Here is a 72,089-nt window from a genome sequence, read left to right as displayed (position 1 = left end):
TCATGAACCACCCCTTAGTCTAAGAAGCCACAACTATCAAGGAAATTTTGATAGTATTTTCTGAAGCTTCAGGCATGTCCATCAAGAAAAGTCATTAATCTTCTTTTTCAACACCCCTCCCATCACCTAAAGAAACATCTTAAGAATACTTGGCTTCCAGGGTTCCTCACTTAAATCCAAATACCTGGGGCCTCCCCTCATTGACTTTTCCATCAAGCATTCCTCATGGCGTGATCTCCTTAATAAATTGAACCGTCTTTTAGACCATTGGACCTTTTGCTCCCTAAACATAGCCTACAGACAAATTCTCATCAAATCGGTGCTCCAATCCCTGCATGTATACCTCTTCTTTGTCCTAGTTGCTCTTAAATGGGTCCTAAAAAGCTTCAGAACTCTCCAAAAAACCTTTCTACAGGGGGGAAATGACTACAAGAAAACGTCTCCCCTGGTTAAATGGGACACTCTATGCCTCGCATAGTCAGAAGTAATTCTAGGCTTGTGTGATCCATAACTAGTCAACAAAATCATAGGTGCCAAAATCTAGTGGAAATAGGTCAATACTCCACGGAACCATGGGCCATCCTATGGCACAAGAAAAATTATAGATATAGAGAAAAGTAAGACCTAGTCCACCTGTGTTTCACTCAGCGGGGCTCACTAATATGGAACTTGGCTAGCACCAATAAATAAATCATGCCAGCACACTATTTTTGGGAAATTCGAAATGGCAGATCTATTAGGTTCTAGGAGGACTCCTGGCAATAACTCCCAAGCCTAACATCGACTTTCCAACTCCCCTCCATTTAGAATAATTCCCTACTCGAAGGCAAAACACAAGTCTGCCAATATTGGAATGAAGAGAACACCAACCTTTTTAGACAGTGGATTCATCTAGTTCAGTGGCAAGCATAGAACTTATAGGAAGACACTCTCCCCCTATGGATGGATCTTTCCAGAAGCCAAATCAAGAGAATAGAGGGACCAAATACTCTCAAATGGGGATACAAACCAACTAGATCCTTCTCAGTCAAGGAGGCCTACTCTCTAGCTTGCCAAACTTCTATGCCTAATTTTGATCCTGCTTGGAAGGCTCTTTGAAAAACTGGTCTATGGCCTAAGGTCGCCACCTTCCTATGACTACTAGCTCGAAGATGAATTCTCACTTGGGAGAATCTTCTCAAAAGAGGCTTAAATTTTAGGCTTGTCATGGTGTTGCATCTACAAACAACACCTGAAAAACGTCAACCACCTTTTGGTTTCATGTGAGCTAGCCAACAATCTAAGGACCAAAATTGCATTTGGCTTCAACAAACAAGTCAATAACCTCGGTGATATAGTCCAATCACTCAAATCCTGGTCCAAAGACCCTTTTCAAAGCCCCATCCTCAACAAGTTATGGACATTAACCCCTAGGATTTTGGTTCGGTCAATATGGAAATAATGTAATCAACGAATATTATTTAGGAGAACAAGAGATCCTTGCGGCATTTGGCTTCACCTTCATATGTAGTTGGAAAAAACATTGTTCCTCTCCAATTGGGATGCAAAAGATTCCCCTCTCCCCAAGAAATGACAATCCTCTATTGTTGGAACTTCTCCCGTCATCCCATCAATCTTGTCCCCCCTCACCCTCCCCTGTTGCCCTCTAGCCCTAACTCTTGGACCTCTCCTCCAGACCACCATTTCAAATTGAAATTCGACGATGCCTCGAAAAGAAATTTAGGTGAGGTAGAATAGGTGGTGCAATTCAAAACACCAAAGGGGAATCGTAAACATGTGTTGTGGTTACATAGGACACAATAGCAATAATGCAACCAAACTAGAAGCTTTAATTCAAGGGATCCTTACAGCCCAACACCGCCATCTTCTTCCTCTCATCATTGAAGGTAATTCCCAGTTGATAATCCAACTTTCCAAACATCTTCAATCTAGTTCTTCACCCTCCAAATGCTCGATTGGTTGGAGGCTTGACCTTCGTTCCCAACTCTTAGCCCAAATCCTATCTCTTGAAGAAGTTATCATCTTCTCCTATATTAGGTGGAGAGCCAACTCCTTAGTTAACTTTCTAGTCAACAAAGGGATCGAGGAACGAATTCCAATCAAGTCCCCACCACCCAACCCCTCCCCCGCTCTCTCCAAATTGGGCTTTCCAATGTCAAGCATTGGGCTCTCAGGACCTCAGACCCCCGAATCTGGGTGGTAGTTCGACAGCTCAAGTTTTCAATGCCCTTAATGAAACCAACACATAATCCTCAGGTGGGCTTTGGGCGATGCATCAAGCTCAATTTCCACCATGCCTCAAGGGAGTGTGATGGTGGTGTCAATTCCACCCCCCTCATGCATTTAAAGTGTATTAAGTACATGGCAATACCACTTGGCATCCTGCATCCCTCGCTCATTAAAACACTGGGAGCTCTCGACATGGCCTCCAACTCCTCCAATCACATGAAGGTGGTTAGTCTACTCAACTTCAAAGCTTCACATTTTGCTTCTTTTGCAATTATGGTATGAGAACGAGAGCGACCCAACAGAGGTGGTCATAGGAGACGCTGACCTCCACAACCTCCTTGGTATGGGCATGACGATGAACATTTTGATTGGTATTCCTAACCACTTTATAAGAATGGTGGCGGGATGTTGAAGCATGTGAAATCTGAGTCTCGAGTGACCATCTTTGGGCCTTGTGTAACATCTCAGGGCATCATTATAGGGACCAAGAAGACGCTGGAAGGAAATTCCCTGAACCTGGAATGCCACTTACAGCGCACAAAATCTACATACTGTAAAATTGCCCATCTTCTAAGTATGTAGATTCAAGGTTCAAAATCACCCTCTACTAATAGTGGATGACTCTTCTCTTTCTCCAATGCATGGAGAGGCTCCCCGTGAAAATCATTATAGCCCCTCGCCACGCTGACACCAGTCGCACAATGAGACAAACCCTGTTTCTACCGATTCAAGTTCCTATATTGGCAAAGGTGGTGGTCTTAGTAGACAAGTAAGTGATCAAAGTGGCCATATCAACATCTCTCCAACAACACTCTGAGTTCCCAACCTCTTCCAGCCAGTCAGTCTCCTCAAGTTCCCAACCTTTTCCAGATGATCCAAACTTATTAAAAGTCATGCCTTGTGGTCTAGGAGGACCCCCCTGAGCATTAGCTAACATTGTTGGTATTTCAAGGTAGTGTTGCTAAATGTTTTGCATTGCTAGCCTTTCAAGGTAGCTTTGCTATATGCTCAACGTTGTTAGTCTTTTAAAGTTCCATTGTCCTGCCAGTCATGGTTTTGTATATTTCACTTAATTGTAATTGAAGGGAGCCTTTGGTTTCTTCTTTGCTAGCAAAGACCTCCCCATATCTGCCTCCATCATTTGCTTCCTCTCTTAGACCCATGTTCATGGTCAATCTTCGCTAAGCTCAAATGCTCTAAAGAAAGTAATTTTTGTAATTCTATTGTAATACAAAATTTCCTTAAAAAAAAAAATAGTAATGTCAACCTCTTAAAAATATCCACTATTTGAGCTTCAAACCTTTCAAAACTTAATTCCACTTAAACCACTAACCTTAACATAACTCTAATTGTGGTTGATTTGGTCAAGTTTTTTCAACCTTCGAAATACTTTCTTTAAATCCTTGTTTTGCATTTGTATTTGTCAATTGATTTCAATGCCATATCTATTGTGGCATTGTAAGCATAAGTGATGCGTGCATTCTCAGATATTGCACACATTATTTTAATTTTAATTTTTTAGGCCATGAAATTTCCCATTACTGTAGAACCGAGTTAAGAGATCTTTCTAATTGGCAAGTTCTTTGGTTTGTTAGATTTAATTTGTATCATTATGTACATATTGTAATGTTAGAAAGCTAATCCTCATGATTAAAGATTGGATTAGTTTGAGTAGTTATTGGAGTCCAAGAAGACCCGGAAACTAATTCAACAGTTTCTTTTATGTATTAATATGTACACATTGTACATCATTTTTTGAAATCAATTAATATACATTTGAGTTTGGTTTCCAGTTTGTGTGTCTTACAGTGGTATCAGAGTGGGTAGTTCATCCATCTGTTGATTGAATTGAGCCACTAGTTTTGTGGCATTCTTGAGCGGTCTTCCTTTCTTGGTGCACTACATTGTCGTCTCACTGTTCGATTTGTAATCAGGGTCTCAAATTCGTTGTCAAACTCAAAATAAGATTGCAGGAGTGTTGGAAACCAAGTTAAAAGCAACCAAGGTAAAAGTGATTACCCACCAGTGACTCTTATTGTTGATGAACCAAGTTAAAAGCAACCAAGGTAAAATTGATCACCCACAAGTGACTCTTATTGTTGGCACAATCATCAGTGAATATATAATATTGAATATTAGTGAAGTTATGAAACATTTTTTTGGAAGTGAATTATTAATTATTTTTAGTGGAATATTTTTTTCCCATATTTAGCGTTTGAATTTAATCCACATATTACTAAAAAGTAGAGAATGTTTCAATATTCATAAAAGTGAAAGTAAAAAAAATATTTACAAATTTTTTTGACAAGGATTTGTAAACAAAATAGATGAATACGAAAACGTTTTCAAGAGTACGAGATCATGAATAAGGTGAATACATTTTATATTACTTTCAAAAACAAAAACTTTGTGTGGAAGTAGGCAAAACCAGAAAATTCAAAGTGAACAAAAAAGAGACAAAGCCAAAAAGGACATCATTCCCTGGAAGTAGACAGAGCCAGAAAGTTCAAAGTGAACAGAAAAAAGGGTTACTTCCAAAAACATCTTTTTGTGAAAGTAGGCTAAGCCACAAAGTTCAAAGTGAACAAAGAAAGAAGCAGAGCCAAAAAGAACATCTTCGTGTGGAAGTAGATAGAACCAAAAAGTTCAAAGTGAACAAAAAAAGAGGCAGAGCTAAAAAGGTGAAAAATAACGTGAAGCTAATAGGAGAAAAGTTGGTGAATATAAAGTGAATGGAAACTATGTTGAATTGTGATTAAGGAAAATATCTCATTTTTTTATTAAATTTCAAAGAAAATAAATTAATTAATTAATTAAAAATTAACTAGCATTTGCACCAGATGTTGCAAAGGAAACGTCGTAAGGCATAAATTCGAGAAGCATTCTGACATATAAAGAATCATTGAAGATGATAATTAGTAGGTGAAGGGTAAAGAGCTAGTACACAATTCACATTGAATTAAATAAGTGTTGTTTCTTTTGGAAACTTTTTGGCTATGACATATGACCAAAAAAAACTTCCCATTTTTAGCAGGCTATGGAATGACTTCAACTAGAAGGAGACAATACTAGATACTATTGCATGTATTGGGGAGGAGCATAATGTTGATCTCTTTAGTAAGATGAATTAGGGAAACAAGAAAAGAGGAACTAAGAAGGGTTATCTACAGTCCTCCATTGTGGCCTTTTCCGGTAATCTTTTTGCTTCTCAATGTGTATGGTAAGTCTTCAACACTCTATCTTTGCTTCCAATGACTTCAATCTGTATATTCTTAAATGGAGTTTCTACTATTGTTTAAGCTAACATCCTCTTTTTGGTTGGATTTATTTCTATGAGCATGGTGGTATTCATTCTTTTCGCTCTCTTTAGTTCCCTTAGTTGTAAGTGCACAAAAATCTTGGACTAATATGACACTGAAATATTGATAATGGGAGTTAATAATCATGACAACTTTTTTGATGGAATTATTTGGGTTTTAATCATGACAATTCTTTTGGTTGAATTCTTTGGGTTTTATGTCATTTTATCTCCAAAATACACAAATAGTTTTGTTGGTTGGAACAAAGCTACAAGTTATAATAACAGAGTTCAACGTAGACATGTTGTAGTTTAATGAACCCCAACTGTGTAGCCAACAAATAAACTTTTTTTGTTGAATCACCCTCTACTTATCCTTTTTTTATTCATTTCACTCTTTTCCAGGTATCAAAATGATTTGCATTCTAAATTTCAATTAAAAATTGACATGTTGTAGTTAAATGAACCCCAACTGTGTAGCCAACAAATAAACTTTTTTGGTTGAATCACCCTCTACTTATCCTTTTTTTATTCATTTCACTCTTTTCCAGGTATCAAAATAATTTGCATTCTAAATTTCAATTAAAAATTTTATTTCTAATTTCAATTAACAAATTGTATTTCTAAATCATATTCACTGAGTATTTATGGGAATACCAATTGTTTAAGTTCTTGTTTATAGAATCATAGGAATTACTATGGTAATGATGGTAAAAGTTGTAGTCTCACGTACCCAACTATCAAAGCGTATTTAAAAGAAAAAATAACATTAAATAATGTTTAGTTGAGAAACATTATAGAAGGAGACTTGAACGATGAATTCTCCTCCAAGGACTTCATGAAAGTTTATTCTAACACTTACCCAACTATGAAAGCACATTTAAAAGAAAGAATAATATTAAAGAATGTTTAGTTGAGAAACATTGTAGAACGAGACTTGAACGATGAATGAATTCTCCTCCGAGGACTTCATGAAAGTTTATTCAACACATACCTAAATATCAAAGTACATTTAAAAGAAAGAATAATATTAAAGAATGTTTAACTTAGAAACATTGTCGAGACTTGAACTATGAACGAATTCTCCTCCGAGGACTTCATGAAAGTTTATTCAACTACCTCTGACCTGTGTTTCTAAAGACCCCCTAATGACTACCAACAACAACTCTATGAAATGTACAATAGGTCCTTTGATGAATACATAAATTTGATAGTTTTACAAGCTTTAACAAAACAACAAGGTGAGTTCGTTTTAAGAGAACAAATATTCTAGAATATTCATAGTAATATACACAAATCAAAGGTTAAGATTTATTTCCAAAGTAGTTATGTCATTTTTTCCATTTTAATTAAAATGGTTAATTACAAGAATTCCATATCAACAAATGTTATATAAAGTGGTGAGTTTTAGTTTTTTTGACACATGGTATTGATAAGCTATGGTATTGGCTCATGCTATTCTAACAAATCTTATTTACAAATTAAGAATCTCGATAATAAAATAGGGTAAATCTCTATAATTAAAAATCATGTTCCATGTTTTCATATATATATATATATATATAATTTCTTAATAACAATAATTTTAAAATAACGCTATAATTTAATGATTTTTATTTTAATAATGTGAAATAAATCGTTTAACAAATATACCTTAATATTTATTATGAATTAATGTCTATATATATATAACAAAATTATTACTTTTATTACTATTTTATTATTTATATTTTAATATTAGTTTTTAATATAATAATTCACCACGACATGTTCATAGTATATAATCTAAATGGAATTGATATTAATTTTTCTAAAACATGTCATTTAATAATCGTAAAGCATTTCCATATACAAAAAATTTACAACGTTGAAAAAAAATGAATCTACTCCATTTTAAATAAATCTAAATTTAACATGAATACTAACCTATTAAATACCTAAAAATTACTAGACAGAACATATAAAAAAATTTGATCATTGAAATGAATACTAACATATTAAATACCTAAAAATTATTAGACAGAAAAACATTAAACAAAAATTCCAATCATTGAAACATCATCAATTAATTTAAGTTTATATATTATTGAGTACTTTTCCACTTGAAGCTTCCTTATATGTCTCAGAAGTACAAGTGCATATATGCCTCGTTTTTGTTGTTGGCCTTGTAATTTTCTTTCTTTTCTTGATTGTTTAACGTTTTGTCTTTCAACTCATTTGTTTCTATCAACTCAGTGTTCCTGTAAGGTATGCTGGGAAGTTCTGAACTCTTCATAGCAAAACAAATTAAAGGCAAAAAATTCAACCAAAAACACACTATTTATATGTAAGTCTTTTCCTGATTGTTTTGAACTCTTCATAGCAAAACAAATTAAAGGCAAAAAATTCATCCAAAAACACATTATTTATATGTAAGTCTTTTCCTGATTGTTTACCATTTGTGTTTGTAAACTCAGTATTCCTGTAAGGTATGTTGGGGAGTTCTGAACTCCTTAGAGAAAAACAAATTAAAGGAAAAAAATTCAACCAAAAACACATTATTTATATGTAAGCTCTCGATTAGCAATGATCGCGGAAGCAGAAATAGGACATAGGAGGGGCCATATACTTGAATTAACATGAGCTTGATCCAAAATCAATCCCTTGTTGATAATTTTGATCAAACTGGAACTCGAAACCATATCAACTATTGACATATTCCCTCAAATGACAAAGACCAGATCAGGGCCTTCTGCAAGAGATCCATGTCATTATTTTTCTGGTTTTGGACAAAGTGATAGAGATTTCAGTGAGATTTTGAAGATTCCGAGGACAACAATTGAAGAACAGAGGTGGAAAAGTAGTGCATTTGATATTTGTTGTACACAAGTGTAGCAAATGTAAGGGAGATGTATAACTCTGGTGCATCTGGTCCTTCAATCATATACTTGCATGGACAAAAGCAAGAACTGACTAAATGCATACTTTCTAGTGGCCCTAAGCCTCCAACCACATTCATATATTTTGCATCCTTCCAAATTGATTATGCTCGCTCTTTGAAGTATATTGTAAACAATCTGGATCCCTTAGAAGAGCTTGGAGCTAGATTAGGATGCTTGGGCAACTGCATTCACATTCATTCATGAGTATGATTTAATCCAAAATATTGACTAGCATAAATCCCTCTTAACCCCTGATTTATTAAGAGGCATAAAAAAAAGTGCAAAACTCAGAGTGATTCACCAAAAATACTGAAAATTTCCTAGAAAAACAACATTTCCAACTTTAGAATTGAGGAAAGCCTAGTTTTCAGCTATCCAGCAAGCATAGCTATGACTGGTAACTTAGAGAAGTGCTTATGTTTGCTGATGTCCTTCTCTGCTTTTGATGATAGTAAGCGTGCCATATCCTAGAAGGATATATCATCCTCCACTCGAGTTCCCTGAAGTATTCTTTTTGTGTAGTTTCCCAGGACAATTTCTCGTAGTGGAGACTAAAAGTGAGGTCCATAGTCCAGTGTTGTCATATACACAAAAGATTTAGTCCATGCAATGGGTATTCACGTTGTGGAAATAAGATGTACGGGATTCAAAGTGCCCAAAAGAAGGGTGTGGTTGTGATGTTACCCTGTGAAGAAAAACTGGTTCAGTTTCTTGTCTTCCATTTCCTGGATGTTAGTAGTTATTTGTAAGTATGCAGAAGAAAGTGCGGCAGCATGTGATGTATTCTCTCACTTGCATGCAGCAAAAGAAAGCACCATTTCCTATCATGGAGAGGCAAAAATTTCCTATCATGGAGAGGCAATTCATCCTCGTTGAGTGCAAAATCAAGAATAGAAGGTGCAATAGAACTTCAAAGTTCACACGTGATAGAAAAAATACTCAAAATTTTAATATGGTAATGGAAGGCAAAGTTTCCAGCCAGCCAGGGGCCTTTTTTGGTACGGATTTCTCATGAATACACCATTTTCTTTGTTACCTAAACTGAAAGAAATCCTTTGTGGGGACAAGTTGATGGTTTTGCAGGTATGAACTCATCAAATTGAAAGGAAATGCAAGTATGAACTCATCAGATTGAAAGGAAATGCATGGCTGATCCGTCACACTCCAAATTTTCTTTCAAAATGAATTAAATCCCATGGTAAAAAATTATCCTTGAACATGTTAATTTATTCTTGTTCCAACAAATCTTTATAGATATGATGCAATTTACATTTTCTAGATCTCATTCATTGCTCATTCATTTGATACTATCAATTAGTAGAAATTTTGAGGAAATTTGTAAACCTCATTTATTGCAGGTTTGGGAAGAGGACGTCAGAAGATACCTGTTAGAAGCATATTTAAACCTAAACAAATCCTCAAATTGACAAGCCAAGTAAGATGGAACCATTCGATTTGAACCATTGTTAGACAATTGGATTGTCTAGGTCCATTGATTTAATTACACCAATAGAAATATTTTTTATGTTTCCTTTGCGTAGATGTCATTGTCTTATACAAAGTTGGGTTTCTAACTGATTTTAACAGCTTCTGGTGAAACAATGTGCAGAAGGAAGAGTCTTTATTTTTTCGCGAGAGTTTTGTTTCTTCTTTAGGGCCATGGACAATTGTTGTGATCAGAATTCACAGTGCATGTGATAAGCACTCTTGTTCTGTTCTGTTATAGTGAAGCACTTTTTTAGTGCCCTGAATGCAGTTGTCAAAGGAAGAGAGCCAAAGTTTCCTGATGGCCCTAGAAGGCATGAAATTTTGTGTCCAATAGATGATATGATACCTAAAGGAAAAGCAGACAAGGGTTTTTTTCAAAAGGCCTTAATGCTTTAGGTTATGCTCTAGACTCCAGAAGGTACTCTTAGCTACCATTCAGTCTAAAGTTCACCAAAATGCCCATCAAGGCTTGGTACATGTTTGACTCTTACATACAAACTTGGAAAAGAAGGTAATCAATCCGTAACAATTTTCCTGCTTATTGTGTTCATCGCTTCTGTAACCAAGAGCCAGGGTTGAAGGCGGATTAATAGAATATTTTTCCCTTGAGAATTAATGTAATTACCTATGGGAAAACATGGAATGGTGTGGCCCTCAACAATAGGTTGTTAGTTAAGGTTCGTTTCCACTGATGGAACCAAGACTTTAGAACCTTGGAAAATTGATGAAATCATAGAGTCAAGATCTCACAACTCTATGACCATGTCAATGTACTTTATCAAACCACTCACTAAGGTTAGTTTCAAATGATGAAACCAAGACTTTAAAACCTTTGAAAATTGATGAAATCATAGTGTCAAGATCTCACAACTCTATGACCATGTCAATGTACTTTATCTATGACCATGTCAATGTACTTTATCAAACCACTAACATGACTATAACAAACCACTGACTATTAATCACATATTTCTTGACAATGTCTATAGATGAAGTCAATATTTATGTCCAACAATACATGTATAAAAGGATTTAATTTATTAACTAATATCCTATTACCATTCAATTTATTGATGCATGTGAATCTGTGATACTTATGGTAAAATTTATGTTAATAACTTATACCATTTTAATTTATTCATAGATGTGAATCATATGATACTTATAGAAAGAAAAATCCATGTTATTAAGTGTAATAACCCATTTCCATTTGTTTTAATTTTTGAAGTAAGGACATTTTTCTGCTTTTATCATCATGAAATTAGATTGATTTTTGGAATTTTTTTCATTTTTTAATTAGGTAATTTCCAAATAATTAGAGTTTTAAAATTAGGCAAATAATTAGGTTGATTTATGGACATTTTTTCATTTTTTAGTTAGGTAATTTCCAAATAATTAGTGTTTTAAAATTAGGCATTTCCAAATAATTAGTTTTTAAATAATTCATATAATTAATTTTTATATATATTTTAATATTGAAAGGCTATTTCATATAATTAGTTTTTATATATGTTTTGATATTAAAAGACTTTAAAAATTCACCCTCTTTTGGAAATTTATAAATATTTACTTTTTCTTGTAAAATTATAATTATTTATTTTTTCTTCTAAAATAATTAGTAAATTTACAAAAATTTAGAAATACAAGAAAGATTGAATTTCAATAACTCACCTAGAAGAAATGAAATATTTTTATGACATTGGGTTGTAATGTAAAGAACAAATTTATTCACCCAAATATTGACTAGCATAAATCCCTCTTAACCCCTGATTTATTAAGAGCCATAAAAAAAAAAAAGTGCAAAACTCAAAGTGATTCACCAAAAATACTGAAAATTTCCTAGAAAAACAACATTTCCAACTTTAGAATTGAGGAAAGCCTAGTTTTCAGCTATCCAGCAAGCATAGCTATGACTGGTAACTTAGAGAAGTGCTTATGTTTGCTGATGTCCTTCTCTGCTTTTGATGATAGTAAGCGTGCCATATCCTAGAAGGATATATCATCCTTCACACGAGTTCCCTGAAGTATTCTTTTTGTGTAGTTTCCCAGGACAGTTTCTCGTAGTGGAGGCTAAAAGTGAGGTCCACAGTCTAGTACTGTCATGTACACAAAAGCTTTAGTCCATGCAATGGGTATTCATGTTGTGGAAATGAGATGTACAGGATTCAAAGTGCCCAAAAGAAGGGTGTGGTTGTGATGTTACCCTGTGAAGAAAAACTGGTTCAGTTTCTTGTCTTCCATTTCCTGAATGTTAGTAGTTATTTGTAAGTATGCAGAAGAAAGGGCAGCAGCATGTGATGTATTCTCTCTCACTTGCATGCAGCAAAAGAAAGCATCATTTCCTATCATGGAGAGGCAATTCTTCCTCGTTGAGTGCAAAATCAAGAATAGAAGGTGCAATAGAACTTCAAAGTTCACACGTGATAGAAAAAATACTCAAAATTTTAATATGGTAATGGAAGGCAAAGTTTCCAGCCAGCCAGGGGCCTTTTTTGGTATGGATTGCTCCTGAATACACCATTTTCTTTGTTACCTAAACTGAAAGAAATCCTTTGTGGGGACAAGTTGATGGTTTTGCAGGTATGAACTCATCAAATTGAAAGGAAATGCAAGTATGAACTCATCAGATTGACAGGAAATGCATTGCTGATCCGTCACACTCCAAATTTTCTTTCAGAATGAATTAAATCCCATGCTAAAAAATTATCCTTGAACATGTTAATTTATTCTTGTTCCAACAAATCTTTATAGATATGATGCAATTTACATTTTCTAGATCTCATTCATTGCTCATTCATTTGATACTATCAATTAGTAGAAATTTTGAGGAAATTTGTAAACCTAATTTATTGCAGGTTTGGGAAGAGGACGTTAGAAGATACCTGTTAGAAGCATATTTAAACCTAAACAAATCCTCAATTGACAAGCCAAGTAAGATGGAACCATTCGATTTGAACCATTGTTAGACAATTGGATTGTCTAGGTCCATTGATTTAATTACACCAATAGAAATATTTTTTCTGTTTCCTTTGCGTAGATGTCATTGTCTTATACAAAGTTGGGTTTCTAACTGATTTTAACAGCTTCTGGTGAAACAATGTGCAGAAGGAAGAGTCTTTATTTTTTCGCGAGAGTTTTGTTTCTTCTTTAGGGCCATGGACAATTGTTGTGATCAGAATTCACAGTAGTGCATGTGATAAGCACTCTCGTTCTGTTCTGTTAACAGTGAAGCATTTTTTTAGTGCCCTGAATGCAGTTGTCAAAGGAAGAGAGCCAAAGTTTCCTGATGGCCCTAGAAGGCATGAAATTTTGTGTCCAATAAACGATATGATACCTAAAGGAAAAGCAGACAAGGGTTTTTTTCCCAAAAGCTTTCTCTTCCAGTAAATTTATTCACAAGGGAGTCAAGTAATTTCTTTGAGGTTTCCATTTGCTTGCAATGACTCAAGATAATTTGAGTAAGTGGAATAAAGTGCCTTGACAAAAGCTAACAGAAGAATGTCCAGTTCAACATTAGTGACTTTGATATCATGCATAATATATTTTACTTCGAATGCAAGAACAAGAGGATTATCATTTTGTAATTCAAGATTGAACAATTTAATCATAAGCTGAACAACTTCAAGTGCAGAGTGTGAATCGTAGAATTCCTACAGTTTTTGTAAAGCTTTGAAAGCATTTGAAAATAGCAAAATATGGTTTCCAAATTATGTGACTTACATATACCCCTTCAATATGCATTGAATCTCAACCAAACGTTGGGAAATATTGTAATGGCATCCACCACATAAAAACCAGGTAAACAATTGAAAGATTTATGATTTCATTAATATAATGAACATCCATGTATAGCTGCTTTGCACTAGAGCATCACACCCATCAATTTATCCGCATAGCAAACAGTGAATTCCATCCAGGGCAAGCCATGCAATCAATCATTTCAAAATTATGTTTAAGAGTTAACCAGATTTTGATAGATTCATAGGTTATAATGCAACATTATGTGCAATCAATAATTAACAATTTTATAGAAGACTTGCTTTTATTGAAAGAATTTAAATCAAACAAACAGTTGTTTCGGTTGGTAAGGCTATACATCCAAAAATCTCTTCGGGTAACTATATGCAATTAACAATTTATATTTATCTGTGTAAATCAATTCAAAATATTATAATTGTAGCTTAGATTTCAGGTTCGGATACCCTTCCAATGCAGATGGATCGTCAAGGAAATCCATTTCTTCAAATCATTAACCCACTGAAAAATAAATAAAACAAAATAATTCAAAGTACCCATGAAACTTCTTTTAGGATTGAATACATGTTGAACTACCCAGTTCAGTGATAGGAGACTTCACATAACAAGCAACGCTAGTGAGGTAAAAAAAAATCGATTCTAATAAGCATGCAACTCCTGTGCAATACAGACTTATCTGAACTACTTAATATCATCAGCTGGGTTTGACATAGAAATACAGATTCTTTTCCATATGTCAACTGCTTCCTTTTCACTGGCAACCAGAAATGCAGAATATAATCAAACTGCATTAGATCATACCTATGCTTAATATGGGTTGATTCCATAAAAATTTTGCCGTGTTTGATATAAAGTTCCTACTCTAAGACATAGTTGGGATTAACTGCTAAAACCCTCTGATCATTCCTAGTGGACTGGGCTAATCCTTCTGTCCCAGGTGCTGGTGCTTGTGGGCTGTCATCAAGAACCACAAGAACACCTTCCCTGTCTATCAAATGCTGCAAAACACAATATAATTTGATCAACACAATGGACCCTAACTAATACTGCATAGAGCCTAGAAATACAATGTCCGAGAAATTTGAAAAAAAATCATATCAAAATTTCAGTACCTGTATAATCGACCTCACAATTTTTACTTCTTCCAGTAATCCACTCATTGTATCAAAAACCTGCTGGGAGTTCAAATCTTGAACGTACCACTTGATTAAATCTGTCTGTTTCAAACCAGCTAAACCAGCCTCTGCACAAACCAAATAACAAATTAATGAATCCATTGTAACATCGAGTACCAAATGACCAATCAATCAAAACAATGAAAAGATACAGCTTGACCAGGCTTTAATGGCTAAGAGCATGTGCTTTCGCTTAAGAAAGCATAGGTTAAAATCCGAAAGGAGGTAGAGTATGTACACCTCTGTAGACTCGAGAGGTGAAATTGCTACACAAAGAAAGGAGGTCCCTCGACCCACAAACAAGAGGTCTCATGCATCAATTTGGTGTCTTTCTAAGACATGACCTTAAAATATTATTGTTATAATTATCATTATTGTGAGCTTCTCAAGATGACCATCTTTAGCAGACTACTAAGGTAATTTATTAAATCACTTTGAAAGTTTAAAAAAATCCAGGTAGCATGTCAAGTTGGGAACAGAAAAAAGTGATGGATAGAACATGTAAATTGTCACAATACCATCTTTAAGTGATTCTTCATGTTGTCTAAGCCGCATGACAAGGGCACAAGTAACTTTTTGGAAATGCTCATATGTAACTGTCATTTTCTTCTTTGGTTGATCACCAGCTTTTCCTTCTGCTGCTATTGTACCATTGCCTAAATAATAAAATCATCAATTCAAAACTTTGGGCAAAACATTACAGCAGCCCATGTAACATTGTGGAAACCATGTTCTAACATGTATTCCATGCACTTACCTGAAGGTTGATAGCCTTCTGTTTCTGCTGGTTGGTTCTCATTGTCCCCAGCACCTCTATCATTATTGTTATTCTCCGCATCTTCGAAATCAGCCAGATCAATCTCATTTGAGTCAACACTGCATAGCAGAGACACAGTGTTGAGATCATAACTCAACAAAAGTTTGCATCAAACTGAAACAAGAGGTAGGAGAAAGAATGTTTGCAGAAAGGCAACCTGATAATGGATGTGCTAATTAGTCTCCCTGCCATATGAACATGGGCTGGCCGCACCTGGTAAAATTCAAACCACCCCAGAAAATCATTACAGGATATGTTATAGTATCTGCTAATGTCAGAAAATGTAGTAGTCCTATGTACCTCGGAATCCAAGTGCACTCGAGCAATGGCCTCAGACAATCTTATCAAAGCTTCCAATTGCCTCACTGTAATTCTGTATGCAACTCGACCACCAGGTGCAGCATCACCTCGCCGTAAGGATACATAAGCATCAACTAGGACCTTTCTGGCTTCAGTATCTAGCTGCACTCAATTCAATCATAATTCTCAAGTAAGGCATTAAACAACCAATTGTGAAAAACAACATCAAGGGCTTCTGCAAAGAGGTCAAGAATGCTAAAATTTCTTTTGGAACTTGAAACCAGTTCAGGATGGTGCGGAGAGACCACCTTTGGCTTAAGGGTCTTTGCATAAGCAATGTATCGCTGAATTTGAGCAGTAGTAAAAGATGGAGACAGTGCCTCTTCATGCTTTTGGTGAACTCTAACAATATGATCTGCAATATGGTGATCCGTCTGATCATCTGGTTCATCTATCATGACATAAACCAGGTCAAACCTGGAAAGAATCGCAGGAGGAAGTGCTACATTGTACTGCAAAACCAAACAACATGATGAGGACCAAATCGACATGCTACAAATCTCAATCAAGTCTGAATCAAGATGCTTTCAATTCAAAACAACCTGCAGACATTACCTTTAGTGGCTTTGATTTATCATAACGCCCACCAGTAGGATTTGCAGCTGCTAATATAGAGGTACGGGCATTTAGAGTTGCTTGAATGCCAGCTTTTGTAATGCTTATTGTCTGTTGCTCCATAGCCTCGTGAATTGCAACCTTAAATTGCAAAATTCTGGATCTCGTTAGAGGTGTGGATCAATGGCATGCTAATCAAATCAAAACGTATTAAGAATGCCAAGTGCAATACAAAGTATATCGCATGCACTAGAATATACCTGATCTTTTACATCCATTTTATCGAATTCATCTATACAGCATATTCCATTGTCAGCCAGCATCAAAGCTCCAGCCTAGATAACATCACACACACCATATTTTAATATCAAATGGTTCACGTTGTAAATAGCAATGCTGCCTATCAAGATTACAAACTCTGAGAAGGAAAAACAAAGACCCATATCCCATACTGAAACCCACAATCTGGATGTCACTTATCCTAATTAAACTATACAGGAATGACGAAGAGTTAAATCACGATTTCTGATTAATACCGATTTACTTTCTAAAGTTTTAGAAAGTTTAATATCACATTTAAAAGGCTTAGAAAGATAATAATGCTAACAGTCATTCAATTTAAGGGAACCAATATTCATGTCAGCTGCTGTTAACTCACAGGCATTCCAAAGTGTTTTTCAAATCTTTGTTTCATGCATCTGATTCAAGTGGAATGAACTGCTTGTTGAGGAAAGTCTATAACTTTATTAGCACAAGGACCTGTATAAATCTAAATCTTGTAAGAAAGGCAGTTAAATAGACAATAGTTGATTGAAATGAATAATGGATTCTAGCAAAACATTAACAGGATCAAACATTTGCCAGCAGGAGCTACTGATAATATTTATACAGGTTCAATAATTTATTCCCAAGGGTGGTCTAACTAACAAATACAAGTCGAATTGGCCAATGACATGGTTCAAACCTGGATGCCCAAAAAAGGTATGTTATGCCTGTACCTTATTGATGAAGGAGAACTGATAAAGATAATTTCAATGAGATAACAAAAGAAAACCACAGAAGCCATCCTGTGGAAGAGACTTCCTTCTGGAACACAGGGGTCAGTTCAAAACAATCTCAATGAAAGGATTAGGGGGGTTATACAAACAAGCAAGCTAAAGTCAATGCCTTGATTGTAGAGATAAGATATTACAAATGCTTGGTATCCAAGATATTGCAGCAGAAGGGGACTCAGATAATCATAAACACCAGAAAGGCAAGGCTTATCCCCAAAACTGGAAGCTTTTAAAACAACTAAAATGGTTAAAACGAGCTAGCTGGTCATTCAAATTATTGAATTTGATCAGATTAGAGGCACTACCATTAGATTTAACAGATTGGGTGGCAAATCAAGCACTCAAGCTGGACGATACAGATCTGAGAATATTTAAAACTCAGAGATGAACAAGGAACAAATCTGAGAGGGAGTTTTATAGAAGATCTTAGGAGAGAATCTGAATCAAATCAGATGAGGATAAAACCCATAGCAAATAAGAAGGAAACGAGGAATAATCACCCTAGTATGACTAGTTTGGATAACCTTGGCATCTTTCAGATGAAACAAAAGTGCAATCATCATTAAGGTGGCACAAGGTGCGTGGCCCAAATCTGAGGATATGGAGCATTAACTAGACCACCTGTATTATTGACTGTACCAACTTGAAATTGAAGCATAATAGGAGAATGAATACATGGCACCAACATTCCATCAGCTGTTTCCTGCACTCTGTATTTCTGCACCAAGATTTACCCCACATCTAACCCACAAAATTCAGGATTTATGTAGTATTAATGTGAGATTGGGCAGAAGCCTAGCAAAATGAATGGAAAGCTTAACAAGCAGCCAATAGACGAGTCTGATTCCATGAGATTTGAGGAAGGATGTCTAAGAGCTGCTGCAAAAGTGATGCAGGTGCATAGTTCTCAAGCTTCCAACTTGTTGATAAACCTAGGGGCTTTACATTTACCAAGGGAGTGGGTTCCCTAATTTTGTAATTGTTTAAATTATTAAAACAGCTTCTGGAGAGAATTATTTGAGTGCAAATCTGCATTGTTAAGTCATGAGAAATTGTATGAGTGAATATGCCCAGCTTGTAGATGGTGGTTGAAAGATCGAATGGAAAAGGAACACAATTGTGAATGTGCCTAGCCTATAAGAGTGTACCCAACCTATAATGATTTGGCCAACTCTGTGAAACTATGAACGTGCAGTAAATGAAATGTATGGGGGAAGCCCCAAGGGTTAGCTCAGTTGGTCAAAGCCGTGCCTCGCCATCGGGAGGTCACAGGGTCGAATCCACCCGAAGCCCTTGGGGCCAGGTCTTGGAGTAGGCCGAGGGGCGATTTAGCCTAGCTATCGCCCAGATTTTTCCGTGGACGTAGCAATCACTCACTGACCAGGGTGCTCATGAACCACAGCGTAAAAAAAAAAATGTATGGGGAATCTGTTAATATCCCCAGCCTTGAAGTTGAATGGCAATGCCTTAAGGCATGCATCATGTCATAAAGAAATTGTATGCAGCATTACAGTTTGAGGATGAGCAATTGCAGAGACAGAGCATGTTAAGCATATACGTTTCAGATCGGAAAAATCTGAAGGTAAAATATTTGGGTGTGGCATATTTGTTCTTTGGATGGAACCAGATTTTTCTGAGTTATAAATCTGGAGTTTGAGGAAATAATTGAATACTGACATCATTAAAATCTTGTCAGCATTTTGCTGGCATCAAAAGGCAAAAGAAAATTCTGATAAAGCAATTGCAATTGGAAAACCCATGGCCCTGACCAAGTCAATGGAGTGCATCAATCTTTTTTTAACCATGGTGAATCAGTGACACATTGAACTAATCTGGGTGAGGCCCAGCATCAAATCTTCTTGGCTGCCACTATAACACCAAGTGTATATCCAGCAGCCCCAAACAAGATATACCAATAACTTATGACTTAGCACGAGCCAAGACGTCCATGGATAGATGGAAATCAATCCTGGGTGGAGGGGAAAACAAACCATTTTCCCAACCACTCGGACTATCCCACAGGACACCAATCTTAGCAACTATAAAATAATGAAGTGGTGGGAAACCTTCTCCAACAGGTTCTCTGAGAAAGGACTTGTGCATCCTCTTTCCCTTAGTAACTTTCTCAAAACTTCTAGTTAGTACAAGCAGTAGAAAACTGACCAGCTTTAACTTTTGTACTTTAGTCTTACTATTTTTGCTACTTGAAAGCCCCCATTTTGCTGACTTGGGCACCATGGATGTATGTGCTCTTTAAATTTCTGATAATACAAAAAGCTTTTACTAACAAACATACATGTTATGCCTGCAGGGTGACCATAAACTAGTAAATAGATAGCAACATTTGCATTGACTCGAATTATTCACAACAAAGTCTTAAAACATTAATTGAATAAAATAAATTCCAATACCTCAATGCAGAATTCTCCAGTCTCTGGCTCCTTTACAACAGTTGCTGTTAAGCCTGCAGCAGAAGAAGATTTTCCAGAGGTATAGACAGCCCTAGATACAATGCTTGATGCATACCTGCAAAAACAGATTTCAAGGATATATATCTCATCATAACCAGGATGAATGTTTAGTTGCAATTAAATATCCCTCTTTAAGAAACCTAACGTGCTGTACTTCTAATATTATGAAAGATGCTTATTAGTTACAGTGTCTTAAAGCATTTAATGCATCTGTGCATTAAACTCCAGCAAAAGAAACTAGTAATTTTGAAAAAGGATTCTGGTGTGCTTTGGATAACATAAATGCATGTGAGGACAAACAGGTCTTCTGGTTGTGAGTTAACTTCACATGGTAACAGGTAGGCCCAATAGCTAAGAAAAAATAACATAATATATACTTTAAGTGGAGTTGATTGAACTTATGTTTTCTTAAATAACCAAGACCCGGACATGCATGATACCATTAATAGAACTGTATTTTTTATGTTGAACTTTTAAATTTACGAGATTCTCAAAAGAAAATTTCCCTGGTCAATCACTGAGCAGTTTAGAAACACAAGAATATCTCTTATATATCAAGAGCTAGAAAACGTACTTCAAGAATTGTGACTTGGCGCAACTTGGATCTCCAACGATGCACACGTTAATGTCCCCTCTTAAATTGATTCCCTCATGAGTCTGTTTATGAACTCCACCCAGAAGCATAAGCAACACTGCTCGCTTGACCTCTTGATGACCAAATACAGTTGGTGCAATACTTTCAACCAATTTATTAAAGAAATCCATGGTGCCTCTCATTCTTTGGATCTCATCTATTTCTTCCATCTGCCCACATAAAGACAACATTACCTACCTTAACACGATATATAGCTTCAACCTCGACTTACAATATTGCATTAGCTGATATTCAAAATATGTTCATGGAAATACAGAATTTATAGAAAAGAAAATATTACAAGACCATAACAGATAGGAAAAAATATATGGACCCTTCTACGAACACTGGCATGATAATTGCTTTCACATCCAAACACATCCTCGTGAATGTGTCTAGAAGCCATTGTATGGATACATGGAACAGGATGTAAAAGCCACAGAACTGAGAAGCAGGTAAGACCATAACTATTATAAATTTTTCAATAGCCCACAAAATAAAGCAAGAAATAATATGTAGCTTCTGACAAACATAATAACACAGGGTACATAATACAATTCATTGATGAATTTCCACGGTGTTCAGGAAACTAAACTTACATTGCAAACCGCACATAAAACATACAAGAATACAATGTGTAGACAGAGCATACCCAGAAATCATTAGGATTTTCACATTCTATTTCTTCAGAAATTAACGAGGCAATGTCACTCGAATTAATAGTGGAAGCCGGACACGATAGTCCGAGTCCAGTCAGAGAATAAGGTATGCCCACACATCATAAAGAGAATGTTGTAGTGCAACCATTGTAATATCCAAGCATGAACCATACTCATGGTACTACTACTCTGACCAAATAAAGGCAAATACAGAAACAGATCAAAGAGAACTCTGAAAACTAGGCCAAAACTAAAATGAATTGTACACAAGCAATTCATGGAAATTGTGAAGGCAATAGCCAATAGATATCCATAATGAGCATAGGAGCTCCGCATGTTTTGAGGAGCAATAAGTTCTATACATGGAACGCTAACGATCATGACGAGCAGCACTAGAGATTCAATAAAACATGGGAAAATTAAAACTACCACAGGCCCTACATTTGCAGCCAGCTAGAATATTGAGCTGTCAGTGTTATTGAAAATTCCTATCCAACAAAAACAACAAAGTTGCCGATAAAGGCCCAAGGATCTGAGGATTGGATTACAAATGTTTCATGCTAAAGACGGGTTTAGAAACGACAGGTAAAAAAGTATACAACTGGATGATTTAAATCACCGAAGGTTCACCACCACATTCTGACAGACCAGATTAGAAAATTGAGAGAATATTACCGTAAAATGGGGTGTATCATCTTCCTCGCCATCCTTCTTTACTCCTCTAAAATCAATACCTCTTTTCTTGTCATGAAGCTGCACATGATGATAAAAGGCTACTTAATTCCTTGAACAAACCACTGGAACAAGTTACAATTTGTAAGCAGAATCACTGATCTAGTATGGTAAACTGTAGCAAGGCCTATAATACCTGCACTGAATTGGCAATAAATGCCAGACGATACGAGAGATCTCGTACACCAAGAGATTTAAGCCCACGCACTCCTTCATAACCACTGGATGCACTTCGGTTTTGAGGACCTTCTCTGCGAGATTCTGCTCTGTCACCAGGTGAGGATAAGGCTGATATGTCTGGTATGACAACAACCGTGCCTGTGAATATCACCCTGAAATAGAAAACACCATTAACTCAATAGCTGCAGAAAGTAGAGACCACCCAACAGCTGATTAAGTTGAAAGGTATTGTATAGCACCCCCGTTGCACCAAAAAAAAAAATGAAATAAAACCAATAATTATAATAACAACAAGAAGTGCCCGATGAACCCTTGTTGTAGATTTAAAAGATAAAGATTTGATCATGCAAAATGCAAGGGCATTGAATGACAGTTGCCACCTGCCCAGGAGAATGTAGAACCCAATTTGCCCGAAGCACCAGATAAAATAGATTGCAGTTTACACTTGGACGTGGTGAAAGGAAAAATAATTAGAAACCATGACTGAACTTAATAAAGCATTTAAAACCTTATGCTAAAAGCTCACTGGATGAGAAAGCTTACTTGTCACCAGCCCTTGCCTGCTCAACAATCTCATGTCGGAGAATGACATCTAAAGACCGTGGAAGAGAACCAGCAGGTATCTCTTTGGATGTCTCTTGCATTCGAACTCTCTGCCAATCTGCAAACTTACTCTCTTGACGAAGAAGCGCCCATCTATCTCGATTTGAACAAGTAGCATTCACACAAATAATGGGCTGAAAAGCAAGATCATGGTTAGAAATTGCAAACAGATACAATATCTGCAGAATTTAAATCTGGCAAATTTTCAGAATGTTCCATAAGCAATTCAAATAAATGTAATTTTAAACAACAGAAAATCATAGCGATGAAGATAAATACAAAAGAATTGCACTACCTGTGTGTATTTAAATTGCTGCTCCACATTTTTTATCACTCCTCCACAATCCAAGCACTTGAAAGTTCCCTGTAAAAGCTCTGGACGAACCTCACTAGTTCGAGTCATGACCCCACTTACAGATACCAGTTTCCCAATTTCAGCAGTGGTTAAATCTCTTAGCCTGTGAACATGAAAAACCCCCATTGTAAGAATCCAAATAATCTCCTGGTTCACTAAATGATGAAAGAAGCCCGCCGCCTTTTGTTTAGATCAATTCTACACACACTAGCAATTGCCCTAAAAAGTGCAAAGAGAGGCCGATAGATTTTTTAAATTGGAAAAATGGTATAAAAATTGGAAAATTGGTCTGAGGATAATATTTGTAGATATGTATGCGATATACCATATGTATTGGCAAATTTAAATTTTATATTTCCATCCGAGATTGCTTTTCAATGCTTTGGTACACTAATTATAATTATATTTCCCGGTGGCATTACCATATTTTCCAAAAGCAATTCAATGCTTGTGCTCAGGATATTTAAAAGCTATTCTATTCCTTCTCAAATAAACAGAACAACTGTTCAGTTTGCATGGAAAAAACACTTGAATGACCAGGTGTGAGTCACATACACTTCCGGCCAATTGGATAAAACAATTTGTTTAATTGGCATACAAGAAAAATAATAAGAGGAACAAATTAGCCACTGCAACCAGCTACTGCAAGAACACCAAATTAAGGAAGAAAAATGATGAAGTAAAGAAATGTTGGTGCCGGATAATTGCAAGAAAGAATCTCAAATCTGTTTAAGCTTAGTCTCCAGCATTTCAAGTTGGCAAAGTACTCATGTATATCCATCCATAAATGCATGCCTCCTGAGGAGGAAGCTAGAAGTGAAACATCTGAACCTTCATTGAGTAAAGGTAACCCCTCATTGTAATCATTTCCAGACTAGTATACCCATACAAACAAGGTTTCTGCAAAGATGAAGCATCAGCATAGACCCTTCTATTTAACAAAAAGGGGTTTACTGCTTAGTCAGGAGCACCCTTAAATAGGCAAGACTGTTGAGACTTAAATCCCAAAAATAGCCTAATACTTGTATTTTTCTAAAGACTAATGTAGAATTTTTGCAACCACAAACTAGTTTAGTCACTGACATCAGTTCATACCTTGCACAAGGTTCAATCAAAAAAAGGATGGCAGAGACACTCATACAGAGACAAATAAGGATGATTTTCTAGCACCCTTATAGCCTTGGCATAAATAGTTCATTAGCTAATAAGATGCCACAAGTTGATGCATCAACTTGCTTATGGTGACTTCACCTTAAACAAAATATTTATGAGTATGCAAGCAAGCACACTGGTTTATCTGACTAAAGCATATGCATCAACATTTCTAAATTGTCACCATAAACAAAATATTTATGAGTATGCAAGCAAGCACACTGGTTTATCTGACTAAAGCATATGCATCAACATTTCTAAATTGTCACCATAAACAAAATATTTATGAGTATGCAAGCAAGCACACTGGGTTATCTGACTAAAGCATATGCATCAACATTTCTAAATTTCTTCTTCTGGGATACCACCAATCAGAAAAAGCTTTTGCACTTACATAGCGATACAACTGTTTTGTTTTGGAAAGAAGTGAGTTCGTGGGTAGCCATCTGCTCCAAGGTGGGACATGAAATCTAAATACTAAATATGCAGCAACAAATGTACTCAATTGTGTGGAAACTTTGTAGTTTGCCTACTTAAACCAACTCGGCCAAAACCAGAAGCTATCTGACTAAAGCATATGCATCAACAATTCTAAATTTCTTCTTCTGGGATACCACCAATCAGAAAAAGCTTTTGCACTTACATAGCGATACAACTGTTTTGTTTTGGAAAGAAGTGAGTTCGTGGGTAGCCACCTGCTCCAAGGGGGGACATGAAATCTAAATACTAAATATGCAGCAACAAATGTACTCAATTGTGTGGAAACTTTGTAGTTTGCCTACTTAAACCAACTCGGCCAAAACCAGAAGCTTGCAGCTTACATAAACCAACTCGGCCAAAACCAGAAGCTTGCAGCTTACAGTGGCTCTTCACTGGTAAAGATGGTCAAGATAGATGAACTCTTGGGAGGGTAGAATATATGACTGACATTGCAGCCTACAAGCAGTTCGTTCAGCTGCCAACGAAAATGCTAAAAGATGTATTTGTGCTTTAAGAGATTTCAGCGTCTCAAAATGTGACTGTGATCAATAAACGATCTTGAATACCAAAATCAGCATTAAGTATTAATAAGCAAATGTCTTGACTTATCCAGACATGCTTCAATTAACCATTGATCATTTATCCTAACACGTTAACCAGGCAGCACGTTTTTCTTGTTAGTTGCTATATTGGGAATGACAAATAGACCATTTCAAAATGTTTTGATCATATGAATAGCTGGTTTCATTGTATATTTATAGTCATCAGTGCACCTATTTATAATCGTTGTTCTTCCAACAAAAAAACTCTAATTTCAAAACAAGAAAAGTCAAGCAACGAAGGCTCAGAAATATAATCGTTGTTCTTCCAACAAAAAAACTCTAATTTCAAAACAAGAAAAGTCAAGCAACGAAGGCTCAGAAAAGAAAGAAAAGGCATACAAAATGAAGTTACCATGTAAAAGTATCTTCAAAATATTTATAGTATGTAGATATAGCAATTGGTTGTCTTCAACATCCACTATAAATGTATTGTACTAGGAGAAAAGTTATTGTGGAGCTTCAGACAGACAATCTGTTCAAAAGAACCGCTGTCAATGATTCCATTGCAATTTGCATTTTCAAAGTTCATAAAAAACTTAAGAAGATAAGGCATAAAGCAAGCAAATACTATGCTCTTGTGCAAGAAAAGGAAAATATGTAGCTTAAGCATGTGCAAGAAAAGAAAAATATAGTCCCAATCTAACCACTGGAGTGTATTTTCTCACTGCCTTAGCTTAAGCATGTTTAAGGTCACAATACATGCATGCAAGCAGAAGGAGTTGAACTGGACAACTGCACAAGAGAATTTTTTCTATTAAGACGTCACATTCAACATGAATGCATGCAAAGTTGCAAACACCAACCATAGAAGGTAAGCTTGATCTGTGCTACTGAACACGATAAAGTTTTATAATTTTGAAATATATAGAAGGCATAAAGGCTGGAGTTCATTTGAGCATCTGCTTGAGTTAGATCTGTTGATGAAGACTTCAACTTACTTTGCATGCAAACACCTAACAAAGAAGTTGAACTGAATCCTTTCAGTTAATCACCATATGCCAGGCATTTTTTTGGAGAGTAAAAGGCATGCAAATAGAGCTTGTCGCTCAGACATCATGGCAGCCTCATCAAGCTCTTCTGAATAGGGTATGTACTGGAAATGTACAAGGCAGTTTGGAGTATATAGTTATAAGTGATACCAAGCCAACAGCCACTGGTTTTGAGATGAATGGGTATAATAAAGGATACAATAAACACAAAAAGTGAAGATCAAACACTCAGCAAACCTGCACACTGTAACTTTTGTCATCTCAACATTTAAACGTTGCCCACCAACGTCCATATTGTTCAATGACAAAGCACCCTGCGTTTCTTCTGGCTTGGAATACTCTACATAAAGCAATTCTTTTGAATCTGTTAGCATGAAGTCAATGAGAGTTCCATAGTAACTCTGCAAGCTAAAAGTTGAATATATAGTGGATTTTCTGGATACAAAGTCGCGGCCTCAGAACTGATCTGGCTGAAGCATCTCTCTGGTTTGGTGAATCTTGGCCAAAATATTCTCTAGGACAAAGCTCTTCATAGACCTCATAGAAATTTCCGGTGCGAACCCCCTGACACAGAGAACAGACGCTGCAGAAAAGCCACTGCACTAAATCTGTCACATTAGGCTGACCACAACACCAGCGATTCCCAGGTAGGCCAAACCTCTTCCGCATTTGGATCCTCCAATACCCACCATAAAGAAGCCCAAAAGCGCAAAGAATTAGCCCAGTGATAGCAAGAGCTTACTGAATATCCTCATTATGAATATTCATGGCAGAAAGGGTGAAGATGCAAAAAGGGGCCATGCAAAACAAAATGAAGGTCACTGTGTATATACATGTTCCTGAATCCTAGTCTTTCCATGTTCCACCCAAAAACAGAGAACCCACAAGATGTTGAAAAAACTACAACAGGATGATCACTGCTGCAGTCAAATAGACCTCCCTGCCATTCCGGTTTAGGTTCCATTCTTTTACTATCTCTTAGAAGAAAAGAGAATTTCTTTTCAAGTAGCATACATGTAGATTCACCATTTACAGGGTTATCACCTATCTGAGTCAGATCTGCTTGAGCCTCCAAATCAGTTTCAGCTTCGTAATCCTTTCTGAGAGGACTGAGGATTAGATATAGAGCAGCTGCAACAGCAGCAACTATTGAAACGCCTTCGCTCAAATCCACAGCAATAGCCGGACGCTCTAATCTCTTATAAACCCAATTGAGACAAGAGACTGCATACTGTCCAAAAATTGTCAGTTGCAGAAGTAGCACTACTACCATAATGTGCGCGCTTTCATGAAGTTTGTAACTTTCATTTTTGCAGTAGACCTTTCTAAGCTTGACAATGTCCTCTGGTTTCCATCTAATGAGAAGTGAAAGATGATAAAAAAGCTTTGGGTGTTCGTAAAGGCACAACAGGGTAAAGAGAGCATTTATAATTTGATTGTTGACCTCGTACCAGACATCCCTCTGTTTCTTTGTAGGTAGGGCCCTATTCAGAAGGCCAACCATAAGAAAAAATAGAATAGCTCCTGAAACTGCCACGGCAATCCCCCATATCAACAGCGTCAAATTCTTCGGATTTAGCAGCCATTCTTCCCCTGCCTTCAAAACCATCCATCTGATTTCGCGGTTCTCGGAAATGAAACGTTTTGCATCACAGCTGGAGCACAGCGCATTATCAAACAATAAATTCTATACTTAATTCAAACTGACTCTTCTCGAAGTCCGGCGGTGCGCACATATGTCAAATGGAATCTCTCTCTGTGTACAGATGCCCGCTGAATATGGAAAACACGTGTCAATTACAGAGACAAAAGGACGACGAAAGTCTGTTTCAAAGGAAGGCCTATCGGCCTAACAAGCAGAGTGACCATGGGATTCAAAAGCATTAAAAGTGCTGAAATGCTAGTAGTCTCAAGTCTAAACCAACATTTTCATCGAGATAACAGGATAACTTTTCTAAACAGAAAGATTGTCGTAAAGTTGCTACAAATTGCAGATATTGCAGAAACCCAAAAGATTTTGGCCACTGGTAGAGTTGCCTGTTTGCTAAGGAGGTCTGGTATTGGATAGATCTTTTTACAAATATGATCACGTCATAAATTTACCAGTAAGCTAGTAAGCTGTCATTGGGGTACTTGATGCTGCCACAAATCTGTCTGGAGCGTTTGACGGGTAATTGGGATGGCCATTCTACACTTCCCAAGGTCACAAAGATGTGCCAGAACTTTGGAGGATTTACCCAGAGAAAGGGCCACTGGAACTAATTGATTGTTGATTTCGGAAGTATAGCTACCCAATCTTTGGCTCGTCTATTTGCTTTAAGAAGAGATTGTGAAAATCAAGATCTCATGCATATGCTCTACTTGCATGGATAGGTAGGGAGAATGCTATTTTGATGTGAAAATGGCTCCAAGCTTAGCATGTAGTCTATGAAGGGATGGCAACTGCATCCTTTTTAGTAACATAAGTGTCAGGTTGGGGTAAATATTAAAGCAAACTTCTTTTCAAGACAAGATATTTTGTATTTTAAGAAGAATACAGTACATAAAATTTGGGGGAAATGTGACTCAGCAGACTTCTTTTTAAGGCAAGATACTCTGTATTTTGACAAGAACCCAGTACATAATAGCATTCACAATGGGAAAACGGCAGTGAGTTTTATCTACCTTCTCAAAGTAGGAATATTGTAGAATGCAATATTGACATCCTTGTTGGGATCATCATCTGCTATATATGTAGGCCTGTGTTGCATCACGAACCTCTTGCATGCATTTTTTAGGTATGGCTCAAACCTGCAACACGTTGCACGAGTAAAAAACCAACAACCATTTTAGACCCGAATATAAAAATGGTAAAAAAAATATGAATAATTGAAAATAAAAAATATAACAGATGCCATAGTGTAAGGAACCAAAACAACCAGATTGGGGAGAAGTAACATGATACTCTCACACAACAGAAGTACATAAGATTATTTATATAAAATATAATTACAGAAATTTAAAGGAGAAATATTAAAATAAATAAATAAACGCCTAAACAATGTGCTCAGATCTGTAACTGTAACAGTGCTCTAACTAACAAAATGTCCAAAACAATAAAGATAAGGGAACAAAAGCCTAGAAATACCCAACAAAACGAAAACGAAAACGAAAAAAAAAATCAGATCCACTGCAATGAAATGAAAGAAGCTAGGTATACCCACAACGAGATAACACAAATGCAAATTCAAAGGCAAAACCCTGGTGAAAGAAAAGCTAAAATAAGCGAAAAATGAGAAAAATAACATTTTCCCTCTTTTACAGACCTTAAATACTCGTCCGATATGGCCTGCTGCAGCGTATCGTCAAACTGCATGACATGACTGAAATCGACATATAAAGTGGTGGACTCCCTATTTTTCATTGACTCCAACTCTGCCTCGTACATCTTCTGCCTTCCTGACGCTTCTCCACTTACAGCAGAAGCCCCCATGTCCACCGTAAACCTGATACCAAAAACAAACATTTCAGAAAACACGAAACCAACAATCAGAGACCACATTGAACAGAAGTTAGCGCTGAGATTGAGGAGTTACATATTCAGAAATTCTAAAAAGAGATTTTCGGCCCATTGCGTCTTCTGGTCCACTGGAACTCCACCAAAATCTTCCATTGGGATGCCAAAATAAAACTGAATTTCCCCAGCCGCCGTGTCCTATTGTTCACCGTGGATTTGTGGTATTAGACAATTGAACAACAATGGTCTGATACACCCATGACCATACCATGACCATAAACAACAAAGCCAATAGAAAATGAACTAGTAGCTTGAAGTGTCTTGTAAAATCAATGCAATCTCTGCACAACATTATAATGTTTCAAAATGATATATTTACAATGTTCAAGATCGTTTAGTCAACATTTATTACCATGAAAAATAACAATATAAAGGCCTGGAAAATAGGCTTTTGATCACCCTATGAGGACACAAAATGGCTACTGAAGATGCAATATCCACTTGCAAAAATTAAATTAACTTGAATAAGCATAGAGGAAGAGTGGGTTATGTAGATGGAAAAATTGAGAAGAAGCCCAAGATCATAAAATGAAGGAGAAATAAACTTCAAATAACAATGTTAAATTGACCCTGATTTTCCGAATACAACCATGACCATAAACAACAATGGTGTGATACACTCCATTCCTAGATCTCAACTATAATATTCTATACAAAACCTTTGTGCCCATTTTCACTGAAGAAAAAACCATTACATATAATAAGGTGACAATAAGACAAAGATATGATAGATATGAAATGGGAAATAACCAATAATTGGCGACAATACTGAAATAGCTATGATATTAAATTTGACAAATAAACTTCTAACTATAATAACAGTTCAATGAATGGAAAAGGAGCTCTACAAAATCTAGAAATAGATGTTGACTTATGAACTTCCATTTAATAAAAATATCCTATTTACGTTAAGAACTTGTAAAAGTATGGAATCAAGTTGTAGGTGGAAATTACCTGCATTGCTTCCCCCTCCTTATTACTAGATTTTGGGCATTTCATTGGTCCTTCTTCACCAAAAATCTTTCCCTCATCCATAACAATTTTCTGATTTGTTTCTTTCTTTTTTCTCACTTTAGCCTTTGCTAATAGATACAAAACAACAATTGGCATTTTTATTGTAGAAGTTGTATTTGGAGGTGTTGTAGGATGAGGATACTCAAATAATGAGGGCGTGGCGTGTGAAAGAAACTTAAATTTTCGATAAAGAACCTTTGTGCCCATTTTCGTTGAAGAAAAAACCATTACATATAATAAGGTGGCAATAAGACAAAGATATCATAGATATGAAATGGGAAATAAGCAATAGGTTGTGACAAGACTAAAATAGCTATGATATGAAATTTGACAAATAACCTTCTAACTATAATAACAGGTCAATTAAAGTTAAAGAAGCTCTACAACAGGTAGAAAGAGATGTTGACTTATGAACAACCATTTAATAAAAAATTACCATTTATGTTAAGAACTTGTAAAAATATGGAATCAAGTTGCAGGTGGAAATTACCTACATTGCTTCCCCTCCTTATCACTAGATTTTGGGCCACTTTTTTGGGATTTTTACCCCGACAAACTTCATGTCCATTTGAATCTGTTCAAAAAATGCAAAAATACAGAAGATGATCTAAACATGATACTATCATTTAATATTCGGTGTGCACCCTGCATTTAATTTCAGTCTCCTTTTATAGTATTGGTATTAACCTATTTGTGATAACATAGTTTCTTGAGCTCTCCCAACCACGTTTTAAATTTATTTCTTTTGTTTCCAAGCACGCATCTTGCTACCTGAGTTGTCTCATCTTCATGGGATTTCCCAACTGTTTATTGAAAAAAGTACGCATGACACAAAATTCTGGAGCAACTTTAAGAAGATATTTCATAACAGTAACATTATTACTTCAAAATGAATGTTTGTCAGTAGTTAGTGGCTTATGAGATTTATTATATTTGACATGAAATACATATACGACGTACAATAAGAATTCAAAAGGCTAGAATACCAACACTATGCGAGCCCTATTATGACCAGCGTTTGCAACAAATCTTTAGGGAACCTCGTAAAAGTAAGAAAATTTGATCTCTATTGTAGTAAGATTACATGATTAATTTCCTTGATGATTTGATTGGTCTTAGCTGAGAACCATGGATGAATTCCAAGCTAAAATCAGGATTTGAAGTGATAAGCACAAAAGGATGAAATTTTAAATGTTGACGATTTAGAAAACTGCAAATCGAGTTGGATAAACATATATTCTATATAATGAAAGCGATTTAACAACGGTAGTTCCCTTTTAGCATATTATATATAACACTTATATTTCATCTTCGGTAGTTCCCTCTTAGCACATTATATATAACACCTACATTTCATCTTTGTCATATCCTCGTCGGTCCTGGGTCAGTGGTCATTCAATACACTTCTTCAAGTATAACGATAAGTATTCTCTTACATTGAGAATGTCTGAAGATCATTTGAGACGAAACGGTAATGGATCTCGCAATTATCAAAACATTCCTTTTTCTCCATCTTGGAATGATCATGAAAAGAAGTGGACGGAAATGGAGGGCGCGACCCCTCTTTTCCATTGTTCATAATCTGCATAAATGGAAAGGAAATCGCCACAAATAAGAACCAGATATGAGATGAATAAAAAAACACTATCTCTTGTGGACTAAGACGTGTACCCACGTCGCAAGTTGCCTCAAAATCAATCACAACGAAGTACTCAAAATCTTGGAGTTGAAGTTCCTAGGTATTCCCTTGAGGATGCAGTTTGAAAGGTAGTTGCAGTTCCGGGGCATTCCCTTGAGGTTGCAGTTTAAAAGGTACATTCTGAAGACTGCTTCCTGGTGGCACCATGTAGTCCCAATTCCTTTGACTAATAAGTCCCTGCTTCAATGTATGTGCTGGGTATGTATGAAAACTGAAAGCTTGTGGAAAGTACACAGGGGCATCTGGTACACTCAAAGATATTGCCTTTATATAACCTTCATTGAAAGGTAGTACATATCCATGGGGATTTAGTACACTATCAGAATCTGGTATGCCACATGAAAACAAATCTCTCTCACTCTTTATTGCTGTGCAAACTCCAGCAGTGCCATAAAAGTTAAAACCTGCAATTCTATTTGGTGACCACATTATAGGAACCTCGTGGTTCCTTATAATTTGTTCTGCATTATCATGGAGAAAAAGTTAGAACACATCAGCTAGAAAAATAATTATTTAATACTGTATATTCCTAAGTCTAACCTAGTGACCTATCATATCTTTATGTTTAGGCTTGTAGATGGGAGTTTGGGTATCACATCCTTTTGACTTTTGTTAGTCTGCTTCTGTGGGCTGTTTTGCATTCTCAACTTTGGATTTTGAAGGTGTTTTTTTGGCAATTCTGGCTTTCCTTAGAGTGCTACTCGGTATGGAAATTAGAGAACTCTGGGCTTGTCTCTTACTCAAGCCTGGAAAACTTTGACTTATCCTTTTATATTTTTTTTCTCAAGGGATTCTTTTGGATGTTTTCCATGTATACTCCATTAGGGAAATTATGGGAGCTTTGGGATATGGATTACCAGGAAGTTCCGTAAATGCACAAAGTTTTGTGAAGGCATGAAGACTTCATTAACAGCAACAGGACATCTATCAAGATAAATATGGCATCCATTGTACATCAATGATTAATTATTTAAGAATCAACCATCTAAAATCTAGATTCCTCTCCTCTTGTCTAGTTTTTGCCTCTAGTTCAATTCTCTAGGGATATTAGTCAACACTGCCCAATTTTGATCAAACGTCTTAATCCAAGCCTTATAATATGGTAGAGAAAGCAAAACATGTGTGATCAATGATTTTGACTTGAGTGAAGGGTACATTTTTGCTAAGGCCATGGCAAAGGGGTTCAACAATCAACACCAAACACTAGGATACATATAGGGCTTGGTGCTCTTGATTAAATGCCAATCACCTATCCTCATACATGATATAATCTAATGAAATGCCACAATCCCGTTGATCCTGAAATCCAGAAAAACTGTTAAGTCTGCTAAATTTTGAATGGGTTATGAAATTCTATTTTCTCCATATGAAGTCTAATGAGGTTGGAAACACTCTCAAACATAGTGAGTCATTTCATGGTAATGTTAAAAATTTCTAATCAAGTTTAAAAGGAGGCAATTACAAAAAGAGCTATTATATTAGTAGACATGTATGTAATCCCATGTCAATAACACTATATCATGGGGCCAAATGCCTGGAAGAAAAACAACTACACTTTGGCAATGTACGAAGACCATACTAAGGCGGAAAACTGCACACCTATTTTTCAAGCATGTTTGAGTGAATTTCAAACTACTAACACCCACTGAATATGACAGAAACAACAAAATTCTATGACATCTTTGGAAATGCATTACGGCCATTAATAAACACCAATTTGAAAAGGGGCACAGCCTTCATCTTCTAAATTCCAACACATGAAAAAATATAAGTGGCCAATAGGACCTTATACGACTGTAGTGTGATTGCTAAGAATGTACGGCCATCAACATTTGACGATAGAAGATGATCAATTCTTATATTTTTAGCATAGAATAGACTGATCCATCACTCCACTAATAAATTGTCCTTTCAGCTTTGAGGCATGCATGAGATTCCAGAGTAGAAAGTACTTTGGCTAGATGGTAGAAACAACAAAATAAAGTTACTCAATGACAAGTTGAAAATTTCATCAAGCATATCAACAAAATGCATCGATGGGTGGAAGTGGGCATTGCAGAAGACTCAGAAGTATAAGGAATCTCTTGATAAGCAACAAGTCAACCACAATATTAAGCCAAATGAAAAGAATGGATGAAGGGATAGAATTTTAAATTGAAAACAAACTAATATGGACTATTTCAAATTCTGAAGCAAAGTGGTAAAAATGCCTTCAAATTGGATCTATCACGATACATAGTCATTCTTCCATTTTGTTCAGTGTGGATAAACTAATTGTTTTTAACCATCAATGTTAGATGTATCAACCTTTCGAGAAAGACACCATTCTACAAGTCAGGGAGAATGAAACAAGAACAACATGCAATAAATACACTAGATTTGAAGAGAAGGACAACTCCATTGAACTAGCAAGTGGTTTCTCGAAGACCAACTCAAGTCTCAAAAGCAATTCCCTCATTTGGTGGACCAGATGATGGAGGAACACTATCCTCAAAAACGAGAGGTTTGATCTCTACCTGATTGACGTGAACAAGTTCACCAGCTGACCTCAACAGTGAGCTGACATAACCATGCCTTCCTTCACCCCTCCCCTTTAAGAATAGACATTTGCAATTAGAAATTCCCATTGACCAATGAACATAATATTCAAAAACATTGTCTACTATCTTCTCCCTCTTTTCGTATTTTTGGATTGAATGTTATCTATAACAGTGACGATAATCCCTTTGTAATCTTAATCGCAACTACTCTGATTAATCGCGATTGGAATATCTCACATCCGTTCAAAAGAGGCAGGGGAACTAAATGTGGTTGCATATTCTCTCATCTTCAACCTCCCCGTTCTCTTCACCCCCCGAAGATGTCATTATCAGGAATGATATCTAAAAAGCTCCATTCTAATTTTTAGGTTGCCCATTTTAGGCTTCTTGGTCTTATGTTGACTTCACACTTCGAGAAGATCCTTCAAATTCATGCTAGCCATATAGTTCATCTCGATGATCCTCAACGTCAGGGCATGTTCTCAAAAGCAGAAAGCAAAGACTGTCCATCACATTTCTTGTGAGGAATGGGTATGTAAGCTTTTGACCCTTATGGAAGGCAGAGACTGAAGAGAATTTTATCTCTTTTAAGTGCTCAATCTATTATATCAGGACGCAATATGATTTCCCTTCCAAGGACTTGAGGGAGTTTCCATCCATGTTTTACAAATACTTCGATTGGAGATGTTTCAATTTGCTCCTCAAAGAGGTGGTCACCTTGAAAACTCTCTTGAGTACAATGAAAACTGCATATATTATTTTTTTATTCCCTACAATGAACGATGATTGCATGGCCGCTGCTACTACAGATATTACACTGATATTCATGACAATAGTCGTAGAACCACTAGACATTGCCCTTTCACAATAAATTACCCAGAAGTAAACCTGTATTTGGAGACCCAATCTGTAGAGAGGAATAGGCCCCACTTAGTTTCCATTCCGTCGTAGAGGACCATGCTGTGATCATATTACCTCCTCCGCATCTTCTTGGAGGAATTTTCAATTGAGGCAATTCAACTCATTGGAAAAAAACAGATTTCCTATGGCCTTTATATGGTAAGAACTAGTTACCTAGCTCTAAATAGACATAGTGGTTCTAAAGAAGTTTCATCGTTTAAAGAAATCATTATGAAATTCCATGGCTACGCACAGTCATCCTAGAGCAATACTAAGAGGGCTGACCTCCTAGGAATGAGTGCTATTTTCTTTTCATTTGCCCTGAGGGCTTAAACATAATACTATGTTTATTTTAGGCACACACATTCTCACCATGTCTTCGGACCCAACCACTTACAAATTTCAGATCATCATGCTGTAGAGTCTAGTGATGCTCAGCATACAACACAGCCAGTGGGATGCGGTCATTCTGGTTCCTCTGCAGACCATGATCCAGGCTACATATTTCGTCAATTTGTACCAAATTTTGATTTCTGATAAAACGACATGATGAATGAACTTGTGGGTGGTTGATACTCCCTCAGCATAAGAGGAAGCCTAATTATTTAAAATACCTGTCAAATGAAAAAATAGCAAAAGCATTTCTCCATGATCTACAAGGGGCAAAATCAGAGAACATGACACTCCAAACATCAATCAGAGCCCGTAAATTAAAAACAAGGGTTTTCAATATCTAGTCATTTCTTCTTGAATTGAATAGTAATAAAAACGCCTGCTCTGATTTTTCGGAACTGTAGAACCAACCCAGAATGTTTTATATTCAATTCAAGGCACCACACCATTTTTCATGTATCAGAGACAATACCCGCTTCCATAACAAATTGTCGTCACCTCTCAAATTTGTATCTCCATCACAATCAACTGAATGGAAAACTGCCAGCAAGTTTAGGCAGGCTACAGAGCTTGGCACACCTCTACCTTACCACTAATATGTTTGAAGGCGCTATACCAAAACAACTTGCAATGAGCAGGGATAGTCATCACGTTGTAAAGTCTAGTGATGCTCAGCATACAACACAGCCAGTGGTATGCAATCATTCTGGTTCCTCTGCAGACCATGATCCAGGCTACATATTTCGTCAATTTGTACCAAATTTTGATTTCTGATAAAACGACATGATGATTGAACTTGTGGGTGGCTGATACTCCCTCAGCATAAGAGGAAGCCTAATTATTTAAAATGCTCGTCAAACGAAAAAATAGCAAAAGCATTTCTCCATGATCTACAAGGGGAAAAATCAGAGAACATGACACTCCAAACATCAATCAGAGCCCATAAATTAAAAACAAGGGTTTTCAATATCTAGTCATTTCTTCTTGAATTGAATAGTAATAAAAACGCCTGCTCTGATTTTTCGGAACTGTAGAACCAACCCAGATTGTTTTATATTCAATTCAAGGCACCACACCATTTTTCATGTATCAGAGACAATACCCGCTTCCATAACAAATTGTCGTCGCCTCTCAAATTTGTATCTCTATCACAATCAACTGAATGGAAAACTACCAGCAAGTTTAGACAGGCTACAGAGCTTCGCACACCTCTACCTTACCACTCATATGTTTGAAGGCGCTATACCAAAACAACTTGCAATGAGCAGGGACAGTCTTATTTAGGTTGATCTATCGAATAAACGTTTCAATGGAGAAATACCGTGGGAATTGGGCAACTGGAGCGGTATTTCAATGACTTCATTTTACCAAAATCAACTCATAGGACGCATACCCTCATGAAAATAAAACCCAAGGGATTACTGTTGACGTCTCTACTGGAGAAAACCCCTATGATCGGTCAAAGAATTACATACCTGAATATTTTCACCTAGGAGCAAATATTTTAGAATTGAAATGAGAGAATTCATTTCTTTATGTCGATGTCTTTCAGTCATTTTGTGCTTCCTTTTGTCAGACGGGACCGAACCTCGAAACTGCCCATCATTTGGACGATTAGAACTAATTAGAACTGTAGAATGTGGTCTTTAGAATAGGAATCAAAAAACTAGAATGATTGGATGTGGTTGCAGAGTTGCAGCCATCGAAAAAATTAAAAAAATTACATAGGAGGGGTGATGGGTATCCATGACACCACGCTGTCTGCAGGCTTGCCGCCAATGTCAAGAAAACGTCCATTGCGAACAGGAAATTTTCATCTGGCTGCTACGCCTCTTGATCTGATCGAAGCCTCAGAGAAGCCGCTGCAGGTAGAGATCCCAAGCCGCTGCAGGTAGAGATCCCAACAGACAATCCAAATATTTTCGAAACCGATTCAAATTAAATTGGTATTTGTCGATGGTCGGGATCAACGATCAAATTTCATTTAATCGTCTAACACTACAAATCCACGGTCAACAATAGGACACGGCGTCAGCTGGGGCAATTCATTTCAAAGGGAAACGCCTTACAACGTAATTATGATTTTTAGGTTTATAGTTTTTTAATGAAAATTTTGATTATGTGGAAGAAGATATCTCTTACAATGAAAGCTTTCATCAAAGGCTCCACACAATGAACTTCTTTAAATTAAAACAAATATAAGCTTCCTAGGCACAAGGAAAGTTCCACATTGCTTCGTGAAAGCTTTTTCTTCTAGGCACCTAACACAATGCAACAACTTTATGGAGATTTGATCAGCCCCCATTTCCTATGTAAAGGACCTGCAACTAGTCATTGGGCATAGCAGCATCATAATACTCACCAACGGAATGACCACTCACAAATTATCCTTCTTTTTATTTTAGAAGGAATTGTTAGACTCTAAAAAATATCTAAAATAAAACACTTTCCACCAGGATAATTATGTCCCACCACCAAGAAAATTATGTCCCATTAGCCCACTTAGCCAACAAAAAACTAAAAATAGGATTTTCAGAAAATTAAAAAAATATTTTGAATTTACAAGAAAATAAGAATATTCAACATTTTCTTAAAACTTTGATTAAAATTATAAAAACACTGCAAAATAATGTGAAGTCAATCCACTTCGATACAAGACGAATACTATAATCCTTAACTAAATAAAGACTAATAAAACATATTCAAATAAATCTCATGCACAAAAAACATACCATCAAACATAACTGAAATTTGGACGTGCACTATCTCGGATAAAAGACAAAAGTGTGATATGTAGGTATCAATTTTACCAAAATTCACCACACAACTTATAGAGGTTGGGACCAGGCATACAGTAGAAAAACCTAAATGTGTAACATCTAAGAAATTTAACCATGTTTGATCTAATTGATTCAACACAAAGATAAATTCAAATGTGCATCTACTTGTAAGAATATCATATGCTAACCTAGAAGTTGAAGAAAAAACATCCTTAAATATTTAGAAGTCATGCTCTGTTTCTATCAAGAATACTTTGTCCTGGAGCGAGAATGTTTCGAGGATTGTATCTCACCTTTCTTTGCAGAAACTATTCCCCATTTGTTCCCAAAATGATTCAAAATAAATCTATATTTTCACAACTCTTTAACTAGTTTTCACACTTTCAGAAAAAATCTATGACACTTTTACAAATTTTTAAATATATTTAACAAACAAATCACCCCATAACAAAGCTTCAAATTCCATCATAACAAAGCTTCAAATTCCATCCTCCTGGCCACTAGAAAGGGATTAACAAAAGCCGCGAAAACCACAACTATATTCGCTGCGGGGCAGGGATAAAAAAAAGCTAATCCTATATTACGTGCCCACTTTACCAATATCCTATGTTATATTGATATATTAATGCGAAATGAAGAAAACAGTTCAGATGAACGGAACTCCCAGAAGATCAAGTGATATTGTTGCACGGTATTTCCAGTACTATATTTCTTCGGACGGTGGTGGATCAGGGCTCGGAAAGTTGCCGTCGGCTTTGGGCGTCGGTGGCGTCAACGACGACCTCCTCCTCGGCCGTGCGGTGGGTAACTCCTCTGTGAACCCCCCCAGATCGCTTCTTCTCGGCAATGCGGTGGCTAACTCCTCCGTGAATTCCCCCAGATAGCTTCTCCTCGGCAGTGCGGTGGCTAACTCCTCTGTGAATCCCCTCAGATCATTTTTCCTCGGAACTGCGGTTGTTGACGCCTCTGTGAATGCCCCCAGAACGCTTATCCTCGGCAGTGCAGTGTCTAACGGCTCTGTGAATTCCCCCGGATCGCTTCTCTTCGGCAGTGCAGTGTCTAACGGCTCTGTGAATTCCCCCGGATCGCTTCTTCTCGTCAGTGCAGTGTCTAACGGCTCTGTGAATTCCCCCGGATCGCTTCTCCTCGATAGTGGAGTGTCTAATGGCTCTGTGAATTCCCCCAGATCGTTGTTCCTCGGCTGCTGCTTATACTAATGAGTCGTGACTTTTCGTCCCCAAAAATCCGTTAATCCCTCATCATCTGTATCATCATTCAATTCATATTCATTTAAAGACTTTATATTTCACATTAATACCATCAACCAATACCATTAATTCTCGATATCATCATCTGTATCATCATTCAATTCATATTCATTTAAAGACTTTATATTTCACATTAATACCATCAACCAATACCATTAATTCTCGATACCATAATCATTTCTGTTTTATATATATATATATATATATATATATATATATATACACATATATATACTTTTGGATTTATAAACATCTAATTTGTGTTATTAATCATTAGATCTACTCAAAACTGGAATAATCAAAAGCATATAAGAACACATAATTAATCACAAAGAAAATCGAAACATTAAAACCCACTTGAATCTAAGTATGGAGACCATGAATCAGAAGGCATCACCAGGAGAGCGATGAAAAAGAGAACAACAACTCCGCTTACTTTCTTTGCCATGACGGCGTCTCATGCGTTCCTTGGCTCCCTGGTTTTTTCTTTCTGTGCAATCAAAAATCCCTGGTTTTTTCTTTCTGTGCAATCAGGAAAAATGCAGCCGGCTTTTATGCATGTAGTTGCCTACTAGGAGATCTATATCAATCGAAACTGCTCACCGAAGAGTCTGTCGTTTTGAAGAAATATCTTGAATGAGATTTTCATTGGAAACGCACAGGCCAGTCTGGTTTACTATTTTAAGGTTGTTGAAATCTATTGCCCTCTTTATTTTTCATTATTCATAATTATTTGTGCAATCTAATATCACGCGTCAGTTACACGTTGAAGCTGGCGTTACATGTTTCGAATAAAATTTCCATCGGTGCGGCACATGTGTACCATTTTAAGCTCTTTGAGATCTATCTTGTTTATTTTTCATTATTTACGATTAGCAATATCGTGGGTTAGTGATACATTGAATATGGAATTAACGCATGCAGGGAAGAAAGACATGAAGAGTCTCTGCGAAGAGTCTCATCGCCAGCAGCAGAAGAGTCTCTGCGAAGAGTCTCATCGCCAGCAGCAGAAGAGTCTCTGCGAAGAGTTTCATCGGCAGCAGAAGAGTTTCATCGCCAGCAGGCTAGTTCTGGCTTTTCATGGCCCATTATCATGGGAAAAAAAAACATTTTTCTATGAAAAAACAAATTAAACGAAAGGTAGAAAACACTCCAATCATCTAACACACATAATCAATGGCTCAAGATCGCACACATTACATTTTAGGGATGTCTTTCTCAGAGGGAACGCCTTACGGCGTAAAAATCTTTAAAAATATTTTCTAATCTGGAGCCCGAAAAACCCATACAACTACAAAGCGGCCAGGAAGAACAATTAAAAATGAATAAACAAGGCTGAATTCTTAAAGAGAAATCCTTATAATTAAATTCTAAGAAACCAACAAACTTGTACTATACTGGATCGCCCTACAATACCATAACCTTCATGGACGAAGTTATTTTTCAGTAGAAAACCAAAGCAACTGAAGCTAGATAGGAATTGACCGTTTGTTTCTTTAGAGCACTAATTGCATTGCATTGGTTATTTGTTTGCAACATCAACAAATATCGTTCTCGTTAGATGATTGAGCCATATAACGATGTATACGTATGCAATTATGATATAACCAGCCAACCTTGTAGGAATTATTTCAAACAGATCAAGCACAGCCTTTCCAAAGGTTTCAACGGGAAAAATCCCTGCTGAACGTGGAGAGCATCAAACAGGCCCTGTAATTTAAGTACGGATTTACGAAACAAAAACCCTATAATTTAAATATTGGCATTAAAAAAAAACACCCATAATCAGGTGTTCGAGATGCTAAATGTTACACTCAGTAAATTAATTAACCAAAAGTTATGGAAGAGCCGCGGAGGTTAAGAAGCCTGGCTAAAAAGGAACTGATATTTCTGGATTTACCTCTCAGGTCACCGAAAGGGGAAACTGTGAGCGGTTCGAGAAGGGTAGTAATCAAACAAAACAAGAAATGAGTACGTCGACATGCAACTGTATTATAACTTTAGACGCGCTATGAACCATATTCAAAGCAGTAACCAGACTACTGGTGAAAAATGGGAACTGTTTCCGGAACTTGTACTGAAATATAAACATATATTTCAGAACAAAAACGAAAACCCATATAACTAACGCATCATCAATAACTCATATTGTATTTAGCGGAAACAGAAAAGAGGACCATCATATGAAAACCCTGTTAACGCAGAAAATATACCTGTTAAATGAACCCTGAACAATAATCAGCTTCTGAGTGGATTTACTTTGGATTTCCAAGTTGAAGAGATCGTCGGAACGCGGTATGAGCTTACTGTCCCGCTATGAGCTTACTATCGACAGAGGAGTTTGCAGAGGAGAACCCTACCATTGCAAACGCGGGAAATGTTATATTTTTTTTTAATAATTTTGTAAAGCAAATAATATAGTAATTATGTTTTGTTGTTTTGTTGGGATTTGACCATTTGTATGCATTTTAAAATAATACAAACTAGCATTTGCATCTTATGTTGCAAAGGAAACGCCGTAAGGCATAGAGTGGTAAGGCATAGAGTGGGGAAGAATAGCGACATGTGAATGGGCATTGTTGAAAGCAAGGGTGGACGATAATGTGTATTCTGAAAATGGATATTTTGTTATGGTCAACCTAATGCATTCATTAATTAGATGACAACAAAAAAGTTTCGAGCCCAGGTTGAACCAACACAAATCTTTTCTACAAGACTGAAATTGCCTAAATGATTCCTCAATTAATGGAAATAACCATTTCCCTCCTCTAATACCTAAAATACATTGTAGGAGACCGATTTTTCAAGTAACTTAATATAACTAGCAATTGCCCCAAAAAGTGCAAAGAGAGGTCGATTACAAACAAGTTTTTTTATGTATAAAGTGTTGAGAATGGAGGATCTCGGATTAGACTTTAGTTGGACTCCGTTGGTTTGGGAGATGTATCATGTGTTACCATTTGTGCACTTTATGGGCATAAAGTTGGTTATGATGATGGAGATTATTTTCAACCAGTTGTGGGTTGGCAACAACTTTTGTGAATTCCTTGGGTAAGATTCGATCTTCTGGATAACGGAAATTCCAGTGTCCATTTAGTCTATACTAGAGTACAATGATTGTTGGCAAAGCTAAAGAAACTGCCATCAATGTATAGAGCCAATGTAACTCGTAGTCATCATTTTTATCCATACAGGGCTATGATTATAGGTACCAACCATTTGAGCAGGCAGGGGGTGTATTTGCTAAATAGGGATCATGTTATCCTCGTGGAGTTATTGGTTGCACTTAGAAAATATAAAGTAGGATTGAGCATCGACTATCTGGCTGGATGGAATTTTTTATAAGCGCTGGCCAATTTTATCTATTGTGTAATCATTTCCCTGATTTAAAGGCTGCTCTGAGTTACTAATAGAGACGGTTCTAAAAGATAAGGCTTCGAGAACCTTACTTTAGTTGGTGGAGGCTTAGTACATTTTCTTCTGAAGCTTTGGCCTCAAACTCGAAAGCTACTTGTAAAGCATTCTCCAAAGCATTTATACTAAGCAGGTCCATTTTTCTTTGGATATTTTGGTTGAGAGTCCTCTGAGAAGTGAGTCGAGGAACTTCCAATTCGTCACCATGGACTTGAAGCCATCAAAAATATTGTTTGATGCCTTTGACTAGGTACTTGCCTTACATGAATCCATTGCTTCATGATTTCCTCTGCTTTCCCCTTCAGGTATAACCTATCTTGCATTTCTTGCTTGAAGCATATCAAAGTTTGTGTAGGAGGTGAATTTGAGTTGACTAAGTCTCGTACAAGAGCCCACCGCCATGTTAAGGGTTGGTCGCTCCATACTGACTTCTTTTAGCATCAACTTCTGTGCATCTTTCAGTTGTTATATTTGAAAGAAGGCTTCTCGTACAAGAGCCCACCACCATGTTATGGGTTGGTCACTCCATACGGACTTCTATTAGCATCAACTTCTGTGCATCATCCAATTGTTACATTTGAAAGAAGACTTCTAGGCTTTGTAATGAAGCATCCATCACTTATATTTTAGGATTAAAAGCTTGATATATAGTTCATATATCAGTGATGTTATTGTCCCATAATACCATAAGATTGAAAGATTCATATCTGGTTGGAATTTCGATGATAATGACGGCCTCACATTCTGCCAGACTCCACATTTTCTGAAAGGCCGGGAACATATTTTTCATTTTAGATGCAATTGTTGGTTGTCAAATATGTCTTATACATTATTTTTATTGGACTTCATGCCTGTAGAGATATTTACTCTTGGCTACTTCCCCAGCCATGATAGAGAAAAGGAGCCCAAACACTTGTGAAGCTTCTTCCTCTGCATAGGTGGTGTGTCAAAATGGGTTCTCTTTTTGGCAGACATTTGAGTAACGGTCTTCCGCCAATATAAGATTCTGGTATGCAAGTATAATTTCAACATAGAATTGCCTACATGAACTTAGACCTGAACATCGCCTGAGAATAGAGACTTCAAAGCTAGTTCTTCAAGCGCATGTAATATAGATTCATTTAGAAAAAGGATGAGTGAAGACAATTGTAATGTTGAAGACAGACTTTGATCACCATATTGAGGAACTAACATTGTGCCGGAGCCCTACTGGCTTGAGAGTTTTGACAGGGTTTGTGTTCGACTAATATAGTCAACGAAGGTGAGTATTGAATAGGTTCTGATTGGACCACAAAACCATGATGAGTCTCAATGATTCCTCAGCAAGGCATCAACCAAAACAAAGCAGGAATTACACAAGCCTTTCGGGATGCTCTCTAAAGAAGCATGAAACTTCTCATTGTGTTCAGCAACATTTCTATTGAAGGTCAAGTTGGCTCATGTAAAGCAAGGGAAGTTTTGCATCTTCCACAACTTCACATTGTCAAAGACAGCCGTATTCTCTTGTCCAATGTAAGAAGAGAGAACACTTACAATGCAATATATTCATAAAAACATACTAAGAAATGATAGTTATCAAGATAGAATCTGAATTCAAATGTGGATACCGTACAATACAGAAAACAATTGGCCCACAAAACTACAGTTCAGAAAATTTAGGAGTATACATATTATTAAAGCAAAAACATGCACTTCTTCAAATTTATTGAAAAAAATAGGCATGTGGATAGTCCAGACTAATTTTATCAAAAATTTTAATGATTGGATAACATAAACCCCTACAAAAATGCTCAAAGGTCCGTTGAGCCTTCTGATGCAATCCCTTCAAGAAATGTATTTCCTTATGATACACTATAAACTGTACGAAACCCAACAAAAACTAGAGTAGCAGGTCTTCTCTAAAGAACATTAGATTTATTATTGAGATTATTACAAGTTTGATTTAAAAAAGTTGATAGCCATCACACTATTTTCTTGTGCTTGGTGGGCGTATGTAAAGTTGATAGCCATCACACTATTTTCTTGTGCTTGGTGGGCGTATGTATTTGTTTGCGTGTGTTGTGATTCTACTTTTGATAATGCAAATGATGTAACCTATTCTAGGTGTTCTGGAAGTAAGAAGGATATGCACAGACATTAGGTACACCCTTTCAAGTTGAAAAATAAAAAATAAATAAGCACATATCAAACAGAGAATATATGACTAAATACCTAGTGGAAGCTACTTATTTAGTATGTTGGCTCGGTTGGCATGCTTCATTTGAATGTAACTTTGTTTATGAAGGTCTAAGCAGGCCTTTAAGGTGCAGGCAACAGTGTCCCAACTACAAATGCAGTCTCCTCGAGAGTTCACACATGAACAAAATAGACAAACCTCTCTAGGCATCAGCAGCAGCATAGTCTTCTGAAATCTCCCATGGCTAGCTCCTAAAACGTCGTTAAACCATGCACTGAATCATTGTAAGCGCTCACTGTATCTTAAAAAATTATTATTACTTGTAAAATTTGTCATTGAAAACAGAATTTTTGTGCGACAGGATAAACAAATTAGTGCAGCACGGACAATCAAGTGAGGATCCGCAGGTTGTTAAAAGGCGAGCCCGTTCGAAAATGCACCTCCCCTTTGAACTTTCTCATTAAATAATTTTAGGTCGAGGGGACCCATGTGAAGGCTTCATAGCAGCACGGATTAAGAGCATATGGATGCTGGTTATATGGATCTTTCAATTAACTCATATTGTATTTAGCGGAAACAGAAAAGAGGACCATCATATGAAAACCCTGTTAACGCAGAAAATATACCTGTTAAATGAACCCTGAACAATAATCAGCTTCTGAGTGGATTTACTTTGGATTTCCAAGTTGAAGAGATCGTCGGAACGCGGTATGAGCTTACTGTCCCGCTATGAGCTTACTATCGACAGAGGAGTTTGCAGAGGAGAACCCTACCATTGCAAACGCGGGAAATGTTATATTTTTTTTTAATAATTTTGTAAAGCAAATAATATAGTAATTATGTTTTGTTGTTTTGTTGGGATTTGACCATTTGTATGCATTTTAAAATAATACAAATTACCATTTTATTGAAAAAATATAAATAATAAATTTAAAAATAATGAGTCATCTTTTGAATCACTATTAAAACATATAAAATATATCCTCATAATTCATATAAGTTTTTTTCAAATCATCATTAAAACATTATAAAGTATATAGTCACAATTCAAATAAGTTAGTTATTTATATATATATATATATATATATATATACATATATTCTTTAAATTATATTTTTGGATGGATAAGTAGATACAATATCTTAACAATCTCGTTTTGAAACTTGGGTTATGTAAATTACATAACTTAAAATCAAATTTTGCTAGATTTCAAATGAATCTACCTTTAAATATACTTTAAAAAAATGACCAGAGTAAGAATAAGATTAATGATATTTTATAACATTTATAATTAACACTAACTAAAGATGTATATTGATTTTTATTTCTATTATAACTAACATTTTTTTAATTTAAAGGTTATTTAATTTTTATTTTGAAAAAAATACATGTCAATTCCTCATGGATCACAAAAAAGATCACATATCATCTTCATACTAAGATGTAAAATACATCTCTCCACACAATCAATGCTTAAATTGTTTAGATTTATTTAAAATCACCATTAAAACACTAAAATATATAAAATCATAAATCATATAACCAATTCATAAATTTTATGCATTCAGGATTCTGTCATCCATAATGAATTAAGCAAAATCTTTAGGTAAAATTTTTTTACAACACATTTCGAACCAACAAATGTAGTTAATCATCAAAACTAGATTGTTTAGACTTCTTTAAAATCACCATTAAAACACTAAAATACATCAAATCATAATTCATATAATTTCTTCACATCATATAAATATATTCCTAAAATATTTATTATATTTTAATGCCGTAACCAATTTTATTAAAACATTTTTTATATAAAACTATATTCATAATAGGTTTATTATACGCTTTAATGCATAACCAAATTTCTTAAAACACTTAAAACATTTTTAAGGGAATTTTATGAGGTTTAATGTTATTTTTTTTGGTAAAGCAATGGTGTTCACCATTCAAGCGTTCTAAACCATAAGAACACAAATCATATAATTTTTGTGCATGAAATAAATCATTTCAAGGTGTTTATCAATTTTTTTTTTTCAGAAGGAAAAAACGGCATGGTATTATATTAAGAATATATAATAGGCAAAATACAAATGACGGACCATATGAAAAATCATTGGCCAGGAATAGAACAGATTCTGAGCGTAATGGGAAGAAAATGAGCCACGCTGGCTGATAAATACACCAATGAGAGAGAGCCGTCCAAACAAACCTGTTAACATAAGAGGACCAATGATTCAGGATCAAAACGAGCAGAACGGTTATGTAAACCATAAAACGGAAGGATCGGCAGCATCCAGAGATAAGGCTGAAACAAAGCATTGACAGCTGAGAAGCAAGCCCATTGAATGCGGCATCCAGAAAACAGATTCAAAACTGTTCAGAGAACGCAGATACAAGAACCGGAATGGAGGAAATGGGGATCTTTGAATCCTGGAAAATGAATTCGTTCCGCCATTTCCATAAAAGCCAGCAGGTATAAATGAAAATCGATCTCCATTCTGATCGTTGAACGGACCACCATCTGAAAGCATGCTGGACAGAGGCGAACAGCTGGAACGGAAAACCAAAGGAAAGGGAAAGATCATACCAGACCTGGGATGAAGCCGAACATTGGAAGAACATATGGAGGGATGATTCAGAAGCCTGGCAGCACATTGAACATCTACCGGGCCCCAACCATCCCTTTCTCTGCAGAACTTCCCAAGACAGGATCCTATTGGAGAAAAGCAGCCATGAAAATAAAATCGCCTTAAGCTGACAGTTAGATTTCCAGAAAATGAAGGGAAAGGCTGGGCCGGTAAGCGGCGGAAGAAGGGAAGAAGCAGCCGAATACAAGTCCTTGACTGTAGCAGACATTCTGTTTGGCCCCATCGACCATACTAACTCGTCAGATGAACCTGTTTGAGTGATGCCTTTCCCATCAAAACAGTTTACAGCCAGTTCCCATGATGGCCGCAGGGGAGAGGGCAAACAAAGATCATCGTTGTTCATCCAAATAGGTGCCGAAGACGACCATGCACGAATCAGCCTATTCCAGGTGAAGATCCCTCTGGAGTGTAAAAAATCTATAAGGTCAGGAGGCAGCGAGGACTCCAGCCCATATATGGTAGAGTCGATGCCGAGAAGGACGCTAGATCCAGAGGAGAAGCGCCATTTCAAGAAGCCGAGAAAGAGTGCCTGAGCCTTTTTGAGGCTGTGCCAGATGGCAGAACCCCTTTCCGACCCCAGGGTGTTCCTCCTGTACCAGTGAGCCAACGGCTTTCCCTTCAGATATTTGTGTTTAATAATCGAGCTCCAAACGCCTTCTCCAAAGATGCCTCTGTGCAGAGACCGGCATAGGAGAGCCAAGCCGAAGGACCTCATGTGAAGAAGGCCCCAACCGCCTTCACGCTTCGGACGAGAGATGATATCCATTTTGACTAGATGAATCTTGGCTTGATGCGATCGTCCGCCCCATAGGAAATTTGCAGACAAAGAAACAATTTTCCTAATTATGGAAGCCGGAAGAAAATACAGATGAGCCCAGTAAACAGCGAGGAGGGAAAGGACCGATTGGACGAGAGTAAATCTGCCTCCCAGGGAAAGAAAGCGCATCTCCCACTTTGAGATTTTGCTGTAGAACCTGTCGATGAGCCAGAGCCAGTCCGATTTGCGATTCCCTTTAGGTTTAAGAGGAAAGCCCAGATATTTAAATCCTTCATTTATGGGAGCCATATTAATGCCAAAAGCCTCAGCAATCCACTGAGCAAGCGCCTGGTTAGTGCCATTGTGGTACAGCATTGATTTAATTTTGTTTATGACCAGTCCCGTAGCAGATTGGAACCTGAGAAAAATCTCATTGAGACAGAGCCAAGTAGATTTTTGAAGCATGGCGCAAATAAGAATGTCGTCCACAAAGAGGTTGTGGGAGAGGAATGTTTTCTTGCAGATCTTGATCGGAATACAACGCCGGTCAGCAACCGCCTTATTAATCCGAGTGCTCAGAGAGTTCATGACAAGAATAAAGAGCAGGGGCGAGAGGGGACAGCCCTGCCGCAGCCCTCTTTCGGCCTGGAAGAAAGGTGATGGGATGCCGTTTATGATAACAGAGTATGAGACATTTTCGACACAAGCCATCACCCAATTGATTCCGGGAACCCTCAAACCAATTCTTGCCAGAAGAATTCTAAGAAAACCCCAATCAACACAGTCGTAAGCCTTTTGGAGATCTATCTTTAGGATAGCAGCATCAGAGTTTTTGGATAAGACTGAGAAAAGACACTCCTGTGTCGTGGCCACTGCATCGAGAATGTTCCTGCCTGATAAAAAGGCATGTTGATCCGTGGAGATGTAGGCACTGAGCACAGGTTTCATTCTCTCAGCGATAATCTTTGCTATTACTTTGTAAAGGATGTTACATAATGAAATGGGCCTGTAGTCTGCCAACGATTCCGATCGCTCCTTTTTGGGGATTAAAGCAATGAAGGTGGCAGTGAGAGCACTGTTGATGTTGCCTGACAGCCGAGTGGCATCAATCATCCCCAGCAAATCCTCTTTAAACATATCGTAAAAGTGCAGGAAGAACTCGATCGGCCAGCCATCTGGCCCAGGACATTTGTCCTTTTTAAACTTCTTGATGGCTTTCAGAAGTTCATCTTCTGAAACAGGCTTAAAAAACTCCGAATTCGCGTCTTCATCAAACATGACCGGCACCTGTTCAACCACCCAAAAGACATCAGATATGTCACTCGCCCACCGCTGATATTGACTTTGAAAAAACCTTGATGCTTCCATCGATATGTCCTGCTAAGAATAGAAATAGCCTCCATTTCCATCATCAATCCTCCACATGGCATTTTTACATCTCCTTGAGTTTGCGAAGTGGTGAAAGAATTTTGTATTACGGTCGCCTTCTTTAAGCCAGAGAGCTCTACTTTTGAGTCGCCAGGTTGACTCTTCCTTTTGCAAAATCTCCTGTTTCCTCTTTTCCAGAGATCGAAACTTAATTTTTTGATCAAATGACAGGCTGTCGAAATTGATAGAATGAGAGAAAAAACTTAATTCCTTTTTAATGTCCACCAGGTCCTGTTTGTCCTTCTTCTTTTGTATGATGGACCAGTCCTTAGCCACCGCCCTCAAAGCGTGAATCTTTTCACGAAAAGAGGAAAGAAAAAACTGTTGAGAGTTCTTTAATTCCCGCCATTTTTCAGTAATGGTCTCGTTAAAAGATTTGTCAGTGAGATAGATCCTGTTGAACTTGAACGAATAGCCCAACGTGTATTGAGAGTCCTGCCATTCAAGAAATATGGGACGGTGATCAGAAGTGTGTTCCATGCCCGTTCTGGCAATTGGCATACCCCAATCCGCTATGACTCTGGCTTTAATAATGAAGCGATCCAGTCGCTTAGCAATAAAGGCTGATCCTGTTCTGTTGTTGTCCCAGGTAGGAGACAATTTTCGAGGGACAACATCGACCAGATCCCTGTGCAAAAATTTTGAGCGAAGCCTATCAGCAATGGGATCATGCTTCCTGCAAATACCCCAGCATTCATTTGAATTTAGAGTGGCATTGAGGTCCCCCGCGATCAGCAACGATTGGATATCTAGAATTTCGGAGGCAAACAACGCATCCCAGAAAGAGGATCGGTTTCTGTATGGAGCGTAAATATTCAAGATGTTAAGGAGCTTTGACCGTCCTCTGATGTGCGCTGAAATTAGAATTCCTGCAGAACACTTAAAGGCTGAAGCGTTGACCCATGACGGATCCCACATCACCACCAGACCACCCGACAAACCTTCAGCATCGGATGCCACCATGTGCCAGGACGGAAACATCCTGCGAAAAAAAGCGAGGGATACTTTGCTAGAATGCATTGTTTCCTGTATGAAAATGATATGAGAATGAGCTGCTGCAAAGATCTCCTTAAGCGCCAAAAATTTGGGGAGGGCGCCCAATCCCCTGATGTTTAATGAGGTCAGGAACGTCATTTGGAAGATTGACCAGCGAAACTTGCTCTAAGCGGCTGGGGATCAGGAGAGGCAGTAACTGGAACCTCGACTAGGGATAAATTAGTAATGCCATAGTCCGAAGCAATGGTTCGACCTCTGAAGTGACGGCTACCTCCTTTGTGCTTCTTCCGGACAGTAATGTTTTTTGCCGAATTGGGACTGATGGATGGAAATGAAGGCTTGTGGATGGTTAAAGGTTCCAGAACATGAGGGTTCTTCTGTAGAAGGATGTCGATATCACTGTCATATTTATTTGTCGGAGAATCAGACTGGGATAAATTAATCGGCGGGACGATATTGGCTGTATTCCTTTCAGTATGACTGCAGAGGGTGATTCTGGAGAGAGCGTCGACGAGCTAAGAACAATCGGGTGAGAGCCCACCACAAATTCGCCCTTGTTCATAGGAGAAGGAGATGGCACCGGGCTATCCACTGGGGGCTCAGGAATGTAGGGGCAGCGGAGGTCCGGCAAGGGCGAGTTCGGCCGATCCTGTGAATAGAGCTGCGGAGATGAAGAAACCTTTTCCTTTGGAGGAGCATGGTCATGTATACCCGTCCCTTCAGACATGGAGTCCGCACCAATTAATCGGCCTCTATGAGGTGGACGGCGCCTAGACTTACGATTAGGCCTGAGGGTGCAGTTTTTTATCAGGTGACCAGTGCGGTGGCATTGAGAACAACGGAAGGGTATGCCCCAGAAATCGAGTCTTTGACAGATCGAAGACCCTTCCCAAGATATCACTAGATGATCCGGGTAGCCTCCTTTGAAAGGCTTCTCAATCAAAATCCAGGCGATCCTCTTGTCTTTTTCACCTCTGACCCAAGGATCGACGTATATGAATTTGCCAACAGCATTGCCAATCTCCATAAGGGTCTCCACAGACCATAGTTCCAGTGGCAGATTTGGGAGCTTGACCCAAATCATGGAGTTCGTTGGTGTGTTCTTGAGAGGGTCGAAGCCCACGAACCAACGGGACAATGACAAAAAACTCCTGCCAAATACCCATGGCTTTTTTAGAATTATTTCGAGATCTTCAGGGTTTAGAAAATGGAATGAAAACCAGTGTTTCATAAGCCTCGAAATGACTGGAGAGTATCCAATCAAAGCAGTCCACCTCGATGACAGCCAGGATCTCATTTCATCCTCTGACATTTGAGGAAAATGCCATTTACCGACGAGAGCTAGCTTTTGTAAGCTGTCAATGCGGTCCACCAATGTATTACTGGAGACAGAGACCGCCTTAGGAGGGGGGATAGTTTTAACCGGATGCCAGGTTTTCCTAGGACGCTCTGCCTTGTCCCAATCACCGCTGTATTTGGAGGGGTCCATAACATTATTATTCAAATCAGGGAAAGAGAAAGCCTGAGAGGAAGACGGAATCATCTCTTCCACCGTGGCATGCCAGGTGGTGTCTGGGATGGCAGCTTCACGTGCCTTTTCCGCCTCTATGGCAGCGCTAAAGAGGGCCTTTGTGGACGGTGAGTCACTGTCACCAGACATCTGAGCAGATAGAATGTTCAGGAAGATCTGAGGAGGAAGGACTGTACGTGGATATGTGAGAAGATATTCATAATGAGAAACAGATCGCAAATAGAGCCTGGATGATGGGATCCCGAGAGAGAAAAGAAGTAGGAAAAGTGTAGAAAAGAGGGTATCCTTGGATATTGTCAGAAGGACTAGATATGGAACTTAATGGTACCAGCAGAGTGGTACAGAAACCATCAGAAAAGGAAGCTGGAAGGATTGTTGATGACTGATGGTTACCCACTAGCGGCATACAGAATTTAATTGCAAGGCAGAGATTGATAAGAATTCCACCGCCAATTGACAATGAGAACTGTAGGAGGAGCATTTGACAGCCATCATATTAATGAGAACGGTCAGACACCGGAAAAAAGATTTGAATTGAGAAAACCGGCCTATAACCGATGAGAAAATCCGGTGAAAGCCTTTGTAGCCCAGGGGAATCGAAGCCAGGCAAATGACCAGGAGAGTTCCTCTGACTATGCCACTGGTTCATTATGGCAATCAATACAACAACAGTATATGTGAAAGACACACCACCATCTTCCAATACGACATCTTATATCAGAGCATGGACTGTACAGGAATATTGATGCCTTAATCTTATTTAAAATCCCTTTCAGCATGATATAAAACAAAACCAGCGAGCACAAAACCAGACTGTAAACATGGACCTGTAGGAGGAATCAATAGCGCATCAGAGAAACAGAAAAGCCGTGCCGAGGAGCCGAAACTTACCAGAAAGAAGAGTAATTCAGTTACCCTGACTCTGCCGTGCCGGTCAGAGAAGAAAAGGTATGATAGCGAAGGGGAAAGAGATATATAGATACTGTGGAGAAGGCTAGTGATGAAGAGTGATCCAGGAGACTCCCTGATAGGGTGGTGAGTGGAGCAGAAAAGGACAAAAGCTTATTGGATGAGGGAAGGGAGACATCTACCGGCAGGCTATGTTCATGGCAATGACTGGACAGAAAAAGACAAAATCTTATTGGATGAGAGAAGTGGAAAAAACGCTGCAGGCAGGCTATGGCACTATGATCATGGCAATGACTGGAGCAGATGAGTATAGTGGAAGACCGCTGCTGTCATGCAATGGCGCTGTGTCGATGGAGTCCCTGTCGCCTCCACTCCTAGGTTTATCATATACTTCAGTGCAAAACCAATATTCTTAAAGCACTTTTAAAGGAATTCGATGAGGCTTAGTATTTTTTTTTTTAATAGGGTACATAATTTTTTTACAAGAAAAAAATAATATAATTTTATTTATATAAAAATAATAAAATTACATTTGGTATATATGAGAAAATATTCACTATGTAAGTAGAATAATGCATTTTAGAGAAAAAAATAAGAACAATTTTAATATGATGGTAACACATAAATATATTTCCAAAAACCAAAAGAAGTATAAATAAATTATGAGAGAATAAACCAAAATCAAAACATGAAAGAAGTGAAATCACCACAAACTCATATATACATAAAAAATTCAAAAAAAACATCGGATTTCAAAACATATATATTGATCTAGAGGATATATAATAACTCTAGAAAAGTGCAAGAAACAAAGTTTGGAAAAAATGGATCATGTAGTAAAAAAAAACTGGCATTGAATGTTTCAAAAGTTGGTCTTTCAGTTCTGATGGAAATTTTACACAAAAATGTTCTAAGCCATTGTAAAGATACACTTAATGAGTTCAACATATCACATGTGTCAATTAAATCCAAGTGAGAAGGGTGATAATATTTCTCCCTAACACCCGAGCAACATCCAATTGACAAAGTTGTTAATAGTGTGAATACAAGTACTTAGTTAATAAGAGATATGGTCCATTTTATTTGTAATGCAAGAGTATACCTAATTAATAAGAGATATTGTCCATTTTGTTTTTAATGCAAGAGTATACCTACTTAATAAGATATTATCTCCATTTTATTTTTAAGACAAGACTGTACCTAATTAATAATTATATTTAATGCAATAGTGTGCCTAATTAAAAAGAAATATTGTCCATTTTATTTTTAAGGCAAGAGTAAATCTAGTTCTGTAGAAGCTTAAGGTTTTATCAACATAGAGCTAAAGGTCATTACAAATATATTATTAAGAGCTCAACATGTCACTTGCCAAAATTGAACTTGGGTGGAGAGGTGTTGTAGCGGATACAACCACCCTCCAAAATTTTGGCCTGCACCCAATTTCGGAGCCTCCCTTGAGAGTTTCACTTGATGACAGCACACACTCAGGTTCACTCAGTGAGCTCGTGTGAGTCTTCGCACCCATCTTGCTTGATCATTTCACCCAAATTTTTGCACGTTGATGTCAAACTCATTCTTGCGACCATGTTCTGGTTATACTCAAAATCTTCGCTTCATGTATACTTGTTGTGTTCGCTATGAAAACATCTGTTGCACTCACACACAAAGTCACATTCACTATTGCGCAAGCATCGTCTCGGTCGACCAACAATCAATCACAAGTGTCGCACTTGTCGCTTACACCGTCTGTCAGTCATGTTGAGCACATGTGTCTAGATGGTTTGAGTCGTCTCGTTGTCAAGTCATGTAAGTGTGTGTTTGCAAGATCACGTATGCATCTTTTGCTCGTTCACACACTTAGTCACTTTGTTGAAATTATAACGACCAGATTCCCCTTTGACAGCCGGACCATCACCCCGCCATCGTCTCGATCGACTATCACCCAAAATAGCGCAGAAGCACCAAGCAAGCTATTTCAAGTTGTGTTGTCTGCAAGCAAATCAATTAACCTTCATTCTAGTCAACCAGAGAGTTTGACCCAACAACCACTCGGGACTAACTCCCCTCAAAACTTACGCAGAGGCTCCAGACCTTACCCAGTACGTTGACTAAGAAAATTCTGCAAACAGGCTAGACAGAAACCCAGTGCCCATCCCTGTCTCCCTCAAAACATTGTGCAATTTTTCCAGCCAGCCCTCCCGACAGTCGACTTGTTGCTCACCCAGAAAATTTGCAGTTTTCATGAGCAAGTCCTCTGTTGTCCAACAGTCCGCTCAGCTCAGAAACTTCACAGAGGTGACCAGTAGGCCGGCCTCGCAGCATCAGCACATTTTTTCGTACCAGCAACTCTCGATAGCCGACTAACGGTTCCCTCCAGGAATTGCGCAGGTTTTGCTGCCAAACTCCAGTAGCTGACTTCTAATTCCCTCTAGGAATTGGGCAGTTTTTCCTGCCAAGCTCCTGGTAGTTGACAGTGAGTTCCCCTTAGGAATTGCGCAGTTTTTCCTGCCAGTGACCCAGCAGTTGACTGCTAGTTCCCCTCAGGAATTGTGCAGTTTTTTCTGCCAAGCTCCCGCTGCCCACTCGTTCCGAAAATTGCACAGATTTTGCCTATCCAGCCTTTCCGCAGCCCAGACTGTTCCTCTCAAAAACTGTGAAGTTTTGTCCTCCAGCTGAGCCAGACCCTGCGGACAGTCACTGTCAATCCGAATCACCCATCTTCATCACCCAGTGACTCCTGCGCAGTTTTCATCAGTAGTACCCGAAGCCTCCATCCCACCTCACAACCTTGTCACCTCTCCCAATCACCTGCATCTGAAATGATCATGCATCATGGTAGACTAGGAGGTTTATGGATTTGATGTTGTCTTATCATGAGTGACTACAGACACAGGTACACAAACAAATATGGCGCGACGACGGATGGGATGAACAAAGGGAGCACATGCAGAAGGGCAGGTTCACCAATGGACGAATAGACGATGCATGTAAAGAGATATGCTCGCGAACAGATGATCATGCAAAGATGTGTTCACAGACGGACGGATGAGAAAACATGCAAGATGTGTTCACGAACGGACGGACACACAAACATGCACCTTTCGTGAATGGACGAACCTGTCAATTTTACCAACATACAAGCAAGGAGCAATGTGTGAATGCAACATCAAGCGAACCAATGACCATCAAAGACTCTACGCGCTTTTCCATGCAGAGGTGAAGCTATGCCACGCCATGAGGAAATCCATCACCTAGCAGCATTGTAGCTCGACATGCACACCAGCAGCAGCATGAATGTACCAGCACTGTCATGTCGAGTCATGTCATCCACATCTCTACTATGGGCCATACTAGCAATCAATGTAATGTAGCGTGGAAGTCCAAGAGACCCACTTGTTGTACAATGAGTCATGTAAAGTCGAAAAATCATGGAAGTCAAACAGTCATGAGGGTAGTCGAATAGCCACAAGGGTCAGTTTCACCCTTGGCTATAAATACCCCCTCATTTGTACACGCAAGGGACTTTTTCACCTCAACTCCTCCCACACAGCCTTGAGAGTTTGTAATATTTTCTTTGAGAAGTAAGTAGTGGCTCCAACGCCCTACTCACGTGGTTAGTAATGTATGGTGTAACAATGTATTTTGGAACTTTTGCTTAATTGAAAAGCCTGCTGTCAGGCCAACACATTTTCACACATGTATTGTAACTGTTGTAAGGCTAATCTTAAACACTTGTAATGCATTTTGCTTTAACTTGTGTTTAACACTTGAACTAATTCTTTTGTTGTAATACATGATGTTAATGAAAATGTGTTGTATATGTTGTTAACGTTGTATCGCCCATGTTGACTACTCTCCCAGACATCTGACAGACCTTTCATAGAAAACTTGTTATAACAATCGTTGCACTCGCACGGACTAACCCACTGAGTGTTATGCATGTTATCTTTACCTTGTGTGTTGTGACTACTGCATCCATGTGGACTATTCCGCCGGAAGCTGTGCATGCCCTGTTTGTGTTGTGTGTTCCTAGCAGAGTTGGGACTACTCCCAACTGACTTGGGACTCACTCCCACCCTCTCCCTCTACAGTGAAAGAACCATTGACACAAGTGACACTTACCGACTCCCACACCAAATGGTGTGAGTTCTAGTTGGAACTTCATACCGGTGTGATCCCCTGAATGTTGGCGGGTCTAGCACCATCACCATTTTTGGCGCTAGAAGGAGGGCCAAATGACAAGTTGAGTCCTCACAATCTATTTTGAATCTATGCATATCTATCATGACCAACTACAAAGTTTCTCTTCCGGAGTGTATGTCTTATGGAAATGACTTTGAAATATCGAAAGAGATCTTGGATAACCTGTCACTTAAAACATATGATGGTGGAGGCTATGTAGCCTTGGTTAGGCATGCAGTCAGCGTTGTAGGATCATGGGAAAGACATGGAATCTTTGAAGAACACACGACCTGCACATTGTTCGTCTACACGCTTCGAGGGCACCCATTGTATCGGTGTGCCATGCTGCCTGAAAAATCTATTCATTCTCTTGCTCATCTGGTCGCAAAGATGGACCATGCTTTCAATCACTTTAACCGTAAAGCACTCAATAAAGAAATTCTGAAATTACGAAAAGCACCTGATGAATCCATTGAACAGTTTCACACCCTCTTTTGTAATCTTGCTTACCGACTTCTTGAAGATGAAATTAATTGGGAATTTCTCGATGAAAGATTTGAGTATCTTCTTCACATATCCGAATCTGCAATTCTTGAAATCATTCGAATCCCGCTCAACATACCTCGATGATGGAGTTGTGCAATCATAGGCAGGCACAGTTACTGTCACAAGTGACTGTTCGCCTTCACCTCATCAAAAAGCTCTAGCACTGTAGAGTGATGTGGGAGAACATGCACACACATCTGTTAAACTGTCACATCCTCCCACCCCACCTGCTCTTGATATCTGCGTAGATTTGGCTTGCAAGCTTGTTGGTTTTCACATGGATTTGTTCCCTCAACCTCTGTCCCTATGTTCTGTTGATCCTCCGGATTGTATTGTCATGTGTTCTTCCATTCCGAACTCCTCACATGTTGTGAATGAGGATCAAGTTGTCGACGAAGTTGGTACTATGCAACCAACCTACACCATCATTCATGATGAGTGTTTGTGGGAATCTAAAGAAGAACCTACGGTGAAGGATGACTCCCTTCCAGCCACACCTCACCTACTTTATCCTGACATCCCTTGTGATTCTGCCACTGTTGATTTCCCATGTGAAAACTCATTTCTGAATGTTTCTGCTTATGATCATTCACAGGACACATCGGATGTCAGTCTGTCATTACATTGTGGAGAGGACACATATTCCTCTGAAAATCCATCCAATCTGTCATTTATCATTTCTGAAAACATAGAGGGTGAACATCCTTGCTTCTCATCTACCCATCTGCATGATTTGTCAAACCATGAGGATGTTGACAGACATCCTGAATTTTATGATCTTGGTTGTCGTGATCTCTCAACTTCTTCATCATGATGTTCATTCAATCGTTGTTAATCTGTCTAAGATACTGGTCTACGATGATCTATCTCTCGACGAACTCAAAACCCCTTAGAATGTCGAGGCACTTCAGCCCGAGCTGATGGTTATGTCAAGTCCTCGCTGTCCTCAGGTTGCTTTCACTTCCAATCAGCAACTTGTTGAAACATGCAAGGTTCCTCATCACTCTTTGCTTTGCATTGAAGATCAACCAAACACCCAGATTTTGCTTCCTCCACTCGAACTACGCGATCCCATCGATTATGCATTGGAGGAATCTTACACAACAAACACACTTGCACAACGTAAGTGGTCTACCTTTCTCACGTTTTCTTGCAAGTCACGATCAAGAGAATGCATACACTCAACATCTATATGTAGTGTATCACTACATCATGGCAAGTCCACAGAGTGCATGACATGCTTTTCACTCATTTTTGTTATGTGGATGCTTGTAAGCTCGGAATGTGTATGTCTTCATCAGTATATCTTTCATGCTTGTTGGTTTGCGCAACTACGATGATCGCAACCATGCCTTCACCAACATGGGTCGACCAATGCACTAGTCGCTGCATTGGAAGTATCACCTCACGTGAGACGACCCATGCACTATTAGCTTAGGAGTAGGATTAATATTTGCTTTGAGTTGTTTTCTTGCATGCATGTTTGCTTCTTTCTTTGTGTGTTTGCTTGCTTGCATGTTTATTTGCTTACTCACTTTGCATACGCATTTGCTTCATGCTTCTTGCTTTGCTTTTTGGTTTGTTTGCTTGTTTATGTTGGGTTATGTTATATTCTTTCCACGACTAGTCACCTTAGTTAACCAGGGGGTTGGGGGGGCAGAGCCCCCCCTTCGTTGCGCTAATTGTGCAGTTGGGGGGTCATAGGGGGGGCGACAACCCCCCCTATCTAGGGGGTTTGAGGGGGGTAGGTAGCCCCCCTTTACGGGGTTTGGGGCAGTGCCCCAGGAATTTTTTTGGGACCCTATATTAGGTGGGTGGACCTACCTATGGTTTTTGCACATAGTTTTGGGCATGATTGTTTTCTGTCCATGGTATTGTATGCTTTGGCATGTATAAATATGTATTGTAACATTGAAAGGAATATAATGAAAAATCAAGCTGGTAGTCCCAGTTTTGGGATCCAGGGGAAAATCTTTGTGTATATGTGTTTTATGTGTTATGCTCTCGCTATTGTTTATTTTCTATGTTTTAGAATTCGTATGCAGGTAATTTATGTACGGGGTTAAAACCTACATTTGGTATCAGAGTTGTTTTGGCTCCAAGGGGATGCCTTTGTTGCTGAGGGGTTTCGCTCGGGCCTGTGGTAGACCCTATTCAATGGGAGATCTGCGGGATCGATTTCGGTGGTCAAAGAAGATGGCGGACAGTGGAAAGATAGAGATTGATAAATTTAATGGTCAGATTTTTGAGTTGTGGAAACTCAAGATGGAGGATTTGTTGGTGGTACGGGGTTAAAACCTACATTTGGTATTAGAGTTGTTTTGGCTCCAAGGGGATGCCTTTGTTGCTGAGGGGTTTCACTCGGGCCTGTGGTAGACCCTATTCAATGGGAGATCTGCGGGATCGATTTCGGTGGTCAAAGAAGATGGCGGACTGTGGAAAGATAGAGATTGATAAATTTAATGGTCAGAGTTTTGAGTTGTGGAAACTCAAGATGGAGGATTTGTTGGTGGATAAAGATCAGTGGATCGCAGTGGATCCAGTACTAAACCAACGAGAGTGTCCAATGAAGAATGGAAGAAGTTGGATCGGAAGGCAAAAAGCACAATACGATTGTGTATCGTTGAATGTATCAGGGGAAGCTACGACGAAGGATTTCTGGGACAAGTTAGGGACTTTGTACCAATCTAAGTCCTTGGTGAATAAACTGTTCCTACGGAAAAAGCTGTATAACATGACGATGAAAGATGGAGACTTGGTGACAGAACATCCGAATACATTTAATACTGTGGTAAGTCAGTTATTATCTGTTGATATTAAAATTTCAGATGAAGATAAGTGCATCAGTTTGTTGTGTTCTCTACCAGATTCGTGAGATAGTATGGTTATTGCAATGAGTAGCAATGCAACTGCCTTACAGTTTGATGAAATAGTCTCATCCTTGATGACAAAGGAGATGAGACGTAAAAATATGGAGAGCCAGAATGGTGATGCCTTGTTTGTACGAGGACAGTCCCAAAACAGAAAGAAAAATAAGTCATCGAGTGGGAGATCTAAATCTCCAGGAAAACCTGTAAAGGGTGTGTGCTGGATATATGGAAAGGAAGGGCACTACAAAAGGGACTGTAAATCTAAAGCTCCTTACAAAAGAAAGGGATCTGATGATAGTCCTTCTACAGAAGTGAAACCCACCTCAGATGAAGGTGGGGATGTGTACGTGGCTTCTTCAAGTACACATGTAGATCATGAGATGTGGTTGATTGACTTAGGTGCATCCTTTCACTTCACTCCCCATAGGGAGTGGTTCTGCGAGTATGAGAAATATAATGGTGGTGATGTCTTCTTGGGGGATGACAGGAAGGCTAGAATCGTCGGTCATGGAAAAGTCAAGTTGAAGTTGCAAGGTGGAAGGATTAGAACACTTTCGGATGTTCTGCATATTCCTGCATTAGCCAGAAATTTGATTTATGTAAGCCAGCTGGATGATGCAAGTGTAAAAACAACGTTCAAGAAAGATACCTGCAAGATGGTTCGGGGAGCACTGGTATTGATCCGGGGAGTTCGGATTGGAACTCTGTACAAGCTGCAAGGTAGAACTGTTATTGATGGGTGCAACAGTTCTGTGGTTCCTGAAAGTGGAGCAGAAAATCTAGTGGTCTCTGGAGAAAATACCATGCTATGGCATCAAAGGCTTGGACAGATTGGAGAGAAGGACCTTTGAATACTTCATGGTAAAGGTATGGTAGAAGGTATGACTAATAGCTCTCTGGATTTTGATTTCTGTGAAAATTGAGTATATGGGAAGGAGAATTGAGTGAGTTTCCCCTCTGGTGGTAAGATGGAGAACAAATATTAGAGCTTGTGCACAGTGATGTCTTTGGACCTATGAAGGTTCCATCATTGGGTAAGTTTGTGTACTATGTATCATTTATATATGACTTTTCAACGAATACATGGATATATTTCCTCAAGAAGAAATTTGAAGTCTTTGATAGGTTCAAAGAATTTAAGGCTCTGGTGGAAAACCAAACAGAGAAGAAGATAAAGGTGTTGAGGACAGATAACAATGGAGAGTTTTGTAGCAAGGAATTTGAAGAATTCTTTAAGAAGTGTGGTATAGCATAACAAAAGACTACTCCATACACACCTAAGCAAAATGGAGTTGAAGAAAAGAATGAACAAGATGTTTATGGAAAAGGCAAGAAGCATGCTCAGCGGTGTCGGGTTAGGACAAGAATTCTGGGTAGAGGCGGTGGAGACAGTGTGTTACCTGGTCAACAGATCACCTTCATCAGTGTTGGAGGATAAGACTCCACAAGAGGTATGGACTGGTAAGAAACCCTCTCTTTCACATCTGAGGGTATTTGGATGTGATGCATATGTACTTGTTCCAAAGGAGAAAAGAACAAAGTTGGATAGTAAATCTGAAAAGTGCATCTTTATTGGGTATGAGGATGGTTTAAAGGGTTATAAGCCTTGGAACCCAATAACAAGGAAGGTTGTGTACAACCGAGATGTGCGGATCAGAGAGGTGAAAAATATTATTAAACATGAAGTCCCATCAAAGGAACCTGGGAAGATAGAGTTTGAGCTAAAGGAGGAAGAATCAGACTCTACAATAGAAGAGGAATTAGAAGATGAAGAGCCACAAACTCCGGTTGTGAGAAGATCGGTTCGAGAAAGAAGGCAGCTAGAAAGGTACAGTCCATTTGCTTTATGTTCAAATTTTTCTTTATCTATTACTGATGATGATCCCAAAACTGTGAAGGAAGCAGTAGATTCAGAGGATGGAAAACTCTGGAAAGAGGCCATGGTTGATGAAATGGCATCTTTGCAAAAAAATGAGGCTTTGGATCTTGTGGAGTTATTGGCTGGAAGGAAACTCATTGGCAGCAAATGGGCGTTCAAGAAGAAGACAAATGCAGAAGGAAAGGTGGAGAAATACAAAGCTCGTTTGGTAGCAAAAGGTTATTCCCAGGTGTTATCGAGAAATCTAGTGTCCACTCAGAGTTGCTAGTCCTACTAAGACGGGTAGCTATCTTAGAAACAAACAAACTAAAGTTACTTTCGTTTTCCTTTATGAGAAGTAGATGAGAGGGAACCAAAGAGTACCAACCTCAGTCTTTAGCTTGGTTCCTTGGTTGTTTCCTCTCCCCTCTGACAGATCTTTGTCGCTCCTCCTCACTTCAAAGAGCACCTGTAAAGTCAAAGCAGCATAATACTATCGAAGTACAGAGATCTACAATCATAAACAATATAGGACCAGATATATATTGACCACACAAATGCACATATCATCAAACATACAAGAATGTGGAGGAAAACTTGAATAACTTTATTAATAGAAAGAGTATAAGAGAGGATTACAACCCATTGATCTGACCCAACGTCATTGTTATGAAACCAGCTCAAGAAAAGATAGATCAACGCCTTAGAATTCAGCCTGTTCGAGGGGGCAACCTCCTTTACATTACATAAATGAACAATTCTTGGATGATACAAATGACAAAACCTCCTTTCTATTTATAGGAGTCTAAGGAGTCACAATATAACCCAGCCGACCTAACAATAATAATATAAAGCCACAAAAATAACAAAAGAGGGATTCTATGGGGCACAGAAATAACAACATGGGGTAATAGGGGCACAACAATATAAATAAGGGGTATAACTACAATAGTAATGGGGTAATCACTAATATTATAGGGACCCAACAGTCACCCTTCCAGCATGAAAGCCCTTCTTCACCTCATGAAAAGCTTAGATCATCCAACACTATGATATTCCACCAAGAAACCAACAACACTTCCTTACAAAATACAAGATTCCAGCCTCTAGATCTCCAGGATGAGGGATCCATATATAGATGTTTGCAGGGGGGTGAGTCAGCTTCTGGGATTTTGATTAGTGTCCTCTCTCTGATAGTTCTTGGTTCCACTTGGAGATTCATGACCTCTTACTCATCCTTGGGCGAATTCAGAGAGGCAAGTGTCACAGGAGAAGTTTCTGGAAGATTCCATGATCATCCACCTTGCAAATTGTCTCTGCCATTTGTCTGCTCTCGCCCATTGCACCCTACAGAAGGGATTTTCAGTATGCATTGCACTTTTTGCATGTAGTAGGTAAGATGCATCGCACCCTTAGCACTAAGTAGTTTGTATGGTCCAATTTTGACCAGTTCTGAGCAGTTTTCCATGGAGAACTTCTGGGAGATGATGTAATTAGCTGACCTTGTTCCTTTAGGGTATGGAACAACACTTTTAGGGACTCAGAAGCCCTTGGTTTATGGAAATATATGATTGGGGTTGCAGTGCCCAAATATGTCTATAACACCAGGTATTGGGAATTGGTTTTGGTGATATTTTTTCTCCTGTTGGTAAGGTAGCTTCTATTAGATTACTTTTATCTGTTGCTACTGCTTTTGATTTTGAGGTAGAACAAATGGATGTGAAGACATCATTTATTAATGGGGATCTGGAAGAGGAGATCTACATGAAGCAACTTGAAGGCTTTGTGGTGAAGGGTAAGAAAGAACTAGTATGCAAGTTAAAGAAGTCTTTGCATGGGATAAAACAGTCACCAAGGATGTGGTATCAGAAATTTGATACATTTATACGGGGCCTTAGCTTCACAAGAAGAAAAGCATATAATTGTGTGTATTTTAAATTAATTGGTGACCGTGTTATTTATTTGCTCTTATATGTGGATGATATGTTGTTGGTTGGAAATGACAAAGAAATCATCCAGGATTTAAAGACCCAGTTGTCCTCCAAATTCGACATGAAAGATCTTGGTGCTGCAAACTATATTTTGGGCATGGAAATTAAAAGAGATCAGGCAAAGAGGAAGCTCTGGTTAAACGAAAGGAAGTATGTCTTGTGTCTGTCTTCTCTGTGCTTAGTTATAACCTACGGCCAATGAAGTCTTGACGGAAAATACAAGCCATATGCAAGGGAAATTTTGGTCTAACCATGAACCTGTGTCCACACTGGGAAGCCCCATGCGTGCACTCATCCTTTTGCTATGTGTTCAAGCTCATCCAACTAGTAGAAATGGAGAAGGGGAAATCTAAGTGAGCAAACCTATGTCAGAGGCCTTACATGTTTCTCTGAAGGAACAACATCTTCTGCTCTCAATAAGTCGAGATCCCTCTTCTGCCCCAAAAATAAATAAGTGCATATACACAGTCCTCTTGAAAAATACAAAGGCGAAAGAAGAGAAAGGATTCCTGCGCGCAGAGGTGAAGCATGCAACTCCACTCGGGTACTAACTAGGCTCGCTGGCAGTGGAGCAATATGTGTGTTCCTTCATGACTCTGCTGGGGTATTGTCTAGGCCTGCTGGCAGCATAGAAACACTAGAGATGAAAAATTATACTCTGAAAATCTTCAACTCGCGAGCTAAACTACCCTTCCCAAATTCGAAACATCGTGATCAAGTTGAACTTTTGATTGTGTTTGACTGAGTTGGCAAAAGGTGAACCATGTATGTCCATGAGGTAAGTGGGGAAGCGGGAGTAAGTTGCATAGCGATTCAATACTCCCCGAGAGACGAAGGCCCTGTGCTATCAATGAACCAAAACAGAGAAGTTGGAGTTCTACCAATGTGTCGCCAAGTGTTGTAGTGGCTACAAGCACCCTCCAAAATTTTGGCCTGCACCCAATTTCGGAGCCTCCCTTGAGAGTTTCACTTGATGGCTGCACACACTCGAGTTCTCTCCATGAGCTCATGTGAGTCTTTGCACCCACCTTGCTTGATCATTTCACTCAAGTTTTTGCATGTTGATGTCAAAGTCATGCTTGCAACCATGTTCTAGTTATACTCAAAGTCTTCGCTTTTGTGTACTTGTTGCGTTCGCTATGAAAACATTTGTCGCACTCACACATGGAGTCACATTCACCGTCACGCAAGCATCGTCACGGTCGACTAACGATCAATCACAAGTGTCGCTTACACCGTCGGTCAGCCATCTTGAGCATGTCTGTCTAGATGGTTTGAGTTGTCTCGTCATCAAGTCATGTAAGTGTGTGTTTGCGAGATCACGTATGAATCTTTCACTCGTTCACACACTTAGTCACTTTGTTGAAGTTTTGATGACTAGATTCCCCTTTGACAGCCGTACCATCACCCCGCCATCGACTCAATTGACCGTCACCTAGAACAACACAAAAGCACCAAGCAAGCCATTTCAAGTTACATTGTCCGCTAGCAAACCAATCAATCTTCATGCTGGTCAACTAGAGAGTTTGATCTGACAACCAACTCGAGACTGACTCCCCAAAAAAATTGCGCAGAGGCTGTAGACCTTGCCCGCTTCACTAATTGAGAAAATTACGCAGACATGCCAGACAGAAACCTAGTGCCTGTCCCTGTCTCCCTCAGAAAATTGCTCAGTTTTTCAAGCCAACACTCTTGACAGTCAACCAATTGCTCACCCATAAAATTGCGTAGTTTTCATGAGAAAGTCCTCTGCTATCCAACAGTCTGCTCAACTTAGAAACTGCGTAGAGGTGACCAACAGGGCAACCTCCCAGCATCAACGTAGTTTTCTCCGCCAGAAGTGCTCGACAACCGACTAACAATTCCCTCCAGGAATTGCGCAGTTTTTGCTGCCAAACTCTAGCAGCTGACTATCAGATCCCTCCAGGAATTGCGTAGTTTTTGCTACCACACTCCCGGCAACTGACTGTTAGTTCGGCTCAGGAATTGCATAGTTTTTTCTACCAGTGACCTAGCAACTGACTACCAATTTCCCTCAGGAATTGTGCAGCTTTTGCTGCCAAGCTCCTGCTGCCCGCTCGTTCCGGAAATTGCGTAGATTTTTCCTGCCCATCCTTTCTGCAGCCCAGACTGTTCCTCCCAAAAATTGCGCAGTTTTGTCCTCCAGCTGAGCCAGACCCCACGGACAATCACTGTCGATCCGGATTTCCCATATTCATCACCTAGTGACTCCTGCGTAGTTTTCATTAGTAGTGCCCAGAGCCTCCACCCCACTCGCAACCTTGTCATCTCTCCCGGTCACCTGCATCCAAAATGATAATGCATCATGGTAGACTAGGAGGTTTAGTGATTTGGTGTCGTCTCATCATGAGTGACTGTAGACATAGGTACACAAACAAACATGGCGTGACAATGGATGGGATGAACAAAGGGACCAGATGCAGAAGGACAGGTTCACCAATGGACGAATAAACGATGCATGCAAAGAGATGTGCTCACGAATGTTTGATCATGCAAAGATGTGCTCGTAGATGGATGGACGAAAAAACATGAAAGATGTGTTCATGAACGGGCAGTTGGACAAACATGCACCTTTCGCGAATAGAAAAACCTATCAATCTTACCAACATACAAGCAAGGAGCAATGTGTGAATGCAACATCAAGCGAACCAATGACCATCGAAGACTCTGCGCACTTTGTCATGTTGAGGTGAAGCTGTGACACACCATGAGGACATCCATCACCCAACAACATTACAGCTCGATATGCACACCAACAGTAGCACGGATGTACCAACACTGTCATGTTGAGTCATGTCGTTCACATCTCTACTGCGGGCCATATTAAAAATCAATGTAATGTAACATGGAAGTCCAAGAGACCCACTTGTTGTATGAAGAGTCATGTAAAGTCAAAAAGTCATGGAAGTCAAAGAGTCACGAGGGTAGTCGAACAGCCACAAGGGTCAGTTTCACCCTTGGCTATAAATACCCCCTCATTTGTACAAGCAAGGAACATTCTCACCTCAGCTCCTCCCACATAGCCTTGAGAGTTTGTAATCTTTTCTTTGAGGAGTAAGTAGTGGATCCAACGCCTCGCTCACGGGGTTAGTGATGTATGGTGTAACGATGTGTCTTGGAACATTCACTTAATTCAGAAGCCTGCTATCAGGCCAACACATTTTCACACATGTACTGTAATTATTGTAAGACTAATCTTAAACACTTGTAATGCATATTTCTTTAACTATGTTTAACACTTGAATTAATTCACTTGTTGTAATACATATATGTTAATGAAAATTTGTTGCATATGTTGTTAACAATGTCTCGCCCATGTTGACTACTCTCCCGGACATCAGACAGACCTTTCACAGAAAACTTGCTATAACAACCATTGCACTTGCGCAAACTAATCCGTTGAGTGTTATATGTGTTATCTTACCTTGTGTGCTATGACTGCCGCATCCGTGTGGATTGTTCCGCTGCAAGCTGTGCATGTCATGTTTTGTTGTGTGCTCCTATCAGAGTTGGGACTAATCCCAACTAACTTGGGACTCACTGGCACCCTCTCCCTCTACGGTGAAAGAGCCATTGACACAAGTGACACTTACAATCACCAGGCACGTGAACCTCACTTCTTAAAAGACAAAGCATACCACTCTCATGTGCTAACAAGTAAGAGTTGAGGCAAATATTTAAGATAATGACAACTGGGCCATCGTACCAGATGGGACTCCCACACCAAACGGAGTGAGGTCTAGTTGGGACTTCATATCGAGGTGATCCCCTGAATGTTGGCGGGTCCAGCACCGTCAACAAGAGGATAAAAATCATTCCTCATAATTACTCAAACTAGGCCTAATTGAAAACTATGTAAATCTATTTAACCATGGAAATATTAAACATTAAGAGGGGCCAACGCCATTGAGGTATGGATTTTCATCTAATTAATTGATTTGACGGTGGAAAAACATTAAAATTTGTATCTCAATTTTTCTTTATCTTTCTCTATATTTGATACATCCAAAGTTCAAAAAATTATTCATTGATAATAAGTTATATAATGCCAATTTTCAAACATTTAGTGTGAGACTCTTCTTAACCTAATATGCTTTTTATTTCATGTCTTCCCTTCAAGCTAATTAAGTGGCCATGCATCCTCATATCATGTTACTAGTATAGATTCATTTTCATTGTGGATCTAGTAAGCCTTAGGAAGAATCAAATCTCTTGAAGTGTAAATTTCTTTTATAATGCAAATCTTGCAAAAGGTTTGCATGCACACATTTGTTATTTAAATTGTATTTTTAAATGCATAAATGGATTCAACTCCTTGAAAATCCCCTTGGACACTTGGAGTGTGTAGATTAAACAGTTTAAATTTGTAATTTACTTTTTGAATTACTTTATTTTATTTTGTTTGTCAATTTGTATGCGATCCTCTAGGCTTGACTTGTGGCTTGAGGAGCCGCGACCCACGGGCATCTAATCCGTCAAAGTCACCAGGGGATCGCACCCAACCTAGGCCACACCAGCCCTAAGATGACTGGATTTTTTAGCATGTCTCCTCCCCCTAGCACAAAGAACAACCACCCCCCATGAGGTTTGATCCTCGGTCGCCTTGCTGACCAGGCCCATCTTCAACTAGTTGTGCTAGTGAGACTTAATTACTTAAGTTAATTATTTAAACTTGCAATTACTTTTTGAGTTACTTTATATAATTTTTTAAACGATGGGAAAACCTAACATAACTTAGTTGTCAAACCAGTAGTGGGGACAACAATCAATGGTTGTTATCTCTCAATGCAGGTTGACTCATCACTGTTATTCAAAGTAAAACCATGCCACCTAGAATTACTTGTTGGTGGTCCTATTATTCAAAGAAAACCAAGTCACGTAGAATTACCCATTGGTGGTCCATGAGGATGAAGGCTTTCACTCCTGCCAAATGTCTCTAGCTTTTGGGTCATTAACTTGTTGTTGAGAAATGACAACAAGTAATTTCAGTTTAATTTGTCCTTGAATTAAACTAAGAATTAAAATTTAATTCTATTCTCATAGCAACTTTTAAATAGTTAATTAAGTTTAACTGACTTAATTAGCTTAGGAATTTCGAGTTGGAAGTCTTTTTGTAGTCATGTATATGGTCTCCCTAAGTTTTTGTGGTCGAGTATGAGTATAAATTGAGTTGGAAATTAGATCGCTTAGTTTACTGAGTTAAGTTAAATTAGTTCCAAACTGTTTGTGGAACTAAGAGAAAGTTAACAATCACTTGGTGCACTAGTGCATCCACGAGTGTTACTCTAGTTAATTGAAGATTCCCTCACTAGAAACTCATGCATGTCGATTCTGAGAAAGATCCAGTTGAGACTAGAGTACAAGGACAATGTACTATCAGTTTTATTATTTACTAGAGTGTAAATATCATGCATGCATCAGAGATTGATCCTATGTTTGGATTGCGCAGTTTGGAAGCACGAATTCCCTTTAAATACAGGCTATTCATCCTCGGAATTATGCAAGAGATTAGGGGCTTGGAGGGCTGCTGAATAAGCTAAGGATTTGGCTTAAGCTAGCTTGTGAGCTAAGAGGGTTGAGCATACTTGTGCAAAATTGTTCTAGTGAGAACAAGCTTTGTATCTTCACTCATATTTATGATATATGCAATACAAATAACGAGGTTTTAAGCAGTGTCTTTCCCTAGATACATTTTGTGTTATGTGTCATTTATTTATTTTGTTCTTGTTCATATTGTTTTCATCGATCTACTGGCTTTCGTTGGTTGAAAGTAGAAGTAGATTCTTGTCCTGTGCTTTAGTAATTGTATGAGCTTGTGAATCTACAAGATTTTCTACACTTGTTTCCTTAGGTCCTAGAAAGACGAGCTCTTAGCCAAGGAGAAGCAGTTTTAGGGCATACTCCAAGGCAAATATAGTATTGTTTTTAACCATAGATAATATGCAATATACATTTTTGACATAGAAATATTTTACTTAAAATTTTTATTGAAGTATTTTATTTATGGTCACATTGAATTTTTTAGTGTTCAATTTAATTTTTGCTCTTTAGACATTAAATCATTTTAGAATTGAAATAATTTATTTAATTTCTATGAATTG

The 72,089-nt window shown here is 38.2% G+C and overlaps 2 protein-coding genes across 5 annotated transcripts; both read right to left on the bottom strand.

The window, feature by feature from the left end:
* Positions 1-14,172: 14,172 nt before the first annotated feature.
* Positions 14,173-54,927, bottom strand: LOC149177323 (DNA replication licensing factor MCM6-like). Of its 4 annotated transcripts, none has more exons than XM_089420086.1 (19): positions 54,503-54,927; positions 30,087-30,205; positions 29,817-29,996; positions 29,176-29,301; positions 23,229-23,391; positions 22,874-23,067; positions 22,287-22,482; positions 22,094-22,171; positions 20,700-20,929; positions 20,066-20,180; positions 16,860-16,934; positions 16,600-16,740; positions 16,293-16,496; positions 15,985-16,146; positions 15,842-15,897; positions 15,625-15,743; positions 15,386-15,523; positions 14,805-14,935; positions 14,173-14,690 (listed from the first exon to the last, which is right to left on the bottom strand). In XM_089420086.1, exons 2-19 carry the CDS (start codon positions 30,161-30,163, stop codon positions 14,550-14,552), a joined length of 2,526 nt encoding a protein of 841 aa, XP_089276212.1. In that variant the 5' UTR covers positions 30,164-30,205; positions 54,503-54,927; the 3' UTR covers positions 14,173-14,549. The 4 variants fall into 4 exon arrangements, with proteins under 4 accessions (XP_089276212.1, XP_089276213.1, XP_089276211.1 ...); XM_089420087.1 differs by lacking the exon at positions 54,503-54,927 and adding an exon at positions 42,875-43,045; XM_089420085.1 differs by lacking the exons at positions 15,386-15,523; positions 54,503-54,927.
* Positions 51,037-52,218, bottom strand: LOC149177324 (uncharacterized). Its single transcript, XM_089421720.1, has one exon. It carries the CDS (start codon positions 52,216-52,218, stop codon positions 51,037-51,039), a length of 1,182 nt encoding a protein of 393 aa, XP_089277846.1.
* Positions 54,928-72,089: the final 17,162 nt, after the last annotated feature.

This window comes from Pinus tabuliformis, chromosome 4_1, assembly GCF_031772625.1.
Source record: "Pinus tabuliformis cultivar Carrire ecotype Pingquan chromosome 4_1, CPIR1, whole genome shotgun sequence".
NCBI classification, from domain to species: Eukaryota; Viridiplantae; Streptophyta; class Pinopsida; order Pinales; family Pinaceae; genus Pinus; species Pinus tabuliformis.
The sequence above is the reverse complement of the archived record's forward strand: the minus strand, read 5'-3'. Positions and strand labels throughout refer to the sequence as shown.

Coding starts and splice junctions, on each gene's coding strand:
- LOC149177323 (XM_089420086.1), bottom strand. CDS start 30,163: ATGGAAGATTTTGGTGGAGTTCCAGTGGACCAGAAGACGCAATGGGCC. Junction 20,181..20,699: donor GCCAAGTCACAATTCTTGAA/GTACGTTTTCTA, acceptor CTGTTTTTGCAG/GTATGCATCAAGCATTGTAT. Junction 16,147..16,292: donor CAAAGACCCTTAAGCCAAAG/GTGGTCTCTCCG, acceptor AATTGAGTGCAG/CTAGATACTGAAGCCAGAAA.
- LOC149177324 (XM_089421720.1), bottom strand. CDS start 52,218: ATGACGTTCCTGACCTCATTAAACATCAGGGGATTGGGCGCCCTCCCC.